This window comes from Aegilops tauschii, chromosome 1 (assembly GCF_002575655.3).
Source record: "Aegilops tauschii subsp. strangulata cultivar AL8/78 chromosome 1, Aet v6.0, whole genome shotgun sequence".
Classification (NCBI taxonomy): Eukaryota; Viridiplantae; Streptophyta; class Magnoliopsida; order Poales; family Poaceae; genus Aegilops; species Aegilops tauschii.
The window spans coordinates 34,361,066-34,432,982 of NC_053035.3; the positions used below are offsets into that span (position 1 = coordinate 34,361,066).

At 44.9% G+C, this 71,917-nt stretch overlaps 4 protein-coding genes and 1 long non-coding RNA gene across 6 annotated transcripts; 2 read left to right on the forward strand and 3 right to left on the reverse strand.

Moving 5' to 3' along the window:
• Positions 1-34,595: 34,595 nt before the first annotated feature.
• On the reverse strand, positions 34,596-37,775 carry LOC141040928 (uncharacterized). 2 transcript variants are annotated; one of them, XR_012201505.1, is made up of 2 exons: positions 37,538-37,748; positions 34,596-34,881 (listed from the first exon to the last, which is right to left on the reverse strand). XR_012201505.1 is itself a non-coding variant. In XM_073507043.1 (2 exons), the coding sequence occupies exon 2, from the start codon at positions 37,054-37,056 to the stop codon at positions 36,382-36,384; it is 675 nt and encodes a 224-aa protein (XP_073363144.1). In that variant the 5' UTR covers positions 37,057-37,338; positions 37,538-37,775; the 3' UTR covers positions 36,262-36,381. The 2 variants fall into 2 exon arrangements, 1 of the variants encoding a protein (XP_073363144.1); XM_073507043.1 differs by lacking the exon at positions 34,596-34,881 and adding an exon at positions 36,262-37,338 and having other exon boundaries at positions 37,538-37,775.
• A 170-nt stretch (positions 37,776-37,945) lies between these two features.
• Positions 37,946-40,979, reverse strand: LOC109769322 (uncharacterized). The gene is made up of 3 exons (XR_005759141.2): positions 40,744-40,979; positions 40,203-40,340; positions 37,946-38,226 (listed from the first exon to the last, which is right to left on the reverse strand). It is a non-coding gene; the product is annotated as an uncharacterized lncRNA (long non-coding RNA).
• LOC109769297 (probable membrane-associated kinase regulator 3) lies at positions 38,566-39,939 on the forward strand. The gene has a single exon (XM_020328052.4). The coding sequence runs from the start codon at positions 38,787-38,789 to the stop codon at positions 39,699-39,701; it is 915 nt and encodes a 304-aa protein (XP_020183641.1). The 5' UTR covers positions 38,566-38,786; the 3' UTR covers positions 39,702-39,939.
• A 5,322-nt stretch (positions 40,980-46,301) lies between the features above and the next one.
• LOC109769306 (uncharacterized) lies at positions 46,302-48,607 on the reverse strand. The gene is made up of 5 exons (XM_040391786.3): positions 48,332-48,607; positions 48,169-48,230; positions 47,087-47,216; positions 46,717-46,814; positions 46,302-46,638 (listed from the first exon to the last, which is right to left on the reverse strand). Exons 1-5 carry the CDS (start codon positions 48,519-48,521, stop codon positions 46,603-46,605), a joined length of 516 nt encoding a protein of 171 aa, XP_040247720.1. The 5' UTR covers positions 48,522-48,607; the 3' UTR covers positions 46,302-46,602.
• Positions 48,608-58,950: 10,343 nt separating this feature from the next.
• LOC109775068 (protein FAR1-RELATED SEQUENCE 5-like) lies at positions 58,951-61,125 on the forward strand. Its single transcript, XM_073504177.1, has 5 exons — positions 58,951-59,147; positions 59,306-59,541; positions 59,665-60,354; positions 60,452-60,705; positions 61,027-61,125. Exons 1-5 carry the CDS (start codon positions 58,951-58,953, stop codon positions 61,123-61,125), a joined length of 1,476 nt encoding a protein of 491 aa, XP_073360278.1.
• The last annotated feature ends 10,792 nt before the right edge of the window (positions 61,126-71,917 follow it).

A 71,917-nucleotide genomic window follows, 5' to 3' on the forward strand; every position in this document is an offset into this window, starting at 1 on the left:
AGTTTGTATCAACTTGTTATGAAGTTTCCAAATAATGGTCAAAGTCATTAGAACATTCTTAACAAGATGATACGAACTCAGAAAAATGCAAATAAGATATCTGGATGTTCAGAAAACATCACCTACATTTGCATGTATTTTTTATTCATGAAAAAAATATTATTTATACCTTTTTATTTTTGATAATGTTAATAACATTAATTACCTCAGGTAGTTTAAAGGGTGCTTTTGTCCTGAATGCAAATAATATGCACATAAAGGTAATGTTTATCTGAACATTTTGATATCTTATTTGCATTTTTCCGAGTTCATATGAATTAGTTATGAATTTTCAAAGTTTCGGTCAAAGGGCATTCGAGGGACCTCGACGGAAAAAGTAAGGGTAAAACTGAGCAAGCTCGAAAAGTAAGGGCAAAACCCATGGGTAGGAACCAACTAGGGGTAAAAATGCAATTGTCCCTACTTTGGAACAGAGGCAGCTAAAGAAAAAAATGATCCATGCAGTCCCTAGCCCTTGAACCGTGAACCCTGACCAGGCTTCAATTTGCTGGCAACGTTCGAGCTTCCTAATAAATGAAGTTTGCAACCTTTTGACCATCGGATCATTTTGTGCAGTTTCACCAAAATCGAGATGAGCATCCCTGTGGCAAAGAAATTGAAGAAGCGTGATTAGAATAAGATTACTGGGACTAGTTGATGAGACATAAACTCATCACAAATACAAGACGTAGAAGCTAGTAGAGGTATGTGCGGGGCAAAGAAGTAGAGAAATATCCACAGGGAGTGATGTGGGCAGCTGGAGCAGTGGTGCAAGCCGGCTGTAAAGGGAGTTGTACCTGAGGGACGTAGCACAACCTTGAGGAGGGCGGCGGGAGGCGGCAACTGCCCACGTCGCGGCAGTGAGCAAGGGACGAAGGCAACCTCACCGGCTTTGTGAGAGAGAACGGCGGGGACCCCTGATCGGGGCGTGCCGACAGTGGGTTTTCGCCGTCGGCGACGGCCACCGCATCTACACTAAGCATCCACCCCTTCCCCAAGCGGACGTGATCCGCCGGGATGTTGGAGATGTTGCCACAGTCGTTTTGTGCGAGAGAGTGTGAAGAGAGCAACCCCAGCAAGCAACCTGTAGGCTGGCCCGTCCTGACTATGTATATAGTGGAGCGGTTTCCTTTTCTCTCCATATGAACCTATCATATTGCGTACGTGCCACTGAAGAAAAAAACTTTATTTATAAATGACGCGGCACCTACTACTCGTTCTCCTATAACCTTGCGCTTGGCATCTCCAAAATATTAACCTTGCGATTGGCTCTTCGCCTCTTCGGGAAGTCGAGCAATAATGGTAGTGCAGTATATATCGTTCTGGCTATATGAGACCGAATGAATTGCTGCATGTCCACCACGTGGGCGAGGGTCGAGGGGCGAGGGAGAGTGCTACATACGGAGCAAAATGAGTGAATCTACACTCTAAAATATGTCTATATACATCAGTGTTTGGAGTATGTACTAGTAGTTCATATTGAAATCTACTAAAGGACATATATATTACAAACAATATGATATAATCTCTATAACCAAGGTAGTAGGGACGAGGAGTAAACGGAGGGAGTAGTAAATTTTTCTCCTCGTCCTGCGAGCCACCGCGTGCATGGGCGAGGGAGCGGGCGTAAGGCGGAGCAAGCTTCACCTCATCCTGCGAGCCACCGCGCCCGTGGGCAGGGGAGACGGCGTACTAAGAAAGCTTCTCCTCGTTCTGCGAGTTGATGGGACACATCAAAAGTACTCCAGTGTATAGAGCCTTGCCTCTAAGGTAGGCCCCACATGGTTTGCCTCTTTTTTTAACATAACACGTCAAGTCGCAATTTGTTTGTTCACCCGTGGTAGACGATCCTCCCTCCACCAAGTGGACAACCAGTACACGTGCCAAATTACCACGTGGGCTGCCTTTTTCGTACAGAAATGAGCTCCACCGTGTACCGTGCGGGTGTGGTTGGGAAAGAGACGGGAGTACGTGCGCCGTGCATGCACCTCTTCTCTTCGTGCACGTCCCCCACCTACGTGGGTGTGTGTGAGAGATACAAACCGCGTTCGTGAGTGTTTTTTGTTTTGGTGTGGGGGTGGGGTGGGGGTTGATTTCGTGAATTATTTGTGGGAATATGTGTCGATGACATCTCAAACAAAATTTTGCATGCAATGTGTGTGAAATGGAGGCCTGTCCATATCATACATAGAGGGTCGGGCAATCCACGAGAAGAGAGGGAGGGGTCATAGCTATCGATAGAGTCGAAGAGAGGATCAAGTGGGTGGGTGCGAGATCGATGAAGAGAGCCATCGAAATTGTGTGTGTGTGCAAGTGAAAGATATAGGGCGACTGGCCTACCAGAACGTTAGAGGGCACATGTCAAGTTTGTGTGTGGCAGGGAGACATGACTAGAGCACTCGATGTATCGGTGTGTGTGGGGGGAGGGGGTGGGGGGAGGGGTAGGCAGAGGCCTAACTATAGAGGTAGAATGACTCGTATATGTGTTGAGAAGGAGAGACCCAGCTATGTCTTGAGGGAGATCGGTCGACATCCATACATAACTGAAGGACGAGAAATATGATGGGACAGAGAGAGAGAGGAGGGAGAGAGGAGAGAGAGAGAGGGAGGGGGAGGGGTAGAGTGCTGGATGGGTGATGGAGTTGCTTCTCGAAGATGGTGGGAGAGGCCTACTAGACAAACTGAGGGTGGAACTGCAATGTTATCAATAAGAGTGGGGATGTGTTTCTGTGTGTGCCTGTGCGTGATAGATCTGTCGGGACGCATCCATGGATGATGAAGGGGAACCATGTGTTTGGTAAGCAAACCTAACTAGATCGGTAGATCAATTGTTGTTTGTCGGAGGAAGGGAGAGACACAACTAATGAGGTAGATCGATTGACGTGTGGGTAAAAACGAGTTATAAGGACCTAGCTAGCTATATGTATAGCGAGAGATCGGTCGGTGTACGTCCATTTGTTAGAGGCAAATAAGGCCCAGCGAGATGGATAGACAGAGAGAATGGAGCTAGGAGGTGGTGCGAGAGGCCCAACTACTAGCTTGATAGGGGGAGGAGTGTGCGGTTGTGAGATCGATGAAAAGAGGGGCGAGAGTTTACACGTGTGTCTGACCATATGAGAGACACGAGGCAAGGACACATAAAGGAGGAGATTGAAGGTGTGTGTGTATGTTGTAGGCAGGCATCGCTGGAGAGGTTTATCGATCGGTGTGTGTCGGAAAGGAGTTGTGGAGACTCTGGGAGAACGACCTAAAGAAAAAAATGAATGTGCCCGGTGGATAGAATGCCGAGGGAGGGGGAGGGCGAGGAGGGCGTGTGCATGCACGAGAGAAAGTTAGTGGTAGCTACAAAGGTTAGAGGATTGTGTGGGTGTAAGAGACTAACAAAGATCATAATTTGATATGAAAACGGATTCATATATTTGAATAGGAGATCATAGTGTTTTAAACATTGCATGCATGAATATAGCGGTGATACACGTGCTGTGCACATGTTATACCATAATGTGATAATGCATGGCGTTTGCAACTCACAGCTAAATGCCGAACAATCTAAACCATACTATACATCAAACAATCTCACATTTTATTTGAATTTGTGATAATGTGTGGCGTTTGCAGCTTACAACTAAATATCGAACAATCTAAACAATACTATATATCGAACATTCTCACATTTTATTTGAATTTGTGGTAATGTGTGGTGTTTGCAACTCACATCTAAATACTTGTAGGCGTAGGGGGCGGGGCACCATACATAATGTGATAAACACATTATACATATGACACATGGTTTAGATTATGAAGATCTAGCTAGAGCTAGAAATGTAATGTGATTTGAAATCAAAATAAAGTGGATTCAAAAAATCTAGTTCGAGTTCATATACTACACATAGTTCATATGTAACTCGAGACTAATCATGTGGTGTCCTGTGAAGATAATACACAAACGATGGTTTAACTTGACAATAATGATGATTGTAGATCTTATTAAAACAGAGAAACGAATTCAAATGCTTTGACTTCACAACAATCATTACTGTAGATCTTATTCAAATAGAGAAACGAATTCAAATTTAGTTCATATTGAAGCGGTAGTATATACGTTTGGAATGCACTAAAACGTTCATTTGAGTAGTAGGTTGCATAACATGAATTCAAAGTTTTGAATGACATTTGTAGTGCGCATTGATTTGGTACAGTACACGTTAGGCTTGTCCGGAAATTTCAACCCGCGCCTTGTTAGCCCGAAATATTTAAGATATATCTTTGTCTCGTTGTGCTCCGACAACTCCCTCCATCTCAACCCGCGCCTTGCTATTCCGAAATTACAACGCGCGCGAAAACTCCCACCTCCTGTGAAATTCCGACACGTGAAATGCATGTGCTACCCCTGAACCGAAAGAACTGCCTCAAATCGGTGGGGGTACTTTCGTAACTTACCCCACATTTTGGACAAGCCCGTCTCTAAGCCATGGTTCCCCACTGCCATCCCATCCGCCCACCCATTCGTACACCGAGGCCGCGAAAACCCGCGACGAAACCCCACACCCTGCTCCATCCGCCACCCAGCCGGAGCCTCTTCCCCGACGACGTCGTCCACAGCAACACCTCGACGTCCCTCATCCACCATACCGGATGAGGATCCGTCGTCGATCTCATCATCCCTCCGGTTCAGCCACCCCGTCCTCCACCTCCAAGGAGCTGCCCCGACGTTCCCCTCGTCTTTCGCGCCACCTCCATTCCCACACCGCCGGCTTGACCTGCACCACCGGAAGAGCATCATCATCACCGTTTCCTCGGATGAAGTTGCGGCCTAATCGGCGCCACCAAAGAGGTTGTACACTTACCGCCGCATTTTCTTCTTGATTCGATCTCACGGTGTTGGTGGCGCTCGGTCCCGAGCCGACACGACGCGGCTCCATCCACGGCGGCGTCGCCGGCCACTTCCTCCACGGCATCGCTCCCTCGGCGGCGACGTCCACATCAGTAGGAGCTGCTGCTGCTTTAGCTCTTGCTCGCGCTGCTGCTCTGCTCTTGCTCTCGGTCCCCTGCCTGGTCTGCTCTTGCTATTGCTCTTGCTCGCGCTGCTGCTCTCGCTCTTGCTCTTGCTTGCGATGCTGCTCCGATTTAGCTACACTTCAGTCGACTGAATTGACTTTTGGGTCAGTCGATTTTCAGGGGGTGGGGGGCTCGCCGGGGTGAAGGAAGAACCAGCCGCACCGGGGGGGGCTCGCCGGAGAGGTACCCCACTATCTATCTTAGGGTTCAGGATGGGGGCGGTGGTCGCCGGCGGTGGCGGGGCGTTGGCGGAGCGGTGGCGTGGGGATCGCCGGAGAAAAAGCTCGGCACGGGGGGCCTAGAGGGATGGCCGGGGCGGCGCCGGACTGGCGGTGGGGAGTGTTTTCGGGGCGGGCGGGGCGGCACACCGCCGGCCGCGGGCGGCGAGGGGCTGCTGTTTGGCCGGTGGTGGCTGGCGGCTCAGGGGGGTGGAGGTTGAAGATGAACCGCAGGCCCTTGATTTCGTATCCAACGGCTGCAAAATCGACTGACCAGAGATGAAAAAGTCAGTCGACCGATGTGTAGCCTCACCTTGCTAGTGCGTTCAGTTTCGACAGCAAAATTCAGTTTCGACAGCAAAATTCAGTTTTGACAGTTAAGTTCAGTTTTGACAGTTAAGTTCAGTTTCGACAGTTAAGTTCAGTTTCGACAGTTAAGTTCAGAGATGAGCGGCTGATGTATTTTACATCTAGCACTTTGTGGTTATGTATTTTACGTCATGTATTGGAGATGCTATTAGAATTCCACTCAGGTTAACGTTTTTCGTTGTCTCTCTTGTTCTGCTTCAGCCTCGGCGTCGTACAACTCACCGGAGCTGCTCCAACGACGAAACCCTCCATCACAGCGGAGTAGTACCTCGGGCTCCATCTCCAGACGCTTAAGATCTTCTTCCCCTCCTCCGACAGCAAAGTCAGCCGGAGCATCCTCACCGGCCAACCCAATCACGCTGAGATCGACATGGCTTCGCCAAAGAGGTTGTACACTTGTTGCATCTCTTTTTTACTCTACATGTTATATATATTGTCCACTGAGCTCACGGATTTGTTCCTTTAGTGTCTCCTTGAAAGAAAAAACATAGGAATTTTAATTTTCACTTGTCCTCCTTTTCAAATTCCTATTCATGAAGCACAAGACTAAGAGATAGTAGCATAATAGCATTATAACCGTACATTTTCTTGTGGTTTGACTTAATCTCACCATGCTTCTTTGCATCCTGTGATCTTCCAATTGTTGTGAATCAAACACCCAGATTGGCAGAAATCTTGTGTTTTTAAATTCTCTGTTTTGCACGTGCATTCCTATCCTATTCCTGTCTATTTCCTATCCCTGCATTGTTGGAATCCTCCAATTCAAACGAGCCCTTACAGAATTACTTCTCTTACAGATAGTTGTCAAAGAAAACCTTGCGTGGTTTGTCCCGCTCCTGCTGCGCCGTCGTCCACCCCAGCTCAGCTGCTCCAACGACAGAAGGGTCCAGCATAGCAGGGATCCGGCCTCCAGACTGTCTTTCGCCGCCTCAGATCTTCTTCCCCGCCACTGGCAGCCATGAAAACTGCATTACCATCATCAACCGAGCAGATGACCTCGAGGACTACACGGGTCCGCAAGAGAGGTCGCACTCTTTCGTGTCTGCTTACGTTATGCATCGCTTAATATTACATGCTACTTTATCGTCCTGTTCACCGATTATACTCTGAGTCAGCTCCAAACTAATGGTCAAACTTGAGTTTTTAAATGGTTGTGGGGTACATATCGGGGCCGCTATCAATAGTATCTATCTACTATCTGGTTAATCTCTGGTGTCTACTATGAGTTTCATGTTGGGTGGGAAACAAACAGTAAAGAAGCCATGATCTGTATTTTTTAACTGAAGCCATTATCTGCCTGCTATTATTGGTTTTGGGTCTATCCACAGGTTGCTACCATCACTCTAGATTTCTGCATGCACTCCTTACATAATATCACTATGTTTTATTCCTATGCATGACAGTTATTGTAAACAATGGAACTGAACATGTAGAGCAAAAGAGACGAGCCTTGCGTGGCAATAAAATTTCATGCAGACGTTGCTCCATGGTAGGCGCAAAGGCAGCCCCCCCTCCATGCATTTCGGATTGTAATCGAGAGGAAGATATCTGTTCTGAGGGGGATTCAGAAGGAGAAGACAACTCCTATTACCCCCTGAGGTCTTCGCTCTAACTTGGCATGCTGATGTTGGTTATATCATGCATATGGTGTCTTGCATTGCTTACTTTATACATCAAATATGTCATCTGCTTAGTTTAGACATCCTTTGTGCGAATGCCATCTGTTTAGTTTATTCATCATTTATGTGAATTATGCAACGCCATCTTGTTTAGCCAGGCATCATATATGTGAATTTTGCAATGCCATCCTGCTTAGCCAGTCATCTTATATGTAAATTATATCGGGTCATCCTTTTTTTCGTTACATATTACATTTGTCAACAATGTTAGTACATTCAACTGCTCTTCATGTGCATCAGCCATTTGACATGGTGATGGCAATTCTGGAGTGAAAACAAGGTCTTCAGAGCAGACTATGCTATCTGACGAAGCGCATATCTCGCTGGTTACGGATAGCTCCTCAGAGGAGGATTCGGAGACAGATGACCAGTCCTATTCCACCCCCGCCCCCCGCCCCCCGAGGTGTATGCTCTAACTTGGCAGGGTTATGTTGCTCATATCGTGCGTATGGTGTCTCGCATTGCTATGTCATTTGATTAGTTTAGACATGCTTTGTGTGAATGCCACCTGTTCAGTGTCTAATTACCATATATGTGAATTATGCATTGCCATCTTGTTGCAAGACATTATATATGTGAATTATACAATGCTATCTTGTTGCAAAGGCATTATATATGTGAATTATGCAATGCCATGCTGTTTAGCCAATCATCATGTATGTGAATTATATCATGCTATCATTTTTTTGTATTACGTGTTCCATTTGTCGACAACATTTGTATGTTCAACTACTCTTCCTGTGCATCAGCCATTTGAAGCGGTGATGGAAGTATCTGGAGTGAAAACAAGGTATTCAGAGCAGACAATGCTACCTGCTGAGGAGGATTCAGAGACTGATGACCAGTCCTATTTCCCCCCTGAGGTCTATGCTCAAACTTGGCAGGGTTATATTACCCATGTCATGCATGTTGTCTTGCATTGCTTAGTTTTTACATCATATATGGATTGCCATCTGCTTACTTGCTTACTATATAAATCATATATTTGAATTATATCATGCCATCATGTTTACATAGTACATACACATCATCTATCTGAATTATGGCATGGCAACCCATTTAATAAAGACATCATATAGTTATATCATCTCATCCTGTTTAGTGTTTACAGTCATCATATTTTGAATTATGGCATTCTATCCGTGAATGTATGTGAATTATGGCATGCCAACCTATTTAATAAACACATTATATAGTTATGTCATGTCATCCTGTTTACATAGTCTCATATTTTGAACTATGTCTTTCCATCTTTTTTAGTTAGCCATCATAATGTGAAATTGTGTCATGCTATCCTGTTTAGTTAGCCATCATATATGTGAAATTGTGTCATGCTATCCTGTTTGGTTAGACAACATAAATATGAATTATTTCATGCCCTCTTTTATTCCCCACTATCCATTGCACCTGTCTATCATACAATGTCTATACTTTCAATTACTTTTCTTGTTTATCAGCCATTTGAATTGGAGAGCGTGATGGCAGTATCTAAGGGAGTAACAACACGGTCTTCAGAAAAGATAGTGCTACCAGTTGATGCAGATAGAACCACGGTTGTACTTGCCCAAGGACCAGATCCACCACACATAACCCAGACTCTCGCAGATTGTACCCCTACCCAGTTGGACAGAGAACCAGCTACACCCCTTCTAACCCCAACCCCGGCAGATAGTAACCCAGTTCCAGTTGACACAACACCGTCTCCACCACAGAGCACCCAAACACGAGCAGTTAGTAAGGGAACTGCAGTGCCCAAAGCACGAGGACCACCACTCCGAATCCCAACTCAACGCTTAAAGGAGAAGAAGATTTGTTCTCAGGTCAGGTTCTGTAGCTATGGTTCATACTCCTTTGCTCTTGCATTACTGTATTTACTCATACCAACTATTTTCAATTTTGAAGGATGGAATTGAAACTCCAATGGCGCAACAGGTATGTTTTAAACCTGTTTCTTTAACTGGTTTGCTGTTGTAACCTGCTCTATATTGATTTCAGTTTCAATTGAATAAACAGTTATGTTCTCATGTCATGCACATTACAAGTGTTGTTATTGCTCTATAGTTACCCACACTTATATTCTGTCTATTCTGCTTTGTCTTGAACAAATATTATTTGAACTGTGTCTCTATCTTGATTTGGCAACAAAAACTAGAATGATATAGACCATAAAGTGACCATGGTACATAGATATATGTTTGTTTCATGCTATTATCATGTCCACTTTACTACTGAACTCATTTACCAAAATGAGTTTCATATACAACATGGTAAACATGTGATGTGTCTACTTGTTTCTCTTTTAGAATGCGGACAAAATATTGGAGAATAGTACCGCGTTATCCAATGGTAAAGGAAGTAATGCAGATAAGGTTCAAGATAGTGAGACATCCCTGTTGGTCTCCAAGAAAGCTGATAAAAACTATCTTGACGACAGTGAGGGAACCCAAAAGTCCTGTCTTGATGTAGTGTTCGAGTTACTGGCCACTACTGCTGGCACAAGCTCTTCGAACTCGCTGCCTGAATCAGTTCGTCTTCTTGAGTCTCAACTTCAAGTTGAAAAACATTGATCAGATGTGCTGCGACAGGAAGCTGAAGGACTGAGGAAGTCCCTGCAGAATTCATATGCATATTTTCTGGTGCAACAGCAAGCGCTGGAGGATTTAAGCGCCAAACAAGAGAAAGTTAATAAGCTTGCTAAGCATCTTGCCAGCATTATGGGTACCCAGGATATTTTTTGTTGAGATCTTCTGAAGTGGTTTCAGTTCTGGATTTGTTTTGCTGCGGCGTTTATTTGCGCTGGTCGCCAACTTTGACAACCAGTGTATATGATATGCTGCTTTGTTCCCTATATTTGCACTGGTGGCGAACTTTGATGCCTAGTGGATGTAATATGTGTAATAGCCGTGATAGCCTAGCGTTAGTTGCTTGCTTATTTATTTCCTTGTTGTCTTGTTTATTTGTTTGCTTGTAGTCATTGCAGTTCTTTTTCCGCGGTTAGCTAGTGGCTGCAATAACCTATTTTTTAAAACTAGGCCACAATAACCATGGGCTAATATTTACTGTAGTGACACTGGGCCTCCTACTGGCCGTAGAAACAGTGGGCCTTCTACGGGCCGTAGAAACAATGGGCCTTCTACGGGCCGTAGAAACAATGGGCCTTCCGCGGGCTGTATCATCAGTGGGCCTTATACGGGTCGTATGATCGATTGGCCAAACATGGGCCAAACAGACCGCATTATGGCCGTAAACGGGCTAGAGTTGGAATCGTCCGTTCATGGGCCGACCATAACGAGCCATCGTTAATAGGCCCTATTTGATGACGCTATGAAAATGACCCAACGTATTAACGGACCACAAACGGGCCGACTGTAACCACGGGCTGAATTTGGCCCACAAGCAGAAAATGACAGTAACGGGTCGTAACTAAACGAATGCTGGAAATGAGCCCAAGAATAAATGGGCTCTGAGAAGGCCGAAAGATAACATGGGCTGGAAACGGCGCAACGGAATAACGGGCCGTTAATGGGTATAAAGTGATACACTGTTCATTACGGGCCAGTTTCACCACGGGCCGTTAATGGGTGTAAAGTGATACACTGTTCATTACGGGCCAGTTTCACCACGGGCTGTTAATAGGCCAAGAGTTACATAGGGCCTCATATGGGCCGAAAGACGTCATGGGCCATACATGCGCCAGAAGTGAAAACGGGCTGGAATCATATTGGATGGCCCAGTTGACGCTACTGGGCCTAATTCGGATAGGGCGTAACGGGCCTTGGGTTAGCGGGCTGTAAATGGGCTATATGCGAACAGGCCGTTAACAGGCTTTCCATGGGCCGGCCCGCCACCTTTTGACCAAGTCAAATGGGCCGGCCTTTTCACGGGAATGGGCCTCTGTTGGGCCGTGCCACGTGTCGACGTATCATAGGCGCCTTCCGTCCAATGAGTGCATGACATCTGTCCCAACGATGAGCCGACACGTGTTTCCTCCAGCCAATGATGATTTTACACGTGGAAAATCCCCATTGGTCGGGGCTATTAAAGGGTAATCGGATCCAAAACCCGACCCGATAGCTTAACGGCGTTCCGTTACGGTGGATGCCACGTGTCGGTCACCCTTGACGAAAGCACTTCTGTGACGCGCGATTTATCGTCATGGAAGTGGACACTTCCGTGATGATAATTTTGGCAATGTCATGGAACACTTCTACGACAGCACAGGTATGACTATCTTGATTCTGTCATAAATTTGTCATGGATGTACATGCATGACAGAAAACGCGACCTACTGTGACAAACACATATCATCACAGAAGTGTATTTTTTTTGTAGTGAGCCTGTCCTACGGTAACGGACACTTGGAGTTGTATCCCAATCGATACAACTAGAACTGGATACTTGTGATGAGAAATGGATTGTGATGATAACTGGATAGTATGGCTCTGGGATTGCTTTCTCGCAGGGAGTCGAGAAAGGATCTCTGGCCGAGGTTTATAACACTTCTACTACTTTACTTTATGCTACTCTACTCCCTCCTGTAGCTGCAAGGTGGTGGTTTCCAGAAGATGCTGGTCTTCGATAGGCTAGGCTTTCCCCTTCCCTTCTGGCATTCTGCAGTCCAGTCCACAGATACAACCCTTTTCATTGATACCGATGCATATGTAGTGTAGATCCTTGCTTGCGAGTACTTTGGATGAGTACTCACGGTTGCTTTGCTCCCCCCTTTCCCCCTTTCTTCTTCTTTCCGGTTGATGCAACCAGATGCCGGAGCCCAGGAGCCAGATGCCACCTTTGACGACTGCTACTACCCCGAGGGTGCCTACTACTACTTGGAGGCCGCCGATGACCAGGAGTAGTTAGGAGGCTCCCAGGCAGGAGGCCTTGCCTTTTCGATCGTTGTTGCTTTTGTGCTAGCCTTCTTAAGGGAAACTTGTCTAACTCATGTCTGTACTCAGATATTGTTGCTTCCGATGACTCTTGTGTATTCGAGCTTATGTATTCGAGCCCTCGAGGCCCCTGGCTTGTAATATAAAGCTTGTATTATTTTAATTTGTGTCTAGAGTTGTGTTGTGATATCTTCCGTGAGTCCTTGATCTTGATCGTACACATTTGCGTGTACGATTAGTGTACGATTGAATCGAGGGCGTCACAAGTTGGTATCAGAGCCAGGCTGCCTGTAGGTAGCCCCCCTTCCAACTCCTTGGCTGTAGTCGAGTCTAGTCACTACAAAACTTTTACTAACATGGCAGTGTGTCTTACGGGCCCACGTCGCCATTGGGTGGTATTAGGATCTTTTACTCCTCGTCTATACTCTGGGACTCTGACCTCTCGTCTATTCAGGTTAAACATTTTACTAACTCTGACATTAGGTTCTCGTACCCACTTCCTCCCGGAGAGCCCCGACATTATCGATGATCGCTTGCTTCGCCAGAAGATTCTGCGGATACTCCGCGATGTTTCTCGAGACCCTGTGCCAACTGCCTTGTAGTTCCTGACCACCGATAATCCCCCTGAATAACATCCTTGCCGCTTGTACCTTCATCCCCTAGTTGCTCTTGTTGTTACAAGATACCCCTAGTACTCTCCGTTGTTTCGAGAATCCTTTGTGCCTTCTTCTTTGCAGCTTCTTTTGCACTGCGGATAATTCACTTAACCGGGGTTCGTTCATCCCCAGTTGTACATATGCTTTCCAAAATACCTGAAAATGCTATCTGATCTTTCAAAATCATCTGCTGCCTATTGCTCTTGATTCTCCTTGCCTGCTTGCATTAAGATTAATTCCATATGTCTAGCAATATTCTTTAAAATTCTTTGTGATTGACATTCTATTCCTATGGATTCAGCGTGTGTGCGAATACTCGCAATCATCAATTAATCCTTGGAAATTTTCTTTCCGGCTCAGACATCCTTCCAGATATGAACTGGTTCTTGCCTAATCCAGATTTGATCGGGTGCACCTCTAAGTCTATTCAACTTATTCATCTTTTGATCAGAGCCTCTGCTTCTGATCCTTCGTCTTGAAATCATAATTCCTTTGTACCCAAGCATCGAATCATTCAGACGTTTCTATAAGCCGATGCCTTTGCATCCCCTTCTTCATTTTGATTGATTGCCGATAATCACATCAACTCTGTCATGAATCGCCAGATCCATTGCTGGGTTGTTATCCGACAGTGTCCTTCACTTCCAAAATCTTGTGAGTTTTTCCCAGATACATAATACCTTCGGTAAATTGTATCATCTGCTTTGACATCGATACTCTGCTTTCGAACTCGTATCTTTTGCTTGGTTGATGGTTGTATAGATTCGTAAAAATGCCCCGATGGGTTGAACTTATGCCTTCCATATTCCGTATGAACCCGAGAGTTCTCACGAGTCTTACTCTTCTAGTACTTCCCCAGATAAATCTTCTGCACTACAATTTCTTCGAAATCGAGGAGTGAATGAAAGGTTATGCATTGAAGAAGTGGGAGTCGACCTTGAACTTTGTGTTCATGCCCATGGACACGATGTGGAACTTATCATGTAAGCTTCTGGTAATAACAACTATTTCCTTGATATAATATCATCTGGTATCGGTGAATTGATCCTTCGCAACCGTGGTTCCGACCATGATTGTTCTTCTTTGGTCCCATTTCTTGGACACGTTAAATCACTTGTCTTCTGCGGGTCAATACGCATGCCCGACCTCTATTATGATCTACCTTTGAGTATTACCCCTGGTATCTCGAGGATATCATGACATTGCACTACATCTTATGAACTTTTGATGGAGTACTACCTTACCCTGTCTTTGTCAATTCATGGGTTCTGGGTTGTTTGTCAACCGAGAACACCGATAAGTGAATCGATTTCGCACTCCGATTCAATAACTCTAAGTAATTTTCTTTGCTTACGAGTTTAATAATCCTTCAAGTCATTCGTAGCCTGATCGGTTATATCATTATCATGCTAAATTTTAACTGTGCTACTAGGTCCTTTCCGGAGCAAAATTTTCGACGATGAGCTAAGCTTACGTCGATATTCCTCGTCATATCATTTCGCCTTGAACAGCAAGCTTGACTTCGAGTTTGTGTCGTACCCATGGTTCCCATAACCTTTCGCTTCATCATTTCTTTGACTTGATGTCATCATCGATCGATTACATCTTAATGAAATCTCTCGACAAATATGTTGTGATCATCATCAATATTCTGAGCTCTTCCAGGTTATCAATCGAATTCATGATGAGAAATATCATCCTTGCCCCCTCGATAAATTGTTACTGAGCCCGTGGGCCCTGTCCTCATCATTTTTCTTGCTAAAATTGTACGACTTAATTTATAAGTTGTTTCCGATGGATCCTTTGTGAATCCAAAGTCTGGTCTTTACCTGGTGACCATGTCGATGCTATCCCGAAGCATGAATGTGGTACTCCGATCATCAACAAGAGCATTCAAAGCACTATGCTAAATGTTTCTTGATCTATTATCCAAACACCGTTGTATGGGTAATATCATGATTCTTCCCTCACCCCATTATCTAAATGCTTTTGAACTTGCTGTCCTGTCATGTATTTCCTGCTCCGTTTTTTCCCTGGGAAGGAAATACTCCCAATTTTTGTGTGTAAACACATTTTCCTTCCCATTGATTAATTTGAATAATCAATTAATCATTTTTCCTTTCCATTGGTTGGTTTAACCTTTCTTATGATCTGGATGATATAAGCAGAAATAATTCCCTGCTTATGAAAACACCTCGAGGTACAATTCGGTCAGTACGACCCTGTTACTAATGTTGTTGACATTCCAGTAACCACCGATGGACGAGAACTTTGCCTATTGGTCCGCCTCGTTCAACGAGCAAGAAAATGGTTCTCTTCGTCCCTCGCCCTTGGTACCGATGTTGTCATTGACATAATTGACCGGCTATCCTCTGACCTGCCTTGCCATCATAACCGTGCAAAATGTTAGAGCCTTCCTGCTTTTAACCCACATGGTGGGCCCATAACCCACAGTTCCACAGGATCGAAACCTGACTCCTGTACATCCTTGATTCCGAAGTATCCTTTTTCACTTGCCTTCGTATGTAATTCATGAGCCACCTTCCTAGTGATCTATTCTAGTATCAGACGCAATAATTTTTGTTGTTGTTGCTCTGAACCCCTTTCACCTTTTGATTAGGCATTGAATGATTGCCTGCCCATTAAAACTTCTCATGGTACCTTCATACTTTGGTCTTGATGTTTTATTAAGTTTCAACTCGAGAGATACTTCCGCCTCATTCCCTGAATTGTTCACCAGATAATTAACCCTATAAGGGTCAGTTCTCCCGAAGTTACTCTTTACTTCTCCACTTAAATCTCGGGACGAGATTTCTTGTAGTGGAGGAGATCTGTAACACCCCAGTGTCATGCTACAGTAATCCCCTGTTAATGGTGTCATGTCATCATGTTACTGTTGCTCATCTTCACTTGATCCAAATCACCATTCAAATTCAAATCCAATCTAAAGTCAAAAAATCATATTTGTCAGGCATGAAATCTAAAATGTTCATCATGTGGCAAATATTATTTTGATAATAATGGTAGTGAACTAACATTTTCCCAAAATGTCTAAGTGCCCTAAACTAGTTAAAACAGTGGCTAAATCATTTATTTAAGTGCTTTTCAATTTATAAAAATACTAAACTACTTTATATTTTGTGCCAAGTTAATTATAACAGTGGCTTAAGTTAAAGTGGTATTTTCGGTGCAATATTAGTTTTATAAAACTATTTTGCTTTCTGCAAATAAAAGAAAACAGAAAAGTTAAAAAAATGTGAAAGAAAAGAGAGGGAGGGAGAGAGAGCAACCCCCGTGGACCTAACCCACCTGGGCCGGCCCACCTAACCCACCCGAGCCAGCCCAGTTGCCCCCCTCGCACCGGTCTCTCCCCCGCCCTGTTCCTCGGTCTCAGACCGCAACAGGGGTGTCGCCGCCGAACCCACCTCGCCGGCCACGCCGCTACAGGCGTCGCGGGGAGGATAAGGACGCCAGCGTCGACCCCCCTGCCCCCGAGAGATCTTTTCCCCCGTCCCCACGAGCTGCTGCTTGCCCTCTCCGCCTCTCCCTCTCCCCTCCAGATCCGCCTCGGCCGCGCCTCTCCGTCATCGCTCACCGCACTCCACCGCGGCCACCGGCCGGCCTTTGCCTCGCCGACGTGCTCCCAGGCTCTGCCTCAACCTCCTCATCCTCCCCGCCGAGCCATGCGGACCGGGACGGCCCCGCAGCACTGCGGCGACCTCTTCTTCCTCCTCTGCTCCGACGACCGCCAGCGTCGAATTCGGCCACCTCGCGCCTCCCCCGAGCCCACTGAGCACATCTGCACGCTCACTGTGAGCTACACTCCTCCCCCCTCTCTTTTGCTCCCGTACACGCCCGGAGCGGCTGGACCCGCCATGGCCGAGCCGAGCTCCGCCGTTGAGCTCATTGCCGTCGCCCTGATGCTCCTCGCGCCGCGCTAACACCACCACCGAGCTCCTGGAGCTCCTAGCTGCTCAACGAGCCCCTCCGCCACCCTTGCCGTGCCCTGGACGCTCGAATCCATCAACGTCCGAGCTCCGGCGCCGCTCCGGTCAGCGCTGCCGTGGCTCTAGGCCATCCCAGCACGCGGGACCGCCGGCGTTGGATGCGTGCGGCTCCCCTCGTTTGAACGCACGTCACAGCGCTCGTTTTAACCGCCCCGTAGCGCCGACCCCATACTCCGACCGGATGCGTCTCCACGTAGCTCGTCGCCGGCGTCGTTCCGGTGACCTTTTGGTCATTTGCTCGCGCCCATCTTGCTCGCGCATGCACGTAGGCCTCGCCCCGCTCTCTGGATAGCCCGAACTTGCGCCGTACCACCGTTGTCATTGCTCGCCCGAAGCACCTCGCCACCGGCGAGCTCGAAGCGCTCGCCCCCGTCCGTTCCAGCCACTCTGGCCTTCACCGTTCGACGCGCGACACCGAGCCGCGTCGAACGCGCCCAGCCACAACCCCGCAGACCCCCTGTGCGCGAAATCCGCGCCCCTCCCGAGCCGCGCCGCCACGTTTGGCTCGCCGGAGTCAACTCCGGCGCGTCTCCGGCCGGTGTCCGGCGTGGCGCCCAGGTGGCACCGCCTGGGCCACTGACTGGTGGGCCCTGGGGCCCCCTTTGACCTGTTGACTTGGGTTAACACTAACGCGGCCGCACCTAGTGCCACTGACATGTGGGCTCGCGCTAATTAAACAGGTTTTATAAATAAATAAAACTTTAATTAATCTGTTAATTAGTTTTAATCACTAATTAGTCACTGACTAACGGGGCCCACACCCCTAACTAGGACTGTTAGTCAAATTAATCCACTGTTAACCCACAGAGGCTGACATGTGGGTCCCGGTGGCCCCACTGGTCAGGTTTGACCTGGTCAGCCACTCTGTTGACTGCTGACGTCATCTACACGTCATGCTGACGACATTTTTCCTTTTCTATTAATTCTGTTGATTTAAATAATTTCAGAAAACATTTAAAACTTTAGAAAGTCGTAGATAATAAACCGTAGCTCGGATCAAAATGTTTCTACATGAAAGTTGCTCAGAAAAATCCAACAAATCCGAATACGCGGTCCGTTCATCTGTCACATGCCCCTAGCATGCTGAACATGGAACTTTCCCCCTTCGGTCATCTGTGTGACACAGGTCCGGAACCGGGAAAACATTCCCGGTTAAATTCCCCCGTCACCTTTATCGCGTAGCCATACGTTAGGTCACACACGGCACATAATATTGCCATGTTATGCTTTGTGGTGCTATGTTTGCTTTATATTTATTGTTTCTTCCCCCTCTTCTCTCCGGTAGACCCCGAGACCGATGCCACACCTGTGATCGACTACGTCACTGACGACTCTTCTTCCTTTGCAACAGAGCTTCCAGGCAAGCCCCCCCCCTTTGATCATCCCGATATCGCCCATTCCATTCTCTCATGCTTGCATTAGATTTTGCTACTGTAATTGATTGCTCCTATTCTGATGCATAGCCTGCTTTTGTAACCTGCTTATTGTTACCTACCTGCTTATCCTAAACTGCTTAGTATAGGTTGGTTAGTGATCCATCAGTGACCCCCACCTTATCCTTGTTGCCCTTGCTTCATCATTGAAGACCCGATCAACGGGATCGAAGACCAGGCCCCGGCACCGCACATCACTTTCCCCTTAGTTGCTCAACACTACTGGGTTACTATCGAGTGCCGAGGGTGAGACCTCTACAGCACTTCTGATGTTAACCCTGTAGTGTAGCTATTCGGTCGTGGTCATCGAGGGTGATTCCGCCTTAACCACTTCCGATACGACTCTGTCGTGCAACCCCTCAAGTGTGAACCTAGGGGGTGGTTCCTCTTACGTTCACCTTGATGATTACATCGAGTGGAATCCGTCAAGGGTGATTCCTCAGGTTTTCCTCTTGGTGTTAGACACACGGTTACTATGGTTACTATGACTTTACACTGAACCATGTTACTAAAGACGGGTCGACCCTGAGGGGTACCCGCGCGAGCTTAATTGCGAGTGATGTGGAGTCGGGTTGACCTGGAAGGTGCCCGCGAGATAATTACGAGGCGTGGCCGGGCATTCCTGGCCCTTGCCGCAAGTCCTCGAGACGGGGCAATGGGGTCACATCTTTCGTGAGTCTCTGCTTGTTACCGCGTGCTCCTAATCCACTACGATTTGGATATTTGATCCGAGGGGCCTCTGGCCTGATAGCACTAACCATCACGTGGGCATAGTATGGGTGTTCTGTGTCGTATACATCAGCCGAAGCTTAATAGACGTCAGCGACTGAGCGGCGCGCGCCGGGTTGGACTAGTAAGCTCCTGCCTTTTTAGGGAGCTAGCTAGGTCTGCTCACCGGCCGCGTACGCAACATGCAGGAGTTCCTGGGGCGATGGCCCATGACCCCTGGGGGCATAGGTTTAGTCCGGCGTGCTGACCTGTCTATTAAGCCTAGGTCGGGTTGCGGCATATTGTTTGGCCGAGGCCGGGCATGACCCAGGAAAGTGTGTCCAGCCAGAGTTAATCGAGCATGGTGGGTAAGTTGGTGCACCCCTGCAGGGAAGAAAACATCTATCGATAGCCTGTCCTACGGTAACGGACACTTCGAGTTGTATCCCGATCGATACAACTAGAACTGGATACTTGTGATGAGAAATAGATTGTGATGATAACTGGATAGTATGGCTCTGGGATTGCTTTCTCGTAGGGAGTCGAGAAAGGATCTCTGGCCAAGGTTGAAAACACTTCTACTACTTTACTTTATGCTACTCTACTCCCTCCTGATGTTGCAAGATGGTGGTTTCCAGAAGATGCTAGTCTTTGATAGTCTAGGCTTTCCCCTTCTCTTCTGGCATTCTGCAGTCCAGTCCACAGATACAACCCTTTTCATTGATACCGATGCATATGTAGTGTAGATCCTTGCTTGAGAGTACTTTGGATGAGTACTCACGGTTGCTTTGCTCCCCCCCCTTTTCCCCCTTTCTTCTTCTTTCCGGTTGATGCAACCAGATGCCGGAGCCCAGGAGCCAGATGCCACCTTTGACAACTGCTACTACCCCGAGGGTGCCTATACTACTTGGAGGCCGCCGACGACCAGGAGTAGTTAGGAGGCTCCCAGGCAGGAGGCCTTGCCTTTTCGATCGTTGTTTCTTTTGTGCTAGCCTTCTTAAGGCAAACTTGTCTAACTCATGTCTGTACTCAGATATTGTTGCTTCCGCTGACTCTTGTGTATTCGAGCTTATGTATTCGAGCCCTCGAGGCCCTTGGCTTGTAATATAAAGCTTGTATTATTTTAATTTGTGTCTAGAGTTGTGTTGTGATATCTTCCCGTGAGTCCTTGATCATGATCGTACACATTTGCGTGTATGATTAGTGTACGATTGAATCGAGGGCATCACAACTGGCTTGCACCCGTTGTATGTGAACGTAGAGCTTATCACACCCGATCATCATGTGGTGTCTCAGCACGAAGAACTGTCGCAACGGTGCATACTCAAAGAAACACTTGTACCTTGAAATTTAGTGAGAGATCATCTTATAATGCTACCGTCGAACTAAGCAAAATAAGATGCATAAAGGATAAACATCACATGAAATCAATATAAGTGATATGATATGGCCATCACCATCGTGTGCCTTTGATCTCCATCTCCAAAGCACCGTCATGATCACCATCGTCACCGGTGCGAAACCTTGATCTCCATCGTAGCATCGTTGTCATCTCGCCAACTATTGCTTCTATGACTATCGCTACCGCTTAGTGATAAAGTAAAGCAATTACATGGTGATTGCATTTCGTACAATAAAGCGACAACCATATGGCTCCTGCCAGTTGCCGATAACTATGTTTCAAAACATGATCATCTCATACAATAAAATTTAGCATCATGTCTTGACCATATCACATCACATCATGCCCTGCAAAAACAAGTTAGACGTCCTCTACTTTGTTGTTGCAAGTTTTACATGGCTGCTACGGGCTGAGCAAGAACCGTTCTTACCTACGCATCAAAACCACAACGATATTTCGTCAAGTATGTGATGTTTTATCCTTCACAAGGACCGGGCGTAGCCACACTCGATTCAACTAAAGTTGGAGAAACTGACACCCGCCAGCCACCTGTGTGCGAAGCACATCGGTAGAACCAGTCTCGCGTAAGCGTACGCGTAATGTCGGTCCGGGCCGCTTCATCCAACAATACTGCCCAATCAAAGTATGACATGCTGGTAAGCAGTATGACTTGTATCGCCAACAACTCACATGTGTTCTACTCGTGCATATAACATCTACGCATAAACCTGGCTCGGATGCCACTGATGGGGAACGTAGTAATTTCAAAAAAAATCCTACGCACAGGCAAGATCATGGTGATGTATAGCAACGAGAGGGGAGAGTGTTGTCTACGTACCCTCGTAGACCGTAAGCGGAAGCGTTATGACAACGCGGTTGATGTAGTCGTACGTCTTCAAGATCTGACTGATCCAAGTACCGAACGCACGGCACCTCCGAGTTCAGCACACGTTCAGCTCGATGACGTCCCATGAACTCATGATCCAGCAGAGCTTCGAGGGAGAGTTCCGTCAGCACGACGGCGTGATAACGGTGATGATGATGCTACCGACGCAGAGCTTCACCTAAGCACCGCTATGATATGACCGAGGTGGATTATGGTGGAGAGGGGCACCACATACGGCTAAAAGATCAATGATCAACTTGTGTGTTTATGGGGTGCCCCCCTCCCCCGTATATAAAGGAGTGGAGGAGGGGGAGGGCCGGCCCTCTACTATGGCGCGCCCTAGGGAGTCCTACTCCCACCGGGAGTAGGATTCCCCCCTTTCCAAGTAGTAGGAGTAGGAGAGAAGGAAGGAGGGGGAGCCGCCCCTCCCCCTAGTCCAATACGGACTAGACCTTGGGGGGCGCGCGGCCTGCCCTAGGCAGCCCCTCTCTCTCTCCCCTAAAGCCCAATAAGGCCCATATACTCCCCGGCGAATTCCCGTAACTCTATGGTACTCCGATAAATACCCGAATCACTCGGAACCTTTCCGATGTCCGAATATAGTCGTATAATATAGCGATCTTTACGTCTCGACCATTTCGAGACTCCTCGTCATGTCCCCGATCTCATCCGGGCCTCCGAACTACCTTCGGTACATCAAAACACATAAACTCATAATACCGATTGTCACCGAACGTTAAGCGTGCGGACCCTACGGGTTCGAGAACTATGTAGACATGACCGAGACTCATCTCCGGTCAATAACCAATAGCAGAACCTGGATGCTCATATTGGCTCCTACATATTCTACGAAGATCTTTATCGGTCAAACCGCATAACAACATACGTTGTTCCCTTTGTCATCGGTATGTTGCTTGCCCGAGATTCGATCGTCGGTATCTCAATACCTAGTTCAATCTCGTTACCGGCAAGTCTATTTACTCATTCCGTAATGCATCATCCCGCAACTAACTCATTAGTCACATTGCTTGCAAGGCTTATAGTGATGTGCATTACCGAGAGGGCCCAGAGATACCTCTCTGACAATCGGAGTGACAAATCCTAATCTCGATATATGCCAACTCAACAAACACCATCGTAGACACCTGTACAGCACCTTTATAATCACCCAGTTACGTTGTGACGTTTGCTAGCACACAAAGTGTTCCTCCGGTATTCAGGAGTTGCATAATCTCATAGTCATAGGAACATGTATAAGTCATGAAGAAAGCAATAGCAATATACTAAACGATCAAATGCTAAGCTAACGGAATGGGTCAAGTCAATCACATCATTCTCTAATGATGTGATCCCGTTAATCAAATGACAACTCATGTCTATGGCTAGGAAACTTAACCATCTTTGATTCAATGAGCTAGTCAAGTAGAGGCATACTAGTGACACTTTGTTTGTCTATGTATTCACACATGTACTAAGTTTCCGGTTAATACAATTCTAGCATGAATAATAAACATTTATCATGATATAAGGAAATATAAATAACAACTTTATTATTGCCTCTAGGGCATATTTCCTTCAGTGGCACACAACCACCACAAGGAAGGAAGGGGTTAATCTGCGGCTCATGAGGAAATGAATCTATTGTCATCGACGATGGTCATAAACTTGGAAGGGTCCAACCCTATCTTCCTCGAATCTAGGAAGTTGTTGGACCCCCAAGTGCAGAGCTTTTTACGCAAGCAACAATTTTTCTCAAGTGGATGACCTAGGTTTATAGAACGAGTAAGAGCGCTTGAGTTGCAGCCAATGACGAGTAACTACACACAACTACATCACTGGCCTTTATCCCCAACTAAATGAGATTGCTAGTCTCACTAGCCTTGCTAGCTATAAGGACTAATGTAACATGTGGTAGGAAGTGATAATTTTAACAAATGAGATAAAAGTTCAGACCCTAAACCGGAATTAAAGAGTGTATCAAATAAATTACAATTCTTAACTATGATTGTACATGGCATAATTGCATATATGCATCACGTTCGGCCATCTATAGACCATAATCCAACTGCATCTATAGCTATTCCACCCCAAGACTGCTATACAACATGCGTCTCAAAGGTACCAAGTAAAATAGAGCATTGCATTAAACACAATGACATGATGTAGATATTGTCTTTACCACGGTCATCACCGGTACAACTACTCAACTGTCTTTTTATGCTTAGTGGCAGCAATATAATATGATACAATACAATACAAGTCTTTTCCACCTTTTGTCACTGCGGTAGATATTTTGCAAGATCTAAACCAACTAACACAACTCCCTCTTGGAGATCACTCATCTAAACATGGCCAATGGAAAACTAATAGATCATAGAGCATATATGTCTATAAATTATGCAACAAATAACTAAAAACAATCCATGAATAAAATATGTATAGATTTGATCATAGAGTGAAAATTCATTACACCGCAACAAACACATGTAAAAATTACATCATATGGATCACAATCATAATAATGTAGCAATTCATGTGATAATTGTTTGAAGAACAAGGGAGAGATTGCCATCTAGCTACTGTTGCGGAGCCATAGTCCAAGGAGGACTACTCAAACATGGACAAGGTGGCAGCAAGGTTGATGCAGATGATTTCCGTGATGAATTTCCCCTTTGGAAGAGTGACGTAAAAGGCCTCGGATTGGATCTTCATGGAACAGAGAGGTGGCAGCAGCGAAATTAATCCTCCATAAATATGGGATGTGTGTGTGTGTGTGTGTGTTTAGGTCAATATTATGGGAGTGGAGTTGAGAGGTGGTGGAGAGGCGCCCTGCCCTTGATCTTTTTCGCACTATGAAATTCAAGGGTGGCTCGCCTACCAAACACATAATATAAAGGGTAGTACCACATTCCTGTTGCACAAAGGTACATTCACTATCCACCATCAACTGAAGCATTGTTACTTTTATGTAATTTACTTGCAAATCTTTCTCAAACTCCCCTACCTTTCATTACAATCACTTTTCCAACATAACCTTCACAAGCCTTCTAGATACCACAGTAGTAAATTCACTCAAGAATAGTGACACCACGAGCGCGACTGCAGGACTCGGAATAACACAACCTACAATCTTCGTTGGGAGTGTTTTACAAACTGGGATTACTTCCATGAAAGTGTGGTTCAACCAACCATGTGCACTCGCAGGACATCAGTAGGCCGCCGACGACAACCAGGTGCGGCGGCTCCACAATCTTGGCTTTGCGGTGGTGGCTAGGGTCCAAAGGTTGAGGATGGCGGCACTTGGCATTAGGTGTGAGTGGTCCGGATCTATGTGTGGTGCTTGTGAGTCTGCAACGACACTCTGCCTCGTGTTGTGTGTGTGTGTGTGTGTTGGGGAACGTAGTAATTTCAAAAAAAATTATGCACACGCAAGATCATGGTGATGCATAGCAACAAGAGGGGAGAGTGTGTCCACGTACCCTCGTAGACCGAAAGCGGAAGCATTAGAACAACGTGGTTGATGTAGTCGTACGTCTTCATGATCCGACCGATCCAAGTACCGAACGCACGGCACCTCCGAGTTCAGCACACGTTCAACTCGATGACGTCCCGCGAGCTCTGATCCAGCAGAGCTTCACCGGAGAGTTTCGTCAGCACGACGGCGTGATGACGGTGATGATGATGCTACCGACGCAAGGCTTCGCCTAAGCACCGCTATGATATTATCGAGGTGGATTATGGTGGAGGGGGCACCGCACACGGCTAAGAGATCAACAGATCAATTGTTGTCTCTATGGGGTGCCCCCTCCCCCGTATATAAAGGAGTGGAGGAGGGGGAGGGGCCGGAAATCCTAGGCGCGCCCATGGGAAGTCCTACTCCCACTGGGAGTAGGACACCCCCCTTCCAAGTAGGAGAAGGAGAAGGGAAGGAAGGGAGAGAGGAAGAGAAGGAAAAAGGGGGGCGCCCCCCCTCCTTGTCCAATTCGGACTAGAGGGGGAGGGGCGCGCGGCTGCCCTGGCCGCACCTCCTCTTCTCCCACTAGGGCCCATGAGGCCCAATTAACTCCCCGAGGGGTTCCGTTAACCCCCCCGGTACTCTGGTATATGCCCGAAACCTCCCGGAACCTTTCCGGTGTCCAAACATAGTCGTCCAATATATCGATCTTTACGTCTCGACCATTTCGAGACTCCTCGTCATGTCCGTGATCATATCCGGGACTCCGAACTACCTTCGATAAATCAAAACACAAAAACTCATAATACCGATCGTCACCGAACTTTAAGCGTGCGGACCCTACGGGTTCGAGAACTATGTAGACATGACCGAGACACGTCTCCGGTCAATAACCAATAGCGGAACCTAGATGCTCATATTGGCTGCCACATATTCTACGAAGATCTTTATCGGTCAAACCGCATAACAACATACGTTGTTCCCTTTGTCATCGGTATGTTACTTGCCCGAGATTCGATCGTCGGTATCTCAATACCTAGTTCAATCTCGTTACCGTCAAGTCTCTTTACTCGTTCCGTAATACATCATCCCGCAACTAACTCATTAGTTACAATGCTTGCAAGGCTTATAGTGATGTGTATTACCGAGAGGGCCCAGAGATACCTCTCCGACAATCGGAGTGACAAATCCTAATCTCGATCTATGTCAACTCAACAAGTACCTTCGGAGACACCTGTAGAGCACCTTTATAATCACCCAGTTATGTTGTGACGTTTGGTAGCACACAAAGTGTTCCTCCGGTATCCGAGAGTTGCATAGTCTCATAGTCATAGGAACATGTATAAGTCATGAAGAAAGCAATAGAAACATACTAAACGATCAAGTGCTAAGCTAACGGAATGGGTCAAGTCAACCACATCATTCTCTAATGATGTGATCCCGTTAATCAAATGACAACTCATGTCTATGGTTAGGAAACACAACCATCTTTGATTAACGAGCTAGTCAAGTAGAGGCATACTAGTGACACTCTGTTTGTCTATGTATTCACACATGTACTAAGTTTCCGGTTAATACAATTCTAGCATGTATAATAAACATTTATCATGATATAAGGAAAATAAATAATAACTTTATTATTGCCTCTAGGGCATATTTCCTTCAGTCTCCTACTTGCACTAGAGTCAATAATCTAGATTACACGGTAATGATTCTAACACCCATAGAGTCTTGGTGCTGATCATGTTTTGCTCGTGAGAGAGGCTTAGTCAATGGGTGTGTAACATTCAGATCCGTATGTATCTTGCAAATCTCTATGTCCCCACCTTGGACTTGATCACGGATGGAATTGAAGCGTCTCTTGATGTGCTTGGTTCTCTTGTGAAATCTGGATTCCTTTGCCAAGGCAATTGCACCAGTATTGTCACAAAAGATTTTCATTGGACCCGATGCACTGGGTATGACACCTAGATCGGATATGAACTCCTTCATCCAGACTCCTACATTTGCTGCTTCCGAAGCAGCTATGTACTCCGCTTCACACGTAGATCCCGCCACGACGCTTTGTTTAGAACTGCTCCAACTGACAGCTCCATCGTTCAATATAAACACGTATCCGGTTTGTGATTTAGAATCGTCCGGATCAGTGTCAAAGCTTGCATCGACGTAACCATTTACGACGAGCTCTTTGTCACATCCATAAACGAGAAACATATCCTTAGTCCTTTTCAGGTATTTCAGAATGTTCTTGACCGCTGTCCAGTGATCCACTCCTGGATTACTTTGGTACCTCCCTGCTAAACTAATAGCAAGGCACACATCAGGTCTGGTACACAGCATTGCATACATGATAGAGCCTATGGCTGAAGCATAGGTAACATCTTTCATTTTCTCTCTATCTTCTGCAGTGGTCGGGCATTGAGTCTTACTCAATTTCACACCTTGTAACACAGGCAAGAAACATTTCTTTGCCTGATCCATTTTGAACTTCTTCAAAACTTTGTCAAGGTATGTGCTTTGTGAAAGTCCAATTAAGCGTCTTGATCTATCTCTATAGATCTTGATGCCTAATATATAAGCAGCTTCACCGACGTCTTTCAATGAAAAACGCTTATTCAAGTATCCTTTTATGATATCTAGAAATTCTATATTATTTCCAATCAACAATATGTCATCCACATATAAGATTAGAAATGCTACAGAGCTCCCACTCACTTTCTTGTAAATACATGCTTCTCCAAAAGTCTGTATAAAACCATATGCTTTGATCACACTATCAAAACGTTTATTCCAACTCCGAGAGGCTTGCACCAGTCCATAAATGGATCGCTGGAGCTTGCACACTTTGTTAGCACCCTTTGGATCGATAAAACCTTCAGGAATCCATTCAGGAATCCATTCAGGAATGCAGTCTTTACATCCATTTGCCAAATTTCATAATCATGAAATGCGGCAATTTCTAACATGATTCGGACGGACTTAAGCATCGCTACGGGTGAGAAGGTCTCATCATAGTCAACTCCTTGAACTTGTCGAAAACCTTTTGCAACAAGTCGAGCTTTGTAGACAGTAACATTACCATCAGCGTCTGTCTTCTTCTTGAAGATCCATTTATTCTCGATGGCTTGCCGATCATCGGGCAAGTCAACCAAAGTCCACATTTTTTTCTCATACATGGATCCCATCTCAGATTTCATGGCCTCAAGCCATTTTGCGGAATCTGGGCTCATCATTGCTTCCTCATAGTTCATAGGTTTGTCATGGTCTAGTAACATGACCTCCAGAACAGGATTACCGTACCACTCTGGTGCGGATCTTACTCTGGTTGACCTACGAGGTTCGGTAGTAACTTGATCTGAAGTTTCATGATCATTATCATTAGCTTCCTCACTAATTGGTGTAGGTGTCATAGGAACCGGTTTCTGTGATGAACTACTTTCCAATAAGGGAGCAGGTACAGTTACCTCATCAAGTTCTACTTTCCTCCCACTCACTTCTTTCGAGGGAAACTCCTTCTCTAGAAAGGATCCATTCTTAGCAACGAAAGTCTTGCCTTCGGATCTGTGATAGAAGGTGTACCCAACTGTCTCTTTGGGTATCCTATGAAGACACATTTCTCCGATTTGGGTTCGAGCTTATCAGGTTGAAGTTTTTTCACATAAGCATCGCAGCCCCAAACTTTAGGAAACGACAACTTTGGTTTCTTGCCAAACCACAGTTCATAAGGAGTCGTCTCAACGGATTTAGATGGTGCCCTATTTAACATGAATGCAGCCGTCTCTAAAGCATAACCCCAAAACGATAGTGGTAAATCAGTAAGAGACATCATAGATCGCACCATATCTAGTAAAGTACGATTACGACGTTCGGACACACCATTCGCTGTGGTGTTCCGGGTGGCGTGAGTTGCGAAACTATTCCGCATTGTTTCAAATGAAGACTAAACTCGTAACTCAAATATTCTCCTCCACGATCAGATCGTAGAAACTTTATTTTCTTGTTACGATGATTTTTCACTTCACTCTAAATTTTTTTGAACTTTCAAATGTTTCAGACTTATGTTTCATCAAGTAGATATACCCATATCTGCTCTGTGAAGGTGAGAAAATAACGATACCCGCCGCGAGCCTCAACATACATCGGACCACATACATCAGTATGTATGATCTCCAACAAATCTATTGCTTGCTCCATTCTTCCGGAGAATGGCGTTTTAGTCATCTTGCCCATGAGGCATGGTTCGCAAGTACCAAGTGATTCCAAAAGTCCATCAGAATGGAGTTTCTTCATGCGCTTTACACCAATATGACCCAAACGGCAGTGCCACAAATAACTTGCACTATCATTATCAACTCTGCATCTTTTAGCTTCAATACTATGAATATGTGTATCTCCACTATCGAGATTCAAAAAGAACAGACCACTCTTCAAGGGTGCATGACCATAAAAGATATTACTCATATAAATAGAACAACCATTATTCTTTGATTTAAATGAATAACCGTCTTGCATCAAACAAGATCCAGATATAATGTTCATGCTCAACGCTGGCACCAAATAACAATTATTCAGGTCTAAAACTAATCCCGTAGGTAGATGTAGAGGTAGCGTGCCGACTGCGATCACATCGACTTTGGAACCATTTCCCATGCGCATCGTCACCTCATCCTTAGCCAATCTTCGCTTAATCCGTAGTCCCTGTTTCGAGTTGCAAATATTAGCAACATAACCAGTATCAAATACCCAGGCACTACTGCGAGAATTAGTAAGGTACACATCAATAACATGTATATCATATATACCTTTGTTGACCTTGTCATCCTTCTTATCCGCCAAATACTTGGGGCAGTTCTGCTTCCAGTGACCAGTCTGTTTGCAGTAGAAGCACTCAGTCTCAGGCTTAGGTCCAGACTTGGGTTTCTTCTCCTGAACAGCAACTTGTTTGTCGTTCTTCTTGAAGTTCCCCTTATTCTTCCCTTTGCCCTTTTTCTTGAAACTGGTGGTCTTGTTGACCATCAACACTTGATGCTCCTTCTTGATTTCTACCTCCGCAGCCTTTAGCATTGCGAAGAGCTTGGGAACCGTCTTATCCATCCATTGCATGTTATAGTTCATCACGAAGCTCTTGTAGGTTGGTGGCAGTGATTGAAGAATTCTGTCAATAACACTATCATCCGGAAGATTAACTCCCAGTTGAATCAAGTGATTGCTATACCCAGACATTTTGAGTATATGTTCACTGACAGAACTATTCTCCTCCATCTTGCAGCTGTAGAACTTATTGGAGACTTCATATCTCTCAATCCGGGCATTTGCTTGAAATATTAACTTCAACTCCTGGAACATCTCATATGCTCCATGACGTTCAAAACGTCGTTGAAGTCCCGGTTCTAAGCCGTAAAGCATGGCACACTGAACTATCGAGTAGTCATCAGCTTTGCTTTGCCAGATGTTCATAACATCTGGTTCAGCTCCTGCAGCAGGTTTGGCACCTAGCGGTGCTTCCAAGACGTAATTCTTCTGTGCAGCAATGAGGATAATCCTCAAGTTACGGACCCAGACCGTGTAATTGCTACCATCATCTTTCAACTTTGCTTTCTCAAGGAACGCATTAAAATTCAACATCACGGGCCATCTATCTACAACAACATAGACATGCAAAATACTATCAGGTACTAAGTTCATGATAAATTAAAGTTCAGTTAATCAAATTATTAAAGAACTCCCACTTAGATAGACATCCCTCTAATCATCTAAGTGATCACGTGATCCATATCAACTAAACCATGTCCGATCATCACGTGAGATGGGGTAGTTTTCAGTGGTGAACATCACTATGTTGATCATATCTACTATATGATTCACGCTCGACCTTCCGGTCTCAGTGTTTCGAGGCCATATCTGCATATGCTAGGCTCGTCAAGTTTAACCCGAGTATTTTGCATGTGCAAAACTGGCTTGCACCCGTTGTATGTGAACATAGAGCTTATCACACCCGATCATCACATGGTGTCTCGGCACGACGAACTTTCGCAACGGTGCATACTCAGGGGGAACACTTGTACCTTGAAATTTAGTGAGAGATCATCTTATAATGCTATCGTCGATCTAAGCAAAGTAAGATGCATAAAGGATAAACATCACATGCAATCAATATAAGTGATATGATATGGCCATCATCATCTTGTGCCTGTGATCTCCATCTCCAAAGCACCGTCATGATCACCATCGTCACCGGCGCGACACCGTAGCATCGTTGTCGTCTCGCCAACTATTGCTTCTACGACTATCGCTACCGCTTAGTGATAAAGTAAAGCAATAACAGGGCGATTGCATTTCATACAATAAAGCGACAACCATATGGCTCCTGCCAGTGGCCGATAACTCCGTTACAAAACATGATCATCTCATACAATAAAATTTAGCATCATGTCCTAACCATATCACATCACAACATGCCCTGCAAAAACAAGTTAGACGTCCTCTACTTTGTTGTTGCAAGTTTTACGTGGCTGCTACGGGCTGAGCAAGAATCGCTTTTACCTACGCATCAAAACCACAATGATAGTCCGTCAAGTTAGTGCTGTTCTAACCTTCTCAAGGACCGGGCGTAGTCACACTCGGTTCAACTAAAGTTGGAGAAACTGACACCCGCCAGCCACCTGTGTGCAAAGCACGTCAGTAGAACCAGTCTCGCATAAGCGTACGCGTAATGTCGGTCTGGGCCGCTTCATCCAACAATACCGCCGAACCAAAGTATGACATGCTGGTAAGCAGTATGACTTGTATCGCCCACAACTCACTTGTGTTCTACTCGTGCATATAACATCTACGCATAAACCTGTCTCAGATGCCACTGTTGGGGAACGTAGTAATTTCAAAAGAATTCCTACGCACACGCAAGATCATGGTGATGCATAGCAACAAGAGGGGAGAGTGTGTCCACGTACCCTCGTAGACCGAAAGCGGAAGCGTTAGAACAACGCGGTTGATGTAGTCGTACGTCTTCACGATCCGACCGATCCAAGTACCGAACGCACGGCACCTCCGAGTTCAGCACACGTTCAACTCGATGACGTCCCGCGAGCTCCGATCCAGCAGAGCTTCACCGGAGAGTTTCGCCAGCACGACGGCGTGATGATGGTGATGATGATGCTACCGACGCAGGGCTTTGCCCAAGCACCGCTACGATATTATCGAGGTGGATTATGGTGGAGGGGGGCACCGCACACGGCTAAGAGATCAACAGATCAATTGTTGTCTCTATGGGGTGCCCTCCTCCCCCGTATATAAAGGAGTGGAGGAGAAGGAGGGGCCGGCCCTCCTAGGCGCGCCCCATGGGGAGTCCTAATCCCACTGGGAGTAGGACTCCCCCCTTCCAAGTAGGAGTAGGAGAAGGGAAGGAAGGGAGAGAGGAAGAGAAGGAAAAAGCGGGGCGCCCCCCCCCCCTCCTTGTCCAATTCGGAATAGAGAGGGAGGGGGCGCGCGGCTGCCCTGGCCGCCCCTCCTCTTGTCCCACTAGGGCCCATGAGGCCCAATTAACTCCCCGAGGGGTTCCGGTAACCCCCCCCCCCCCCCCCCCCCCGGTACTCCGGTATATGCCCGAAACCTCCCGGAACCTTTCCGGTGTCCAAACATAGTTGTCCAATATATCGATCTTTACGTCTCGACCATTTCGAGACTCCTCGTCATGTCCGTGATCATATCCGGGACTCCGAACTACCTTCGGTACATCAAAACACAAAAACTCATAATACCGATCGTTACCGAACTTTAAGCGTGCGGACCCTATGGGTTCGAGAACTATGTAGACATGACCGAGACACGTCTCCGGTCAATAACCAATAGCGGAACCTGGATGCTCATATTGGCTCCCACATATTCTACGAAGATCTTTATCGGTCAAACCGCATAACAACATACGTTGTTCCCTTTGTCATCGGTATGCCCAAGATTCGATCGTCGGTATCTCAATACCTAGTTCAATCTCGTTACTGGCAAGTCTCTTTACTCATTCCTAATACATCATCCCACAACTAACTCATTAGTTACAATGCTTGCAAGGCTTATAGTGATGTGTATTACCGAGAGGGCCCAGAGATACTTCTCCGACAATTGGAGTGACAAATCCTAATCTCGATCTATGTCAATTCAACAAGTACCTCCGGAGACACCTCTAGAGCACCTTTATAATCACCCAATCACGTTGTGACGTTTGGTAGCACACAAAATGTTCCTCCGGTATTCGGGAGTTGCATAGTCTCATAGTCATAGGAACATGTATAAGTCATGAAGAAAGCAATAGCAACATACTAAATGATCAAGTGCTAAGCTAACGGAATGGGTCAAGTCAATCACATCATTCTCTAATGATTTGATCCCGTTAATCAAATGACAACTCATGTCTATGGTTAGGAAACATAACCATCTTTGATTAACGAGCTAGTCAAGTAGAGGCATACTAGTGACACTCTGTTTGTCTATGTATTCACACATGTACTAAGTTTCCGGTTAATACAATTCTAGCATGAATAATAAACATTTATCATGATATAAGGAAATAAATAATAACTTTATTATTGCCTCTAGGGCATATTTCCTTCTCTCTATGTGTGTGTGTGTGTTTGGCTTCGTAGCTCGGTATTCAGACTGCCCCATGGGATGGGATGTCCTTGGTGACGCTTAGGTGGAGCGCTTGGTAGTCTGGTCGGTTTGCTCAGAGCGGAGAGTGTCGAGAGAACCTAGTGAAAGTTGTATGTTGCCCTGGTTGGCACCAACATGGGCAGTGCCTGTGGGCTTTGTTTTCCTCCTTGGAGACGTTATTGTGGTGTTACCCCACCCGAGAGCTCTGGGGGGAAATCTAGATCCATGTGTCCCCTAACTTGGACAAATGGCGACCCCGTGGCATCTAGTCCCTTCTTGGAGGCATTGTTTTGGAGCAAGACCGCCAGAGGTAACAGTGGTGTGGTGACTTGGTCGGGTGGGTGTTGCGGCAGCGACCTCGAATCCCATGGCGTTGGCACTTGTGTGAAAATAATGAGGGTGGCAAGAGTAGTATCGTCACATGTCTACCTTTGTCGAACCCTCTACATGTCTTTGGGTTTGTCCTTGCAACTTTCTATTCTATAGAGGTGAAGTCAGAGTTGTAGAGTGGTCGAATGACTTGGCAGCAACGATGCCCTGCAAAAAGGTACGTGACCATGCCGGGCACAACGAGTGCAAGATGTGCTTATTTCTCGTGCGAGACTTGTTACCAAAGTCGGAGCTGCCTAGTGCTCGACGTGGTTGGCCAATTCTTTGCCATGGGTCCGTGGGGGTCTCGTGGGCAAGGGTCCCTTTGCTGGTCGTCGGCGATGAAGTTGGTGTCGCTTGCACGGGAGGAAGTGATGGCGACTACACTATGCATGTAACCTCGCTGATGTTCCTCTCCCCGTGAGTGTGTGGGCCGTTTGTTAGTAGCCAGATCCCTCCGTTGCCTTGTTTTGTGGTCCTGTTGTAATGATTTTCGTCCCGTTTTTCGTTAACTAACCGAGTAATTCTCTTATCTTAATCAATACAGGGTAAAAAAATGAAATTAGACTACAAGTTATATAATAAATTCTAGCCGTCTGATTCCAACAAAATCCAAAAGGTCTCTGTGGTAATATGTAGTTAAAGCAACTTATAAATCTAGAGACTCAAACAAGACAACCTTGCAAGGAAGAACAAACATTCTAGCCAGGTCCACATTATTTTAGCATTGCAGTTGATCACGAGTCCACACCGAATCTAGGTCAAGTGGGCAAATCAATATGTTACTTGGGCGCTACAGCATAGTCACCCCTTTTGCTTGAAATGAAAAGGAGGGGCAGGGAAAAGTATTCGAGATATATATACATCTTCCCTAGGTCGCAGGAGCACAGGCTGCTAAAATATCATTACTTGCGTTGTCATTGATCTCGAATCCTTGTGGAATCTCAATCTCATGGGCGCAATTATTATGAAACTAGGCTACGCCTGTCAGTCTTTTCCCGTAAAGTTCGCCGTTCTAGCTGGACGAGCCCCTACACACGATTTCTTTTTTGTCCTTGTTAAATCTTATGGGACCTGGACAAGAAACGATCAAAACCAACTTGTAAATCAGCTACATATAAAATGAAACAATGATAAAAAATAATTAAACATTTGGTTTAGCAAATCTACTAGTAACATTTAATCTAACGTGGTGAAGGGGCAATACATTGATGTTGTGTGAATGCGCTAGATTTTTTTCTCAAAACTTTACGTACATTTTAAAATATGTGGAACACCGGAAGCACCACAAGGGTGGGAGCACCCGATACATTCCCCGTGGTGAAGTACTTTCTATGGTATACATAATACAATTATAAGTAAATGATTTGTAATATTATAAGTAAGTGTTTTCCAATATGAATATATAGATATTAATCTTATGCCATTTAGACTTGTATATTTAAGAGAGCAACTCTTACTCAAAAAAACGAGTTGCTGATTTATGCCATTTAGGCTGTAAATCAACAACTTGCTTGAGGAGAGAGCCTACACCCATTTTTTTTATGTCTTGTTAGATTTTACAGAACCAACTTGTAAATCAGCAACATCTAAGGGCTCATTCCTTTTAGTTTTACAGAATTCTTGAATCATAGGAAAAGTAGAGGATTGATATGTCATGTCCATTTCAATTTTTAAGAATTTCTATAAGGTCTCACCTAACCCTTAGGGTTCTTAGAAATTAGACAAATATATAGTCAATCCTTAGGAATCTAGCACCTCCGTTCCTACTAAACGGGAACTAAACAAGTCCTCAACATAGGAAAATCCCATGGAAAAATGATTCTGCAGGGATCCTCCAAAATTCCAGCAAACTGAATAAGCGCTAAAATGGAATAATAATAGTTTGTTTACTCTAACTTAGTGCTCCATAAAAAAATGTAGAGTGTACCTCAGCTTAAGTTAGATTAAATTTTGATGAATTATTTCTCTATCGATGCTCTTGCAATCAATACACAACTACAAATGTAAGTATTTTTTATCAAATTATAAGGATTTCATATGGCCGTGTTTAGCGCCCCCCCCCCCCCCCCCCTCCCCCGCCTCCTAATCTTGAGCGTAAATTTGACCCAAGATTTCACTTGTGTATATTTTTGTGATGTAACCCATAATTTAGATATATTTTCTTGCAGTAAGTTCTTTTGAGTACAAATATAGGCAGTCAATACTGTATTAGTAAAACATTGTTTGCATTAATTTTTTTGCCTTAGCCAAACAAAATGCATCTTATGATTTTCGGACGGAGGGGTATATTCTACCCTGGCAAGATACTATCCCATTGAGAAAACATTTTGCAAACGAATTGTAGCATGAAACAAGAGGAAAATGATTCTCCTGCTACTTCATTTTGTCAAAGATAATATCAGACCAAATGGTCATTAACAGTAAATAATGATGGGCTGCTTAAACAAATGGTTCATGCGGGAGCGACGCAGCTCACTCAGAGTAAATTGCACAGAAGTACCACAATTAGGGCATTGGAAGTAGATTGGTACCAAGTTTGGTAATTTTTACATGTCAGTACCAAGTCTGGGGCTAGACGTTACAAAAAGGTCTAAATCGCGTATAAACGCGTATTGACAGTGTATCTGACCGGCAGGGCCCGCCTGTCAGCTGCTGACGTGGCATTTTTTTGCAGAAACCCCCCCACGGTGTCGCTCCGCGCCCGCCTCGCCGCCCTCGCCCTCTCCCTCCGCGCCCGCCTCCATCTCCACCCCCGCGCGCTCCACCCCCGGAGTCGTCGTCCTCGTCGTCCCCGCCGCCGATGATCCAGCGGAGGAAGGTGCTGTCCTGCGAGGAGGGCGGCGGGTGCGGCTCCTGCATCGCGGCGGCGTGCGGGTCGCCCCAGCCGGCCATGTCGAGGGGCGGCAGGTGGTGGACCCAGTCGTCCTTGGCGTCGTCGTCGTTCGCCCCGGGGCCCGGCGGGAGCGGCCATGCCTGCGCCGGCGGGGCCGCGGAGACGTTCTTGGCAAGGGCCGCCACGCCGGCGGGCAGGGGCGAGGGGGAAGACAGCGTGGGATGCGCGGCGGGGCTGGCCCGGCGGTCGAGCACCGACGCGGGGTCCCACAGGCCTCCTCCTCCGCCGCCGCAGGCGAGCTGCTGCTGCTGGTCCTGGTGGTGGTGGTGGTGGTGGTACTGGTACTGTCGCCAGTCGCCGTGCGCGTGAGCGGGCGGGAGCAGCTGGAATGTCGTGAGCTGCTGCGTGGGCATCGATCCCCCTCCCGGGCAAGCTCTGCTCACTCACCTCATCGCCGCGCCACAGCAGCAGCAGGAGGAAGAAGAAGAAGAGCTCCGAGTGATCTGCTTCTCTTGCAGTGGTAAGGTAAGACGGCTTAACGGGAGCGCGCGCCGGCTGAGGTAGGAGGCCGCCACGGGAAGAGGGCGAGGGGAGGGGGGTTACGGGAGGCGAAGGAGCACGGGCTCGAGGGGCTCCTCCCCTCGATCCAGATCGGACGCCGTCGCGCGTGAGGACGAAGGAGGTGCGGGGGGTTTCTGCAAAAAAAATGCCACGTCAGCAACTGACAGGCGGGCCTTGCCAGTCAAATACACTGTCAATACGCGTTTATACGCGATTTAGACCTTTTTGTAACGTCTAGCCCCAGACTTGATACTGACATGTAAAAATTACCAAACTTGATACCAATCTGCTTCCAATGCCCTCGTACTCTGTGCAATTTACTCGCTCACTCACCTGCCTGCCTACACACAAGCCGTGCAGAGCGCACGCATACCCAGGCCCCCCTTCGGTCCACGAGCTCCTCACTGGGTCACTGTTGAAGCTCCAACCCTCTTTTGGACCATGGCCAAAGGCCGGTCAAACGAGCCGAGCCACCATCGCGGCATTGTCCCTCCCAGCCTTGTGACCGCATGAATGCCCTGCCCCCTTCCTGCAACTTTCTCCGCCACACCACTCCAAAATTACTTACTGCATTAAAAAGCTTGCAAAGAGCCAATCATCCCAGAGGTACAACGAGAACAATGAAGGCCCATTAGTAAAGACGGTAGAATAAAAACGGCGAGGCCATGATGCGGTGCGCAGTGCGCTGCAGCTAGAGGGAGAGAGCTTTGTAGTAGTACGTAGTAGAAAAGAAAAGCTCACCGTCCAGCGGGTGCTGGTGCTCCTCATCCTCATCTACTCCGGCGTGCCGTCTTAAAAACTGCCCAGTCCTGGGCGTCTTTTGACCGCTTTTTTACCTATCACCGGACGCTACCGCGTCCTCCCTTTGCTTGCTGCGCCTATCATACCGTCACATCATCATGGGCTTTGGGCAGGGCAGGGCAGCAGATGGATCGTCGGAAACATTTCTTGGTACGCTGGCCGAATTGAATTGGATGGGACTTGCCATTAGACGGAACATTTCTCGCCACTGCTTCCACTGCCTGAACACCAACAAGGCAACAAGTGAGGTGAGTGAACATGAGCACAGAGCCTCCGGACTCTAGTGCATTACGAAGCTAAAAAAATGAATACCCTACTGATTTTGTTAATCAAAATAGCTACACTACACCCTAGTACTAGGCTACTAGCTATGTTATTGCAAGCATATTTTAGGAAGTTGCTCAGAAGTCTACGAAAACTAAGTTCAGTATACTATACTCACAAAGTTGAGACGACAAAAATAATGAGCCAAGCAGAGCGAGACGACGCAGGCAGAGGCATTTCCAATTTTCTACATAAAGAGAGACAGAGCCTCCAGCGCCACCTCAGCGGAGCCCCATGACTTCCCCAATAACTTCACCCCATTACATTACTGTCTCCCTCCCTCTTCCCTGCTCTGCCATTGCATTTGTGGTGCTGCGTTCCTCCTCTACCTAACCAACCCCGACGTCACAGACTCCCACAGCTCCAGCTCCGGCCCCCAAAACCCTATAAACCGTCTGTCTGGCCTCTCCCCACTCCGCCCGAAGGTTGAAGATTCCATTTCTATAGAGGAGTGGCAATGGCGAGGGCCCCGACCATGGTCATCCAGGACGACTACATCGACATGGACCTCTCCCCCTCCTCGCCCAAATGCGCGCTCCTCGAGTTCGAGTTCCAGAGCGCTGGTGGCGGAGGTGCTGGTGTGTCCAGGCGCAGGGAGGAGGCTGCCTACGCGTCGCCTGCGGACGAGCTGTTCTACAGGGGCAAGCTCCTGCCGCTCCACCTGCCGCCACGGCTGCAGCTCGTGCAGAAGCTGCTGCAGGAGCAGCAGGTGAACGTGCCGGAGATCAAGCCGGCGGCGGCGGAGGCGGCGCCGCCTAGTGTGAGCGCGGAGGTGGAGGACGGCGGCGACGGCAAGGTGGGCGCCAAGAGGTATTCTTGGTCCAAGAGGCTGAAGCTGATGAAGCGGTGGACGTCGAGGGAGTACATCAAGTCCCTCTTCCTCGCCAAGGCAGGGGACCTCGGCATCGTCAATGGCGGCTGCGGGAGGGAGCGAGCGGGCCTGCTGGACCAAGGCGAGCTCTGCAGCCACCGCAGGTCATTCTCCGGCATCATCCGGCGGGTGCGCCTGGTGGTGGCGACGAAGGCGGCGGCGACGCCGGGGACCTCGCCGCTCTGCTCCTCGTCCGCCTCGTCCTCCTCCTCGTCGACGCCGTCCTGCGGCAACGGGGAGAGGTTCTTCCTCCGGCCGAGGGCGGCGACGATGCCGGTGCTGAAGCGGAGCAGCAGCGCCGGGTCGGAGGAGGGGGCCATCCAGGGCGCCATTGCCCACTGCAAGCGGTCTCACCAGCAGCTGCTGCAGCAGGGGAGGAAGAGCGCCAGCGGCGTGGTGTTCTACTCCGTGGCCAACACCCCCAGGATCTCCACCTCCGCCGTCGCCGCCGCCGCCGCCAACGAGTCCTCGCAAGAGAGGCAGGAGATGTGCAGGGGATGAGGCTTGGATGTTTCCTTTTCTTTTTTCCCTTCTTTCTTTCTGCTTTTGGGGGGAAATGTTTGTGAAGATGAGCAATGTGCCTGTGAATTACTTGTGAGGAATCAAGAACTTCTCTTTGATTTTTGCCTTGGTTATCATCGTTCTTGTTCATGTCTCCATTCATGTGAATGGATCAGAAGCTCTGTTCTACTAGATGTGTGACCAAAAGATCAAAAATGCTTCCACCATTGATTGATCATTGATCTTGACAAGTGTTGCTGGGATTGGGAAGCATCATATACACCATTGCTACACCACCTTGAGTGAACAAACTATTGTGTGTGGGGGCAGGGGTGAGCGTACGGCGCTGGGCCTGATGAATGGTGCTATGCTAGGGTGGCACTGACTTGGTGGCAGATTTGATTCCACTCAAAGTACACACTACTTGACCATACCCTCTCCTGTGCAAAATATTCATTCCAATCCGGTGTTATAAATTGGGTCATGCATGCTTTCACCTACCTCGCACACCTTGCTCCCCCTCCATGCCTTTGCCAACTTCTGCTCCACGCTGCATCTCGCCATGCCTTGCCTTGGCTTCAAAACAAAGACTTTGTGATGCACTAGTACTCCATGGAAAATGCTTGCTTTTCTTTGAACCTACACATGGCCGGCCAATGGAGTAGGTGAAGATGGTTAGATGACTGTCCTATCTGCACATCCAAAAGGAATAGCCAACATAAACTACTGCAAGTACTCTCTTGTAAATTAAAAACTACTCCCTCTGTTCCTAAATATAAGTCTTTTTAGAGATTCCACTAGATGGACTACATACGGAGCAAAATAAATGAACCTACACTTAAATTGCATCTATATACATCCGTATGTGGTTCATAGTAGAATCTCTACGAAGACTTATATTTAGGAATGGAGGGAGTAGAATGTGGCCATTGTAACTAGTAGTAGTAATCAGGAAATCATTTGAACTTTTGTGATTGTGTCCTACCGGAGATACTTAGCTTTATATGTTTGCTGGAAATTAATAATTATGTGAAGGAGATACCTGGAACAGTTGGAAGGTAGTACTAGCAAGCAATGCTGCATAGGGCGCCGAGTCACTGACAAAGCCACACAACACAATAGGGTGGCCAAAAGGCTCGCAGCCTTGGCTTGTGATGATGATTGCCAGTTCCCCAGTCCTCCCCTCCACCACGGCTTGTCCTCCATCTTCTTCTGATCGGGACGTGTCATTGTCACGCAATGCAAGCACACCACAACAACCACCACCACAGGCCCGGCCCGCCCAGCCGAGCACGAGCCAGAGCCGGAGGAAGTGAGAGAAATCTCACAAAGCGCACGGGAGATTCCCCTCCTTTCACCGTCCATCTCTCAGTGACAGTTAAAGCCAGCACAGCTCAGGGTTTAGCAGCAGCATCTTGGAACAAAACCCTAATGCAGGCAGAGAGAATCTTCCCCCCGGTGGCCATTGGGGGAAAAGGCCTCGCCTTTCTGTTGCTCGGGCGGAGGGGAAAAGCTGGAGAGAGATTTCCCATCCATGGCTAACCGGTCGTGCAGAATGATTGCTTCCTTGCTTCCTTCCTCCTGGGCTCCAGCGAGCGAGCGAGGGCACGTACAGATACGAACCAAAGAAAGCGTGGAATCAGCATCCAGAAACAGTAGAGACCCAAGTGCTGCTGCTTGTACAGTATTATTTTTTGGCCACCAGCGTATTTGCAAGCCTGAAAAAAGTGAAAATACCATGGAGGTGAAGCAGAGGAACAATGGAGCCACTGTTGGGTTGCTGGCTAGCATCTGGTACAACATTGGTTATTTTCATGGCATTGCGTTGCAGCGGGAGGACAGACAGGGGTGGCAGATGGTTTGACTGAGGGGTCAAAGTTATGGAGAGAACGCGTAATGTAATACGGGCATCTCACTGAACCCATGGACCGAGATATGCTTGTTTATCATGCTGATGGCAGTAGTGGTAGTAGACTAGACTAGCAGCACAGTGAAATGCAACTAACCGCAAGGCAGGACGGGACAGGACAGGACAGAGGCGGGCTTCAATGCCCCATGCAACAGACTTACCTAATTTCATGTGACACTAAGGGCGGTAATTTTATATTACGTGCAGGCAGGCAGGCATTTTTTCTTCTCTACGGGTGGCAGAAGACAGGGGATGAGACAAAACGGGATTAATACCTGTGGACAGCCAGAGAGGCGCCATCTTCCTTCCTTCCCCCCACACACCTGTTGCATTCCAACAAGCATCAGTACTGTACTACTATCACAGATTAATCTTTTTTCTCTAACACAGGTACTACTGCAGGTTAATCTTTTAGCGAGGGAGACATGCCAAAGCCATACCTTGGCCGGTTGCTGAGTCCTCAACAGTGTAGGTTTTGCCTGATTCCTGACTGACTCCTCCGTGTGCAAACGCCAAGGGCTGCACTCAGACAGGCACCGGCCATATGTCACGTGCATAATCTTACGACTGGAAGCTCCATGATTACAGCAATGCACATACCCTCTGGTTTCTCAACCCAGAATGGATAGATTTCACAGAACCTCGAGTGTTTTTTGCCAATACTACTTGTTAGGAGTACCACACGTTTGGTTTTGCCTCTTGACACAGGGAAACACACATGTTTTCCTATAACACGGCACAAACGGAAAGCGAAAATGTACTCAAATACAAAATCATGAACTAAGAAGAGAATCAAAAGCGTCCGCTTGAGATGCCTGCAGCCTTCCTGCAATGTGGTACATAGTCTATCTACTCACTGATGAGAAACATAGATACCCAAAAATGCTGCACTTTTTTGCTGCTCAGAGTGTGTTTGTTCATTGGGAGCTCTGGAGACATGCATGTGAGGACAAGTAAGCTAAATACAACGGCAAAAGTTGAACCAGGTTGAAGATAAACGGTGCAGGCAGGTTCAGGGGGGGCCATCATGTAGGCAGCTGCTGCAATGCTAGATAAGTTGGACTACTTCTCTGGACACGACAAAATCTAATCAGGGCACCATTCTGTATAACAAGCAATTTTCAGATACTCCCTCCGTTCCAAAATAGATGATCCAACTTTGTACTAAAGTTAGTACAAAGTTGAGTCATCTATTTTGGAACAGAGGGAGTATGAGTGTGTCTAGCTAGTCTTAATGCACATACAGAGTTGCATCATGCTCGAGTTTCTCACTCACAAATACCTTGAACAGTACACTAGGAAGCACCAAATGATTATACATTCATAGCTTTAATCTGTTGATACATGTTGTCGATTGGTACATAAAGCTGAGGATGATGCTTGCTTGCTTTCACATGAAAAATGGAAAACACCTTGCATGCAGATAATTTGCAAAAACATGTATACTGAAATAAAATTCGCTACTATAGAATATCAACAATGGACAGGACCACAGTAAAGGCTCATGTGAAGGTTTAGCCTCACAACAATCTGCATAAAGGAAAACAAAATAGTAAAAAACCAATCACGAAGTGAAGCAAATGTCTTGCACTACAGCTTCATGTTACCTTTGTTTTGTCATTAACACCAACATAGCAAGATAGCTTCTTGTCCATGGCTAGCTCTTTTCGAGCCCACCGAAGTTGTATGCCGTCACACTTTTCATCTGGATATTGTTCACAAGAACGAATTGAATGATAAGCAGAGGATATTCTTTGCTCCGAAGAAAATGGAGAAATAAATTTTAACTCTAAGGGAAACTTTGTCAAGTTGAATAAAGGTTGATACACTTTTAAAAGATTCAGAAAGCTCACTCAAACTAGAAAATATAAAAATAACCTATCTATTGTGGAGTTCAGTCTTTCTCCAGGACAACCATATCTACCTTACAGTTTTCACAAGTTTGCATCTCTGTTATCTGAACTAGTCCATGTTACCTGATTTTGGATGTTGCAGACAGAGAAGGCCTCCGAAGTCTCTTGTAGAGCATTAGCAGCTGTATTACGTTCCCTTAGAGCGCGAGGGGACACGAATTTGTTATGACGTACCTGTACCTGGAATAAAATTCGGACAGATATCGCCATAAGAATTTCTACAGGTATAAGACAGGGGATAAGACAAAACAGGATTGATACCTGTGGACAGAGAGGCGTCATCTTCCCCACACCTGTTGAATTCCAACATCAGCACTACAGGTTAATATTTTTCCTCTCACAAGTAGAGGTTAACCTTAGTGGGAGAGTCAGAGAGACATGGCAAAACCATACCTTTGGCCGGTTGCTGAACAGTGCTGGTTTCCAATGAGTAACATTGCCTGATTCCTGACTCCTCCGGTTGCATTCAGACAGGCACCGGCCATATGTCACGTGTACAATTTCACAATGGACAGCTCCATGATTGCAGCAATGCACATACTCTCTGGTTTCCAGATCCAGAATTGATTCCACAGAACCATAGATATTTTGAAATAAATAAACCATGGGAGTAAGACACGTTATGTTTCCCCTTCGACAAAAACACACATATTTTCAATAACATATGTAACAAATATTAAGCAAAATGCACTCAAATATGCTATCATGAACTACGAAAGGGATCAAAAGCACCTGCTTAGGATGCCTGCAACATTCCTGGGATATGGTACATAGTCTATCACTGATAAGAAACCTAGATGCCCAAAAATGCTTCACTTTTTCCTGCTCAGAGCGTGATTGTTCAATGGAACTCAAGAGACATGCACATGAGCACAAGCAAGCTAAATACAAGAGCAAAAGTTGAACTAGATTGAAGATAAATAATGCAGGCATGTTCAGGGATCCCCCCTCCTGTAGGCAGCTGCTGCAATGGTAGATAAGTTGTACTACTTTTTCTGGACGCAGACAAAATCTAATCATGGCACCATTCTGAATAGCAAGCAATTTGCAGATATGAGTTTACCATCTAATTCCATACTCTCAGCTTGAAAAAAAAATCATACAAGTGATGATCATTTAGCTGGAAACGCGATCTTCTCTCTCAGCTAGTCTTATTGCATATACAGAGTTGAATCATGCTCAGTGTCGCAGTCACAACTTGATGCCCACAAATAACTTGAATATTGTACTATTGGAATCACTAAATAATTATACATTCATGGTTTTAAGCTGTTGATACAGGTAGTCAATTGGTACATACAGCTGAGAGGATGCTTGCCTGATTTCTCATGAAAATGAAAAATATCGTACATGCGCATAATTTGCATAAATTGCCAAAAAAATAACTACTATGCAATACAGGACACACTAAGGGCTCATTGGGAGGCTTAGCCTGATGACAATCTGCATAGATTAATACAATGTTAGAAGAAAAATATCAATCACAAACTGAAGCAAATGTCATGCACTACAGCTGTGTGTTACCTTTGTTTTGTCATTCACACAAATATGGTCGGATAGCTTCTTATCCATAGCAAGCTCTTTTCCAGCCCACCAAAGTTGTATGCTGTCAAGCTTTTCATCTGGATATTGTTCACAAGAACGAATTGAGTAGTAAGCAGAGGATATCCCGTGTTCCAAAGAAAATGGAGAAATAAATTAAAACTCTAGTGGAGGAATAAAGGTTGATATGCTTTTAAGAGATTCAGATAGCTCAGTGAAACCAGGAAATATACAAAATAACCTATATATTGTGGAGTCTTTCTCCAGGACAACTGTATCTACATTACAGTTTTCGCAAATTTGCATCTCTGGTACCTAAACTCACTCTTGTTACCTGATTTTGGATGTTGTGGACACAAGGCCTCTTAAGTCTCTTGTAGAGCACTAGCAGCTGTTTTTTCAATATTCTTGATATGTTCCTTGGCCGGTTGCTGAATCCTGAACTCCGTCTGCAAACGCCAAGAGTTGCATTCAGACAAGGCACCGGCCATATGTCACGTGTATAATCTCACGATGGACAGCTCCATGATTGCAGCAATGCACATACTCTCTGGTTTCTCAATCCAGAACAGATTTCACAGAACCTTGAGTGTGTTTTGCCAATAATTATAGGAGTACCACACGTTTTGGTTTCGCCTTTGACAGAAACACAAATGTTTCCTATGATATATGGCACTAATGGTAAGCAAAATTTACTCAAATGTAAAATCAAGAACTAAGAAAGGGATAAAAAGCACCTGCTTAAGATCCCGTAGCCTTCCTGCAATGTGGTACATAGTCTATCTGCTCAGTGATAAGAAACCTAGATACCCAAAAAAATGCTTCACTTTTTGCTGCTCAGAGTGTGTTTGTTCATTGGAACTCAAGAGACATCCATGTGAGGACAAGCAAGCTAAATACAACAGCAAAAGTTGAACCAGATCGAAGATAAATGGTGCAGGCATGTTCAGGGGGGGCGATCATGTAGGCAGCTGCTGCAATGCTAGATAAGTTGGACTACTTCTCTGGACACGAGAAAATATAATCAGGGCACCATTCTGAATAACAAGCAATTTGCACAATGAGTTTGTCTACCACCAGATTGCATACTCCCAGCTTCAAAAGATCATACGAGTGATGATCATTTAGCAGGAAATGTAATTTTCTCTCTTAGCTAGTCTTATTGCACACACAGAGTTGAATCATGATCAAATGTATTACTCATTCACAGCTTGATGCCCCGAAATACCTTGAACATTGTACAATGAAACATTCAGTGATTATACTGTGATTGTTTTAACCTGTTGATACATGTTGTCCATTGGTACATGAAGCTGAAGATGGTGCCTGTTTGTTTTCTCACGAAAATGAAAAACAACTTACATGTGCCTAATTTGCATAAATGCATATACTACTCAAAAGAAAAATTCACTACTCCCTCTATCATAATATAAGACGTTTTTTGATACTCTTTTTTGATACAAAGGGAGTATCCAAAACGTTATGTATTTTGATACAGAGGGAGTACTAGGAAATATCAATGACGGACAGGACAACACTAAAGGCTCGTTGGGAGGCTTAGCCTGATGACAATCTGCATAGATTAATACAATGTTAGTAAAAAATCAATCACAAACTGAAGCAAATGTCATGGAATACAGTTGTTTGTTACCTTTGTTTTGTCATTAACACCAATATAGTCAGATAGCTTCTTATGCATAGCTAGCTCTTTTCCAGCCCACCAAAGTTGTATGCTGTCACGCTTTTCATCTGGATATTGTTTACAAGAACGAATTAAATACTAAGAAGAGGATATCCCGCGTTCCAGAGAAAATGGAGAAATAAATTTAAACTCTAAAGGAAACTTTGTCAAGTTGAATAGAGGTTGATACACTTTTAAGACATTCAGATAGCTCACAGAAACCAGGAAATATACAGAATAACCTACCTATTGTGGAATTCAGTCTTTCTCCAGGAATACTGTATCTACATTACAGTTTTCGCAAATTTGCATCTCTGGTATCTAAACTCATTCGAGTTACCTGATTTTGGATGTTGCGGACACAAGGCCTCCGAAGTGTCTGGTAGAGCATTAGCAGCTGTCTTTTCAATATTCTTGATATGTTCCCTTAGAGCATGAGGGGACACGAATTTGTTATGACGTACTTGTACCTGCAATAAGATTCGGATAGATCTCAACTCTTCAACCGAAACATTCCAGCAAGGACTATCGTGATATATCAACTCTTAAAGAATTTTGATTGATTGATAATAAGGCAAGGGCTAATTTAGCTTTCATTTCCGAATCTGGAAATACTGACCAAGAACCAAGCAAATAAATTGCATGGGCATGTTCAGAAACAATTATTACATGATGTAGCTGAGAGGGAAGTCAAACCAATGTACAAGACTTCTAAAACACGAAAGTTCTGGCTACCAAATAAGCAAACGCAGAAACACGCTAAGAAACTGCAGGCCAAACCAGCGGCCTTTATGTAGCAACTGTCGATGGTCTGTGACATAGCAGAAGCTAGCTTTTCATCATCTACATTTTCTTGAATGCTAAATAAAAGTTCTGAAATGATTGTTATTCAGACAAAAAGAAACAATGGTTTCGCTTGTTAATGTAACAAATGTCTGCAAGCCCTTTAAACTGCATGCCAAAGCGCCATAGACAGTAGCGACACCGGTTCATTCGCAAGTATACACACATGACACTTCCCAGACACTAAGCTCCGTTCAAACAAACCATGTTTCGGTGTCAACATAAAAATTACAAAAAATAAAGGAACTCATTAATTCTTATTGGCTGGTGCAACCTCAGCTTATAATCCTGTTCAGTACATTCAGTACAATGTACATGAATGATGTAGCAGCAGCATAAGTTCATCACACCAGTAGGCAGGGGTAGTACAAGTAACAAAATCACACACATGTCTACAATTCCCCCCTTCATGGAGCTCAGTTCTAAGCCTGATGCGCTCAATCAACTGTATACTAGCTATCGACATCGATCCACACCTGAAGCCTCAAAGCTACAGAACATCATACTCCGAATTCAATCCCACAAACAAATCCAGGCATCTGAGTTGAGCAACCAGTGAAACGAATCGAGAAACTTTACCTTGGAGGCGTAGGCTTCGGCCTCCGACAGAGCCCTCTCCAGCTCGCCGCTCGGGCACCTCTCTGCAACCGCAACAAAAACATCAGCGCGTCAGTCTGAATTCGATCCGCTCATCCATGGCAGCGGCTAGCGCGACGCGGCGCCGGGAAGTTTTATCACTCGCCTCGGAGGCGGCGGCAGAGGGAGAGGACGCGGGCCTGGAGCCCGGCGGTGCCCGCGAGCGCGGCCGCCACGTCCGCGACGGCGGCGGTGGCGGCGCACTCGTACAGGAACTCCATCTCCTCCTCTACCTCCGATGGGGATGGGGACGGGGACGAGGAGGAGGTCGACGATTTCACGTGCAGCACCACCATGTCTGTCGCTCGCTTGCTCGCGCCGAAGATTCTGGAAGCTTCCTCCGGCTCGGGGATGGACCGGACCGGCCCAGCGTACGTGCTCAATGTGTCCAAGGAGGGAAGCTAGCGGCCGTTTGATCATAATCACACGGTGGGGAGTGAGACAAGCATTTAGCAACAAAAAATGTATAGCGTATTTTGGATAAGCCCACAGAGCGAATACCACGGCCTCCTTCGGCCCTCGGCCCATTTATATTTCTTGGCCTTGAAGCGCAGCTTTGAGAGTAGGTTTTCTACAGGTGTGGTTTTCCTCTCGTTTCTTCATTTTCCTTATTCTGACCTAGCTCCTTTTTGAATTTTTAAAATTTCTGAATATTTTTGAAATCTTGAACATTGTTTGAATTTATGTACATTCAAAATTAGTGATTTAAAAAAAATCATGATTTTTGTAAATGCTAAATATTTTTAAAATTCATGAACACTTGTGCACTTTATGACCATTGTTTGAATTCATGGTCATTTAAAATATGTCAAAAACCTGTTTTTTAACCAAACAACATCATTTGGTTTTTTCAGAAACAAATAGAATGGTTTCTCTCGGCAAAAAAGCCTGCGCAAGGTGTGCACACTTTTGGGTGGTTCCACGCATCGAGCATGGAATAGGAGCTCCCTCATTGCGAGCGGGACCTCCTAACCGGCGCCTGTTGCGTCAGTTTTCCTTCTTGGCGCACAGAGCTGCCCCAATTGGGCTGGCCCATTTGTGCAGTACACTAGCAGGGTGCGAGGCACTGTAAGCGTTTCAAGTACTGTAGCAATATCAGCTACTTCAGCATCCTGAGGTACTATACTTCTGACAAGACTTCTCATGAACATATACCAAATTCACATGATTACTTATGACAAGACTTCTCACATGTCCTTAAGAATAAAAGTAACTACTCACAAATCATATTCATGTTCAAGATCAGAGGGGTGTTGAATATCATTAAGGATCTAAACATATAATCTTCCACCAAATAAACCAACTAGCATCAACTACAAGATGTAATCAACACTATTAGCAACCCATGGAGGCGGCAGCGAACATGGACGCCAAGGAATACACCAGGTGGAGCGGTGCGCGTGCAGACCATCGTGATGGGTTGTGCTGGCCGAACCAAGCCCTGGCGGGGCGCACGGCTGGACGAGATCCAGACCGTTGTCAGCAGCCCGCATGGGTGGAGCTTGGAGCTGAGCATGAGATTTGTTTGGACAAAAATATTGGCGCAAGGACCAAGGATCAGGCGTGATGTTATCTAAAAAAGGAAAGAAATACAAGCCCAGAAGCTACCTGTGACGGATTGGAGTTTGACTAGCTAGCTTGTCATTGATCTCCTTTGGTACGTGCACACAGGAAGGCTACAAGGGGTTTTATTTTGGTCTCCTTTGTTTGGTACACAATTTGTGTATGGATGTCAGTCAGGGTTGAGGATTTGGGAGCCTGGAGCGCGTCATACAGGATCATGCAAACACAGGGCGTCCAAGACATGAACAGATGTGCAAGCAGTTGTGATGTAGGATGGAGCATGATTGCAGTCGGATATGTTCAGCTGGGTTGGACTGGACAGTCTGACGGATCGACGCGAGTCGGTTGGTCCAGAAGATGATGGTGGAATCAGCGACATCGACGTAAAAGTGTGATGGTGACCGACTTCTGGGGTGTGGAAACACGTGACACATGTCCAAGGGCTTGTGTGGCTTCGACAAGACAATGGCGTGGGGTTGACTCAAGATGGTGCACTTGAGAGTTTGAAGTCGATGGGGCGTGAGGGTGGACTGATCGTCTACCATGGAGTGATGTTGAAGGTGGAGCTGAAGTATAATAAAGACTTCACTCGGTGCTGATTGAGGGGCTACAGCGTAAGTCGACGGAGTCGAAGCCTATTCAGGCGGGGGAGAGCAAGTGATGCGTAATTCGGACTGGAGCCAGTGGTCTGATGGAAACGTGAAACTCGTCATTGGTCGGTGATGATCGGTGGTACTCTGCAGTGAGGGTTGAGTGATGTTGGTTCGCGACCCTTGAGACTCGATCGGAACAGCAGAGGCTTGACGCGGTAATAGCGGCGAGGCGTGCGGTATGCATGGGGCATGGAGACGGGCCAGGGCTCTGGTGGTCATACATGTGGTGAGACAACTGCGAATTTGATTCGGGATGACTACAAGCAATGGTGAAATTTCTTCTAGTTTCAGACGGGCAATCAAGAAAGGAGCAGTGGTGTTGATTTCAGGTAACTCTTATGTATGACACGTAATATGTGAGTTGTTCACTTTCACGCAGGTCAGTGAATGGGGTGTGATGGTGTTGGACGGATACTATGAAAGTTGGGAACACAAACTAGAGCAAGGGGAAATTAATTTCGCTCGAGCGTTGACTGTGGTCAAGAAAAGGATGGACTACAGGTTGCAGGCGAAGTCACATGGAGTCTTTGGAGTAGCAACGGTACTCATGGAATAAACTCAGTCCAATGTACATGAATATTTGACACATGGACGAATTCAAGGTGGTGGAGAATATTCGGCAAGGTGAAGTTTGTTAGAGTTGTGTCGAATATTATATACAAGGTAGGTTATAGTTCGATTCTGAGTTGTATTGTGTTTACAGGGTACGAAGTCGTGTCCAATTAGGACACTTGTATCTTAGGCCTCTCATATATAGTGGGAGTAGACACACGATGTAATCTATGCCAACGTAATAGCACAGGCACACGGGGGAGCTGGCGGCGCGTGCCGGCGCCCGGATAGCCGAGGTGCGGTATTATGACGGTGTCATGGAAGGAGCGCCCGTAGTCAGACCCCGAGGATGTAGCCATATTGATGAATCTTATTAATAAATCTCAGTGTCATGCTCGTGTGATTGCTTAATCCTTAAATAATTAACTACATGCCTTGAATTTATTCTAAACACAGAGTCCTCAGTCTCGGCCCGGTCTAGGCGCGGAAGCTACCCAAAGGAACCGAACCTTAGTGATCTCCCTGGAATGTTCACAATACCATGAATAGTTCATTGTTTACGTGTTGAGTTGTTAGTCACTAGCCCATGCATGCAATCGCACTGGTTGATTACTAGGGTTTTTTTAACTAAAACTAGATGACCCGCTGCGCCCATGGCGCAAAGGCCGAGAGCAAGCCAATTATTAAAAGAATGTACATCAAAAATATGTAGACACATAAGAAAACATATGAAAATAAGTACTGATTGATAATAGATAGATGGTTGCTGATGGTACATGTTTCTAAGAAGCGTACGAACTATCATTTACAATGTTATGAGCAAGGCATGTAGATAGGCAGAGCTACATTAGACAAATGTATCACGGGATGTTTAGAACGATTTCTTCGAGGCAAATCTTCATAGCTGTTGTTCTTCATGGCCCAAGGTGCACATATGTCTCACATCCGATGCAAATATGGCGCTGCGTGCCCACCATGCGAGGCAGCGGGCGCGGGACACCACGGCGGAACCATCGTCGATCTCACGTCCATCGGCAACATGCAGACTCCATGCTTTGACAAGAGTAGTTCATGGATACATCAACGCCTCAAGTCCCATGAGTTGTTGTGTGTCCCATGTCCTACTCTACCTCGCCATTTACCGCACTTCCACTTCGAGGGGCACAACCAACCGTCGGACATGGACACTACTGAAACATTAAGGACGGTCACCGGTGGAAATTTAGAATAGTTTTATGTTACATGTAATCGTATGGATTTGATGATTTGCAAATGGGATATCCGATTGCGGTTTTTTGTTTGTTCACTATTTGCAGACACATCTGGACACATCCGCACGTTTGGGAAAGGATTTTGATACTTGTGATTGTAGATGCTCTTATATTAAGATAAGTGGGAATAAATCTGACGAAACAATACTGATTATACCAATTACATAAAGTACAAGTTAGCATCAAAGATAATATTACAACCGTACCATTGTGACAAAGAGCCACACACTCTGGAGTCTGGACACCTATACACACGGGTTGCACATATGACATATAACGCCAGAGATAACCATGTGGTGGATTGTTGTCCTTTTCCATCGACCAGTTCATCCTCTTCCTCTCCCCACTGTACTCGAGAAAGCACCTGCTAGAGACGGCTCACGCTGGGCTCCATCTGCAGCTCAGAGGCGCTGCGGCTCCAACTGCATCTCGGTGGTCCGGCAGCTCGGAGGCGCAGCAGCTCCAACTGCATCTCGGTGGTCTGGCAGCTCCAACTGCAACTCGGCGGTCCGGCAGCTCCCGCTATAGCTTGAAGCTGCGGAATCGGCAGATGGCGCCGCTGTCACTCGTATCGGCGAGCCAAATCCTCATAGTTGTTGTTGTCGCTCCCTGCCGAAGGTGGCATTTGTTCTGGCTGTGTGGCAGCCTGGCACTCCCTAAAGCTAGTTACTTTCCACGGCAAGGGAGGCTCCAACAAGCCCACGGCAGTCGCCGTTGCTGCTCAGGTAAAAACTAACCTCCTTCGGTGTTTGATGAATCTGTATAATTTTTGTGATTCAATTCCACTGTAGCACAAGGGGCACCATGATCTACTATTTTGTCGAGAGTAGTGGCATGGCAAAGTACATCTTCGTTTTCTGAAAAATAGAACAAGATGCAGGGACTGATCACTCGTAGAAGTAAACTCCAAAAGGAGAAGCTTATAACTTCACTAAATAACTATACCAGGAGCAACATTACTAATTACATCCTCATGGTTTCGTCATTTACAACAGGCCTAGTTGGAAAATAGCCTGTCAGGCCATTGACGTTGTTGATGTGGTGCATTGGCCCACATCAGTGAACCATCGTCGGAGTTGAACTTGTTGATGGACAATGACAGAATGCATCCCCTGAATGAAGTGAGCATTTTCCTGTTTGTTTATCTAGCCTCTCATTCTTACCTTAGACATACAAATGAAAAAAGAGGTACTCCCTCCATCCGAAAAAGTTTGTCCCAGGCTTGTTTCTCAAATGGATGTATCTAGCACTAATTTGATGCTAGAATAGTGCTAGATACATCCATTTGAGAAACAAGCTTTTTCGGACAGAGGGAGTATGGGAGAAAGAGGGTGGAGACTAAACAAAGATAAACCAAGATACCGAATTAATACATAGTGATAATGAAAATAGAAAACGAAATGTGAATAAAGAGAAACCAAAGACTTGTAAAACAGAGAGTAAGAATGAACAACGAGGACCTAGCACTACTATGTTAATAGGCAAGTCTCAAGAGTAGTGTTGATACTTAGATGAGTGATGCAACGTTGGAGTACTAATTAGTGGCTGGGACTGCTCCAACCATCGAGCGGGGTATATTGTATATAATACATAGTTGAGTGATCGCCTTTAGATGTTTCAGATGTTGAAGAGTATTTTCCAATGAACATATATATTATGCTATGCATCCTGACATATGCACTTCCTTGGAATTGTTGATATGTATGTATCATTGCTAGCAGCCGTCGTTGGCCTACTTGGAGAACGAATAAGCATTTTAACATAAGGGCATCACAAAAAAAATCAGAATACTAAAACTATGTTAGGTCTACAGTTTTTTTCATGCATCATCTGAGTTTAGTGTACTTTTTGTGCAGCAGCAACCAGAAGCCAAAAGAACCCAATACTGTACAATCTAAAATAAAAACATGTCCACAAGCTTAATAACATTGAAAGTCTGAGTCCTACTACAACAGTTCAAACAATCAATAGTCAGAAGAGGCTGATACGTCTCCAACGTATATATAATTTTTTATTGTTCCATGCTATTATATATTCTGTTTTTGATGTTTAATGGGCTTTACTATACACTTTTATATTATTTTTGGGACTAACCTATTAACCCAAGGCCCAGTGCAAATTGCTGTTTTTTTGCCTATTTCAGTGTTTTGTAGAAAAGGAATATCAAACGGAGTCCAAACGGAATGAAACCTTCGGGAGCGTGATTTTTGGAACAAACGTGGTCCAGAGGACTTGGAGTGGACGTCAAGAAATCAACGAGGAGGCCACGAGGCAGGGAGGCGCGCCCCCACCCTCGTGGGCCCCTCGCAGCTCCACCGACCTACTTCTTCCTTCTATATATACCCATGTACCCCGAAACCAACCAGGAGCACCACGAAACCCTATTTCCACCGCCGCAACCTTCTATACCCGTGAGATCCCATCTTGGAGCCTTTTCCGGCGCTCCGCCGGAGGGGGAATCGATCATGGAGGGCTTCTACATCAACACCATAGCCTCTCCGATGATGTGTGAGTAGTTTACCACAGACCTTCGGGTCCATAGTTATTAGCTAGATGGCTTCTTCTCTCTCTTTGGATCTCAATACAAAGTTCTCCTCGATCTTCTTGGAGATCTATTCGATGTAACTTTTTTGCGGTGTGTTTATCGAGATCCGATGAATTGTGGGTTTATGATCAAGATTATCTATGAACAATATTTGAATCTTCTCTAAATTCTTTTATGTATGATTTGTTATCTTTGCAAGTCTCTTCGAATTATCAGTTTGGTTTGGCCTACTAGATTGATCTTTCTTGCAATGGGAGAAGTGTTTAGCTTTGGGTTCAATCTTGCGTTGCTCGATCCCAGTGACAGTAGGGGAAACGACACGTATTGTATTGTTGCCATCGAGGATAAAAAGATGGGGTTTATATCATATTGCTTGAGTTTATCCCTCTACATCATGTCATCTTGCCTAATGCGTTACTCTGTTCTTATGAACTTAATACTCAAGATGCATGCTGGATAGCGGTCGATGTGTGGAGTAATAGTGGTAGATACAGGCAGGAGTCGGTCTACTTGTCACGGACGTGATGCCTATATACATGATCATGCCTAGATATTCTCATAATTATGCACTTTTCTATCAATTACTCGACACTAATTTGTTCACCCACCGTAATACTTATGCTATCTTGAGAGAAGCCACTAGTGAAACCTATGGCCCCCGGGTCTATTTTCCATCATATAAGTTTCCAATCTATTTTTACTTTGCAATCTTTACTTTCAATCTTTATCATAAAAATACCAAAAATATTATCATCTCTATCAGATCTCACTTTTGCAAGTGGCCGTGAAGGGATTGACAACCCCTTTATCGCGTTGGTTGCAAGGTTCCTATTTGTTTGTGTAGGTACGAGGGACTTGCGTGTTGCTTCCTACTGGATTGATACCTTGGTTCTCAAAAACTGAGGGAAATACTTACGCTACTTTGCTGCATCACCCTTTCCTATTCAAGGGAAAACCAACGCATGCTCAAGAGGTAGCAAGAAGGATTTCTGGCGCCGTTGCCAGGGAGTCTACGCACAAGTCAAGACATACCAAGTACGCATCACAAACTCTCATCCCTCGCATTACATTATTTGCCATTTGCCTCTCGTTTTCCTCCCCCCACTTCATCCTTGCCGTTTTATTCACCCTCTCTTTCCGTTCGCCTCTTTTTCGCTTGCTTCTTATTTGCTTGTGTGTTGGATTGCTTGCTTGTCACGATGGCTCAAGATAATACTAAATTGTGTGACTTTGCCAATACCAACAACAATGATTTTCTCAGCACTCCGATTGCTCCTCTTACCGATGCTGAATCTTGTGAAATTAATGCTACTTTGTTGAATCTTGTCATGAAAGATCAATTCGCCGGCCTTCCTAGTGAAGATGCCGCTACCCATCTAAACAACTTTGTTGATTTGTGTGATATGCAAAAGAAGAAAGATGTGGATAATGATATTGTTAAATTGAAGCTATTTCCGTTTTCGCTTAGAGATCGTGCTAAAACTTGGTTTTCGTCTTTGCCTAAAAATAGTATCGATTCATGGAATAAGTGCAAAGATGCTTTTATATCTAAGTATTTTCCTCCCGCTAAGATCATCTCTCTTAGAAACGATATTATGAATTTTAAGCAACTTGATCATGAACATGTTTCACAATCTTGGGAGAGGATGAAATTAATGATACGTGGTTTGAACTATGGATGATTATACAAAAAATTTATGCCGGATTAAATTTTGCTTCTAGAAATCTTTTAGATTCGGCTGCGGGAGGCACTTTTATGGAAATCACTTTAGGAGAAGCTACTAAACTCCTAGATAATATTATGGTTAATTATTCTCAATGGCACACTGAAATTTCTACTAGTAAAAAGGTGCATGCAATTAAAGAGATTAATGTTTTGAGTGGAAAGATGGATGAACTTATGAAATTGTTTGCTAATAAGAGTGTTTCTTCTGATCCCAATGATATGCCTTTGTCTACTTTGATTGAGAATAGTTAAGGTACATTGCTGCATCACCCTTTCCTACTGGATTGATACATTGGTTCTCAAAAACTGAGGGAAATACTTACGCTACTTTGCTGCATCACCCTTTCCTCTTCAAGGAAAAACCACCGCATGCTCAAGAGGTAGCAGAGGCTAATTAAGGTACTGGTATAAGGTACTTAACTGGGTATACATAATATCTAGGATCAAAGAATTTAGATAAGATGCCAAGGGTTCTTCACTCTATAAATGGAACTCACCTGAACACTAAAGCCATGGTTGTCATTGCATAGCTCTAGACTAAATAATAAGGGCAATACCAAAAGATTTATGCATTAGTGCCCTGATGTCTACTACACAACCTTCTTCTTGTAGACGTTGTTGGGCCTCCAAGTGCAGAGGTTTGTAGGACAGTAGCAAATTTCCCTCAAGTGGATGACCTAAGGTTTATCAATCTGTGGGAGGCGTAGGATGAAGATGGTCTCTCTCAAGCAACCCTGCAACCAAATAACAAAGAGTCTCTTGTGTCCCCAACACACCCAATACGATGGTAAATTGTACAGGTGTACTAGTTCGGCGAAGAGATGGTGATACAAGTGTAATATGGATGGTAGATATAGGTTTTTGTAATATGAAAATATAAAAACAGTAAGGTAACTAATGATAAAAGTGAGCATAAACGGTATTGCAATGCTAGGAAACAAGGCCTAGGGTTCATACTTTTACTAGTGCAAGTTCTCTCAACAATAATAACATAACTGGATCATATAACTATCCCTCAACATGCAACAAAGAGTCACTCCAAAGTCACTAATAGCGGAGAACAAACGAAGAGATTATTGTAGGGTACGAAACCACCTCAAAGTTATCCTTTCTGATCGATCTATTCAAGAGTCCGTAGTAAAATGACATGAAGCTATTCTTTCCGTTCGATCTATCATAGAGTTTGTACTAGAATAACACCTTAAGATACAAATCAACCAAAACCCTAATGTCACCTAGATACTCCAATGTCACCTCAAGTATCTGTGGGTATGATTATACGATATGCATCAAACAATCTCAGATTCATCTATTCAACCAACACATAGAACTTCAAAGAGTGCCCCAAAGTTTCTACCGGAGAATCAAGACGAAAACATGTGCCAACCCCTATGCATAAGTTCACGAGCGGAACCCGCAAGTTGATCACCAAAACATACATCAAGTGAATCACGTGATATCCCATTGTCACCACAGATACACACATGCAAGACATACATCAAGTGTTCTCAAATCCTTAAAGACTCAATCCGATAAAATAACTTCAAAGGGAAAACTCAATCCATTACAAGAGAGTAGAGGGGGAGAAACATCATAAGATCCAACTATAATAGCAAAGCTCGCGATACATCAAGATCGTACCACCTCAAGAACACGAGAAAGAGAGAGATCAAACACATAGCTACTGGTACATACCCTCATCCCCGAGGGTGAACTACTCCATCCTCGTCATGGAGAGCGCCGGGATGATGAAGATGGCCACCGGTGAGGGTTCCCCCCTCCGGCAGGGTTCCGGAACAGGGTTCCGATTGGTTTTTGATGGCTACAGAGGCTTGCGGCGGCGGAACTCCCGATCTATTGGCATAAGGTACGTGTACGTGGGTTGTCAGATGGACGGTCGTTTGCAGGCGTCCAGCGGCCGTTAACGGACTGCAGCCGAGGCCGTTTGAGGCGACGCTGACGACGTTGGCATCTGTACTGAGCTGGACCCACCTGGCGGTCTTGGTACACATGGACGGGGCAGCTCGACCACAAAGGGTTTGCCCCTGGAGTGGGGTTGGGGATCGAAAAAACAGAGGGGTGGGTTGCTGCATCTGCGGCGGCGGTGCCGGCGGAGCCGTTTGGCAATGGATTTCCCAGTTTCTCCTGTCGACAAGTAAGTTTTTGATTTATTCGTTCTGAGGCTTAGATTGAAGTTGCTAGTGGTTATCACCTCCGCTGATTGTTAGCAGATTGCCAATCTTTCCAGATGAAGCATCTAGCGCGGCGGCGCTGCTGGAGATGAGCGGGCGCGCTGCAGAGCACTCCGGCGACGGATCTCGTGGGGCCGTCCTATGCGGGGCAGCGAGGACCTCTACTGGCAATCCCTGACACTTTTTGGGCGAAGAATCAAGTGTTGGCGCGGTTGGAGGAGGTATGCCCTGTTTCAGCGAGAGTGAAGGTGACAACGCCGATGCAATCGAGGATGAGGAGCAGAAAGATGCTGCAATGGGAGAAATTGGTGAAGGCGACAATGCTGGCTCCAGGATGGACAAAAAGGCATTTCATTTTCAGAACTGTGCGTGCCCCATGCCTGAAAGTATCTTGTTATCTGAAATGAAAAAGATTCGACAGTATTTTTCAGTAAGCAGACATGAAAAATCGTTTCCGGTTTGTTGCATGTATTGCTGTGTTTAGACGATTAGGATGTTTAGTTGGTGAATTTAGTTTGCGTCATCCCCGATGATACTTTTGTTGTTGTGCTCATATGAACAAACTGCAATGCCTACAGGGTAAGAGTTGGGAATCAGCCGTTGGATAGAGTGTCATGTCCTGAAAGAGTTGGGGCACTAGAGCAAACAATCAGGGAATATGCTGAGAAGCTTGGGGATCATGTAGTTGAGCCAACAATTGGGATGGCATTTGATTCATTGGGCGAGGCATATGATTTTTATAACTTGTATTCCTGGGAAAATGGCTTTGGCATAAGATACGGCAAAAGCAGGCTTAATGCAGAGAAGACAAAGTGTATGCAGGAAGTAGTCTGTGGATGTTCAGTGAGTTCTTTCACTCTTTAACATAAACGAGCATGGATTAGTTCGGGTGGATGGTGGAAATTCCTGCTGACAACTTGATGTGTGTGTTTTTCAGGGGAAACCACGAGGGAGAACAGCGGGTCCTGCAGGTGTGAGTGCCCCGCGATGATAAGATTATTGAGAACATCCGACAATGGCTGGTACATAACAGAGCACAGGCCAAATCATAATCATTCATTGATGCAGACATGCGGCGAGAAAGTGCATTGGCCGTCGCACAAGCACATAGACATGTACACCAAGGATTTGGTGAAGCAGCTAAGGCAGAACAATGTCAATGTCACAAAGGTGTACATCATAATATCAAGTTTTTTCAGGGATGCTGAGAAGGTTCCATTTACTAAAAGATCACTGCCAAACCTGTGCGATAAGATTAACAGAGAGCAAGCTGAGGATGATGTGAGGAAGACAATTGATGTCTTCGCTGAGATAGCAGCTAAAGATCAGGAATTTGTTTTCAGAGTACAACCAGATAAAGGCTGTAGAATTAAGAATCTGATGTGGGCTACAGGCAGCAGTAGAAACCAATACATGTACTTCGGGGATGTCGTTACATTTGACACAGCATATAGGACAAATCTGTATGACATGCCGTTTGGGTTGTTTGTTGGTGTGAACAACCACTTTCAGAGCATCATACTGGCTGGGGTGCTTCTACGAGACGAGCAGGTTGAGAGCTTCGAGTGGGTCTTCACTGAGTTCGTCAGGATGATGGGAGGGAAGGCTCCAGTAACTATCCTCACAGGTATGAACAGCTGGAAAAGTTCTCTGTTTTTTGCATCCGACGGTTGATTGAAATGATCTAAGATTTTTTGGTTATTGTGATTGTTGCTGTTGAGCAGATCAATGCAGAGCCATGGAGGTGGCTTTGAAAAATGTACTCCCCTCGATGGCTCACCAATGGTGCAAATGGCATGTGTTGAAGAAGGTGAAGGAAACTCTTGGGCCGATGTACACGAAGCAGACAGATTTCCGTGACGAGTTCCACAAGGTTGTTAACCACATGCTTACAATTGATGAGTTTGAGCAAGCCTGGAAGATGTTGATAGAGAAGTACAACCTAGAAAGCCACAGCTACCTTTCTCAAGTGTATGAGGTTAGGCACAAATGGGCGAAGCCATTTTTCAAGGATGTGTTCTGTGCTAAGATGACAAGCACGCAGCAAAGTGAGAGTGCTAACAGCATGCTGAAGTCATATGTCCCCCCCCCCCCGGTTGCCCCATGCATATGTTTGTGAAACATTACATGCGGCTGCAGTTTGCCCGGGATGCAGACGAGAGCTATGAAGAAAAGCGGAATAAAACTATGAGTATGCATATGACTTTTTGTTTTCCTTTTACTTGGTATTGGCGTGCTTGCAATCCATGAAACCATCGTTGGGGTAATGACCAGAGAAAATGATGTTATTTGCTAACAGGGTGGCGTGGTCGTGAAATGCAATATGTCGTTGGAGAGGCACGCGGCCAAGGTGTACACGCGGGTGATGTTCGAGAAGCTAGGAGATCTGCTGTACTAGGCTCATGCATATAGAATTGAAGAAGTGGAAAAGGGTAAGATTTACAAAGCGACGCACACGCAAGCAGATAGGCGTGAGAGGTGGTCCCGGGTTGTCTTTGAGGTGAAGATATTGGATGATGGCGCCATGTTAAAGTGCGAATGTGGGCTTTTTGAACATGGGCATGCCGTGCTGCCACATGCTGAAGGTACAGTAAAATCAAAGAAAGTTTTGTGGAGACAGAAAGGAGCTTGCTGGTGATATCGCCGTCTGATTTGTTCTGTCTTGCAGGTTATATATGGATGTCATTGGCTACACATAAATACCTTCAAGGTTGATAATGAAAAGGTGGACTAGGGATGCGAGGGATGTTCTCCCATCACACCTACAGATATACCAGCGAGACCATGCTGGGAGCAGGACGATGACGCATCGGCACACAGCTTTGTACGTGCACGCGATGGAGCTGGTTCGTCTGGGCGACGCATCAATAGAGGCATATGAGAAAGGCATGCAGATAATTAGGGATGGGATTTTTGACAATCCCTAAGATAGCAGCGATCTGCTGGTCTTCGAGAACGGGCGCGCGTGCCTGATATTGGCCGGCTTGAATGGACGGCGCTGGATCTGCGCTAGCTGCCGCCCGGGGCTAGGATTGAACTGAACGAGAGCCTGGATCTGTAAACAGCCACCTCGGATAGCCCTCCTGCCACTCGTAGAACTTGCACTTGCCGGACTACATTATGAAAAGGAAGGGGACGGATCAGCAAAAATCAGTGCATAAAAGACGGGAATTCATCCCCATAGGTCAGCGAACTTACATCCTTCCAGATGCACTTGTAGTAGCGTTTCCCCGGCCTTGTGCCGCTCGGTCCGCACACGAGCGTCACCAGCTCATCCTTGCAGTACGGGCAGGGGATAAGCGGCAGAATCTCCTCCGCCGCGTGGTGGCTCGACGAGGAGGAGGACGCCATTGGAGCTGTAGCGAGAGCTATCCAGCGGGCCCGGAGATATTTTCGGACTCGTGTGGACGAAAGCGAACGACCGAAGTGTGGGTTTGTGGGGTTGGGTATGGCCTCTGTCGGTGGACGCCCGTTAGATGACGCTGGTCCAAAACCGTCGGTGCCGTCTGTACCTAGCCGGCCCCCACCTGTGCCATCTTTCCTCTGGCTAACGTCGTTACCGATTTATGCATTAGTGGATATTCTATCTGGTGCAATACGGTCCATAATACAAGCATATGTGTGAATCACGATGACCATCGATGGTCCAGATTCGGGGTTCATCTGGACCTGGGAGCCGAATTGCTTTTTTGAGAAATTAAGTTCAGTTAATCAAATTACTAATGAACTCCCACTTAAATAAACATCCCTCAAGTTTATCTAAGTGATACATGATCCAAATTAACTAACCCATGTCCGATCATCACGTGAGATGGGGTAGTCATGAATGGTGAACATCTCTATGTTGATCATATCTACTATATGACTCACGTTCGACCTTTTGGTCTCCAGTGTTCTGAGACCATGTCTGTACATGCTAGGCTCGTCAAGTTTAACCCAAGTATTCGATTTATCAAGTTCGTTGTTTTAAACTTCTTCAAGGACCGGCCATAGTCAAATTCGATTCAACTAAAGTAGGAGAAACAGACACCCGCTAGCCACCTTTATGCAAAACAAGTTGCATGTCTGTCGGTGGAACCGGTCTCATGTACGTGGACATGTAAGGTTGATCCGGGCCGCTTCATCCCACAATACCGTCGAATCAAAATAAGACGTTGGTGGTAAGCAGTATGACTATCACCGCCCACAACTCTTTGTGTTCTACTCCTGCATATCATCTACGCATAGACCTGGCTCAGATGCCACTGTTGTGAAACGCTGCATGGAAAACAAAAAAAATCTACGCACACGCAAGATTTAGTAAGCAGAAGCGTTTAGTAACGCGGTTGATGTAGTCAAACTTCTTCGCGATCCAACTGATCGAGTACCGAACGTACGGCACCTTCGCGTTCAGCACACGTTCAGTTTGGTGACGTCCTCGCCTTCTTGATCAAGTAAGATGGGCGAAGTAGTGGATGAGTTCCGGCAGCACGACGGCGTGGTGACGGTGATGGTGATGCTATCTCTGCAGGGCTTCGTCTAAGCACTACGGAAATATGACCGAGGGACAAAACTGTGGAGGGGGGCGCCGCACACAGCTAAGAGATTGTCGTGGTTATGTGTGGCACCCCCTCCCACATATATATATATAGGTGGGGGAGAGGAAGCAGCAAGGAGGCCGAATCCTCCTAGGGTTCCTTCCCTAGCCGCGCCCCCTTACCATATTTGTCGGAGGGGGAAAGGAAAGGGTGGAGAGGGAAGGAAGGGGAGGCCGAATCCCCCTACTTCCTTTCTTCCATAGGCCGGCTGCCATAGGGGGGGGCACCAGCCCCTTGTGGGCCGGTGTGCTCCCCTCTTTTGGTCCATATGGCCCATATACCTCCCGGGGTTGCCCGAAGCCCCTTCCGGCAATCCGATGACTACCCAGTGCACTCCGAAACTCTTCCGGTGTCCGAATATCATCTTCCTATATATCAGTCTTTACCTCCGGACAATTCCGGAGCTCCTCGTCATGTTCGTGATCTCATCCGGGACTCCGAACAACATTCGGTAACCAAATCATATAACACTATGTCATCAACGAACGTTAAGCGTACGGACCCTACAGGTTCGAGAACTATGTAGACATGACCGAGGCACCTCTCCGGTCAATAAAACAATAGAGGAACCTAGATGCCCATATTGGTTCGTACATATTCTACGAAGATCTTTATCGGTTGAACCGTTATGACAACATACGTAATTCCCTTTATCTGTCGGTATGTTACTTGCCCGAGAGTCGATCGTCGGTATCTTCATACCTAGTTCAATCCTGTTACTGGCAAGTATCTTTACTCGTTCTAATACATCATCTCGTAACTCACTCCTTAGTCATTTGCTTGCAAGCTTATTTTGATGTGTATTACCGAGAGGGCCCAGAGATACCTCTCTGATACTCGGAGTGACAAATTCCAATCTCGATCCATGCCAAATCAACAAACACCTTCGGAGATACCTGTAGAGCATCTTTATGATCACCCAGTTACGTTGTGACGTTTGATAGCACACAAGGTATTCCTTCGGTATTCGGGAGTTGCATGATCTCATGGTCGAAGGAACATGTATTTGACATTCAAGAAAGCAGTAGCAATAAACTGAATGATCATATGCTAAGCTAACGGATGGGTCTTGCCCATCACATCATTCTCCTAATGATGTGATCCCGTTATCAAATGACAACACATGTCTATGGTTAAGAAACCTTAATCATCTTTGATCAATGAGCTAGTCTAGTAGAGGCTTACTAAGGACACGGTATTTGTTTATGTATTCATATGTGTATTTTAAGTTTCCGATCAATACAATTCTAGCATGAATAATAAACCTTTATCATGAATAAGGAAATATAAAATAACAACTTTATTATTGTCTCTAGGGCATATTTCCTTCAGGTGGCTGCAAGCCTGGGGCGGGCGGATTCAAAGCATGGATGTTGGGGCGGTGGCCTTGGATGTCAGGCTACACGGGTGGCTTTCAAGAGAGCAGCATTAAGGCGGGTGTAGGTGGTGTGCTTCGGCCATATAGGTGGCGAGGCACGCGGTGGTATGTGGTCTTGTCTTAGTTGTTGCCTGCAGCAATCCAATGAAGGATTAGGACCAAGAGATGTTGGGCTCTTCAAATTTAGAGTTTTGGAGCTAAAATATTGCAGAAATGTCCTCTATTTCCTTTGGGTGGTTGGTTTTAGCTGGACTACGAAAATACCTTAGTCAAAGTGGGGTGCAAACGATTGCATGGCTTTTGGAAGGGGGGCTCCTACATGTCGCTCTCTGCGGCATAATGTCGACCGCAAGCACAGGCGGGCCTCCGACTGGGCCGGCCCATGTGGCTAGCGACCAGTACAAAATGGAAATTGTAGTTAGCTACAGAAAAGATTACATAGGCATGATAGAACCTAGGACCAGGCGCTGCAAACGAAGTGCTACTAGCCAGTCAACCTAGCGACCTATCTTGTGTTCTATGCAGCGCAAACACTTAAGAATCAAACCGAGCGCAAATCCAGACGTTTTCTAAATTTTGAACACAGAACATTATTCTGAAAAAAAACATGAATGTTATATGAAATCACAAACACTTTTAAAAATTGAGAATAAAATTTGAAAAACTCACACGTTTCAAAAAAGTTTGGAAATGGGAACATTTTTTTAAACCCCTATAATAAAATTGAACACACAAATTTTTTATGAAAATTTTCAAATTTTCAAATTCAAAAACAATTTTTGGACACACGGCCATTTTTGAAATGGGAACATTTTTTGAATCTCATGAACAAAATTTGAAAACACGGACATTAAAAAAACAAACTTTTTTGAAACTCCTGGAAAAAAATTAAAACACAAACATTATTTTAAATTTGCAAACAATTTCTGAAATGGGGACATTTTACGAAACTCGCAAACAAAAATTGAAAACACGAACATTTTTTGAAATTTGCGAACAATTTTTGAAATGGAAACATTTCTTGAAACTCACAAACAAAATTTGAAAACACAAACATTTTTCTAAAGTTTGCAAACAATTTTCAAATTTTGTAAGCAATTTTTGAAATGGAAAGTTTTATTTGAAAATTCTGAACAAATTATGTAAAGTTTTGAAATTTTGAACGAGAACATAAAGAAAAGAAACGAATACGAAAGAAAGAAAAGAAACAGAAAAACAAAAAAAATGGAAAATGGAAGAAATAAAAAATAAAAGCAAAACGAAACCAAAAAACCAGTCAAAAATCGTTCAGCAACCTACTAGAAGGTTCCCAAAACGAGATGCGATCTACTTAGATAGATGGGCTGGCCTAGTCGTTCGCTTAGTGTCGGCGCTGTGTGCGTTACCTTGACAGTTAGACGCAGAGCGTGTCAAATAAGAAATCGCTTTGGAAGGCTTCCGAGCCGCCTCCTCTAATGGACACAACGACAGAAATGCTATATAAGCCTTTTGCGAGCGCTAGTTGGAGCTCGCCTGCAGCAGCACTATGCGCAGTACGGTCCAGTGAGCTCAACGACTGATGTTTTTTCCTCCTGTTTGTGCAACATTCTGCTTGACAAACTGCGGTTTTCTTTTCCGGTTTTCTTCACCTGATTTCAGTGTTTTGTCCCCCTCCCACTGTTTTCTGTGTTGTGTGGTAGTTTTTTGTCTGGTTTCTTTCGGCTTTATATTTTCTTTCTCTTTTTTTTATTTTAATTCTTTTTTGCAATGGTAAGCTTGGTGAGCCACCATTTTTTTTTTGCCAATTGCCTGTTTGTTTCCCCTCTGTCACAAAATATAAGACATTTCTGATTGAGACACTAAAACGCCTTATGAGACAGAGTGAGTATTTTTTTTTTCTTATCTTCTTTTTCCAATTCTTCATTTTTTTAGTTTGCTTGTGTGGGTCATTTATTTTTTCTCCCAGGTATCCTTTCATGTTTTCCCTTTCTTTTTGGTTTTTCATATTTTTCCTTTCTTTATTTCATTTACTTTACAAATATTATTTTGAATTCAAGAACATTTTCTAACTTTGAATACATTTTATATATTTTCCAAAAAAACTAAAATTCAAATACCAATTTCTATGCTTGAATATATTCCAAATTCTTAAAAATATTGTGAACATTTTTTGAATTCCTGAACCTATTTTAGATTTCAAAAAGATGATATGACGAACATTTTTGAATTCATTAATTTTTAAAAAATATGAAAAACTGACTAACAAAACAAATTATTGACGATTTTTTCACACTAAACATGTATTGACGATTTTTTCAAATATTGTCTAATTTTTTGAATATTTTTCATTATTGACGATTTTTTTGAAGTCATGAACATTTTCCAAATTTCACAAATATTTTGGAATTCATGAGTATTGTTTTTCAAATTATTGAACATTTTTCTGACTTCGTGAATATTTTGAAATTTACGACCCTATTCTTCATAATTATTGACTTCTAAATTAAAATAAAATTGACTAACAAAACAAATTATTTAAAAAAAGTATGGACCCTTATAAATGACATACGTGTGGCACAAACACATGGCAACTCCGAACGTTTTTCATGGCAAGTTTAGTGATGCGAGCATGGCAACTTTAGTTGTCAAGCATGGCAGCTTTCTTTTCAGGTGTCAAGTTTCGGTTTTTTGTTTTGTTTTTTTATGGCAACTTTAGTTGCAAAAAATGTCAAGGTCGGAGTCCTTCATGTCACACGTGTGACACTTATCATTTAGAAAAAAAAAATTGCTTGTGGTTGCAGGCTGCTTGCCTAGTGGCGCTTTTGCTCGCTGAGCCAGCCCATGTCTCGCACATCAGTAGGGGCGCAACTATGTCTTGCTTCCCGGAAACACTAATTGAGGAGTACTCATTGCAAAGATCACTCCCACCTTCTTCACGAAAAAAATCGGGGAAAAAATCGGACGAAAAACCGAACCGTGAGCACAGGTTTTTTCCCTTTCTAAAAGAGGCACGCCACCTCTCGCGGAAGGAAAAAAAAGAACAGACAACACATTTTTTTTGTTTCTGAGGAGGCACACGAAAGCACAACCATGCCTCTCGCAGAAGCAAAACCGTGGCTCTCGTGAAAGAAAAAAATAGAAAACATGTTTTTTTCGATTCCGAGAGGCACGGCCGTACCTCTCACGAAAGCACAACCGGGCCTCTGCGGAAGCAAAACCGTGCTTCTCGCGGAAGAAAAGAAACAGAAAACGTGATTTTTTTTTCCGAGAGGCACAGTCGTGCCTCTCGTGAAAGGAAAAAAACAGAAAACGCGTTTTAGTTTTCGCTTCCGAAAGGCACGGCCGTGACTCTCGCGAAAGCAAAATCGTGCCTCTCGCGTAATCAAAACCGTGACTCTGGCGAAAGGGAAAAAAAGAAAACGCGTTTTTTCGCGCAATTCTTTTTTCGAATTTTTGTTTTCGATCCAAAAGCTAAGGAAGATCGGTGGATAACCGAAACGTAAAAAGAAACCGGAAAGAAACCCGTTTAAAAAGTAGGAAACGCGTGAGGGCGACACGTGTGCGGGCGGCTGAGAGCGCGCATAGTGGCGCTAATCGCTGTGAGGCTCCCAAAGGAGCGCTCCCCTGGCTTCCAGCAAATCCTAGCGCATCCTCACTACCTGGAATGAGCTGGCCCAGCAAGGACCACACGCCTTTACCTCTTCTTTTTTCACATTTTACCTTTTATGTTTTGGTTGTTTATTATTCCTTATACTTCAACATATAAATATATCTATTATAAAAATCAACTTACAAACATAATAAAAAATGTAAATCATGAATTTGAAAAATATTAGATGTGTATAAGAAATGTCCTGATGATACAAAAAATGTTGAATGTGCATGCAAAAAATTAGACAATAAAACATACTCCCTCCATTCAAAAATATAGTGCGCCCGCGCTTCCTGAGGTCCAACATTGACCATAAATTTAACCAACGAGACCGACTGCGGCGGGAGAAAAAATTATATAATTGAAAACTTCTTTTGAATACGAATTCACTGGTATAACTTTTGCTCCCGCCGCAGTCGGTCTCGTTGGTTAAATTTATGGTCAAAGTTGAAGCACGGGAATAGAGGAAGCACTATATTTTAGAACGGAGGGAGTATATACGATTTTTTTCACACTAAACATGTCTATAGAAAATATTAATGATGTTTACAAAAAAGAACAATGCTTGTGAAAAAGGTAGACAAAAAAAGCTATATGTTTTAAAAAATTAATCATGTATTTCGCAAATGTTAAAGATGAATGAAAAATGTTCCTAATGTATACAAAAAATGTACAAATGTGTATGGGCAAAGTAGATATAAAAACATATGTAAATCATGTACTTTTAAAAGATGTACACGGAGTTTAAGAAAATGTTTATTAACGTAAAAAATATACTTCATGTACTAAAAAAATGTTGGCTATGTATACGAAAAAAAGTGTTTAGAACATCTTTCTTAAGAAAATATACATCGTTATTTGAGAAAGATGCACCATGAATGAAAAAATATTTCACACGTACACCAAAAATGTACACTATGCACTGAAATGAAATTTAGATATATGTTGAAGAAAAGAGAAAAATGATGAAAAACAACAAGGAAACATAGAAAAAATGAATAAAGATGAGAAAAAACCAAAAGAACCGAAGTATAACGAAGGGAAAAAAATAACAAACAAAAAACAAAGGAACAAAAATGAAAATAAAGCAAGAAACCGGAGAAATCAACATGAAAAAATAAAACAATGAAAACCAGAGAAAGCCGAGAAAAGAAAAAAATAAAGGAAAGAAATAAACCAATGAAAACCAAGAAGAAAATGGAAAAAACCTATGAGAAAACGAAGGAGAACAAAAAAATTCGAAGAAAACCCGTCGAGGAAACAAAACACCCCGAGAAAAGCAAAACTATCAAAAAGAAAAAAAGAAATTCAAAGCAGCGCAGCCACCATCGAGCGTCCAGTTAGAAATCCCATCTAACAAAAAACAGACGAAAATAGGTTGGTCCAATAACTACACATAGGGAAACGCATTCAGGCGAGGGCAACATATATGGGAGCTCCTAGTGAGCGCCTTAGGCACCAACTAGGGGTTCCAGCGCCCACGAAGATTACCCAAGCTGATATTGGATTCCCATCCCCGTTCCCATGACAGCCCTCCCATGCACGTCCCTATCCTTATACCCAGCTGCAAGTATAAATGTTTTTCCATCCCCGTCCTGTTGGTTTTTTTATCCTCATGGGGAAACCCACACACAATTAAGAACAACCTTTGATAGTATTTTAGTAGAAAAAAATAGTATTTCAATACAATAAACGATATGTTGTGGCTAGGTTATCGATTTCTTAGGGCTTTTGGGCCAAATGGGTGGGATGTGTGGAAATTTTGGTGGACAAGGACGGGAATTACGTGTGGTCTAATAATTTTAGAGCCCACATGATGTAAGTCCTTCACGGGTAAGGCGGGTAATGGGCACGGGTAGTGCTATCTCATCCCCATCCCTGTCTTGCACGCTCGGTACGGTATTTGACCCACCAGCTTCCCCGTAGGCATTCAAGCTCACATATCCCCGTCCCGAAATAGAGTAATTACCCATGGGGATGCGGGTAACAGTTAACCATTGCCAGCTTGACCCACGCAGCCACACTCTTGGGCCTGACCCAAACGCGCGGGCTCGCTCACATCACTTCGGTTGTTGACTGGTCGGTGGCTACGCTGCTGACTAGTCACGATTGATCGATCAACCGTTGACTTTCAAAACAAATAGTCGATATTTTACAAAAACGTGAATCCAAAAATGTGCATGAATTTTAAAAAATAAGATAACAGATTTGGAAAAAGTTTACCGAATTTGAAAAAAAGGTTCATTGATTTTAAAAAAGTTCATAAAATTTGAAAAGAAGTCATGTAACCTGAAAAAAGTTCATCAATTTTGAAAGAAAGTTCACAAATTTGTAAAAAGTTCATTGCTTTTTAACAAAAAGTTCACAAAAATGAAAAAAATAATCAATTTTGACAACAAACATGAATTTGAAAAAAAATCACGCAGTTAATAGAACAGAAAAAGTACAACAAAAGAACAAGAAAAAATCCGCGAACCGGGAAAACCCGGTTTGGGAAGCGTCCCAAGGGCTTTCATGAACGTGAAAAACAGAAAATAAAAGGAAAAAGCAAAGTAACTTTGCACCTGTGGGTCTTGATGGCCTAGCGGTTAGAGTGGAGCCCGAAGAAGAGGCTGCGACTTCGAACCACGGTGACTGCACCTATTTTGATGTTTAAAATAGAAAAGAGTAGAATGGGCCGGCCCATAGCTGAGGCGGGGTGTGTGCTGGTTTGCAGAAAGAACTACAACCGGTGCATATCTCTCTCGCAGTGGGAGACCAGTGCATTGTGGGGCAGCCCGTTTACGTGTTTTCTTTATTTCCTCGGTTCAATAATTTAAAATAATGATTTTTTAAAAAAATCCAAAATATAAATAATTGTTAATGTTTTTAAAAAATATTCAAAAATTAATAAAAATGTTCCAACAACAATATCAATGTTACTTTTTTAGAAAATAATCATGAATTTGTAAAATATTCAAGAATTTATATTTATTCATGGGAATTAAAAATGTAAAAAGAAAACTGAGCATGAAACACCCGACAGAAATCTGATAAAGAGAAACATAGGAAAGAGAAACAGGAAACACCAAACTTAGAACCGTCTAGAATAATAAAAAATTTGAGGGGGCCGTCTAGCATTATAACCGGTGCCAACCCTCATTGGTACGCTAGCTAGGCCTAGCCAGTATTTTAGTCTCGCAAAGACAAAATAGGCATTTCCACACCCACAGTTTCTCTTTGTCAGATTTCTGTCGGGTGTTTCGGAGTATCCTATATGATGCTCGCTGCGGCAAACTGTCGCTGAAACGCACAGGGGCAAGTCCGAGCGCACGATATGGGCCGGCCCATTTTCAGTCGCATTAACGTGCTACAGGATTCTGGTTTTGGGAACCCACTAGAAAGTTCCTGAACCGGATTTCTAGTGGTTTTTCGTTTTTCCTGTTTCTTTCTTTCTTGCTTTTTCTTTATTAAGTTTTTTTTTCCTTTTTCATTTCCAGTTTCTGTTTCTTTTCCTATTCCATGTTTTTCCATTTTTCTTTTTCAAATTTATTTTCTTAACAGAAAATGTTTGAACTCGAAATTTTAGAAAGTTCCTTTTCTCAAAATTTGTTCATAAACTGAG

Excerpts from the sequence above, each read along its gene's own strand:
- LOC141040928 (XM_073507043.1), bottom strand. The coding sequence starts at position 37,056 with ATGCCCACGCAGCAGCTCACGACATTCCAGCTGCTCCCGCCCGCTCAC.
- LOC109769297 (XM_020328052.4), top strand. The coding sequence starts at position 38,787 with ATGGCGAGGGCCCCGACCATGGTCATCCAGGACGACTACATCGACATG.
- LOC109769306 (XM_040391786.3), bottom strand. The coding sequence starts at position 48,521 with ATGGTGGTGCTGCACGTGAAATCGTCGACCTCCTCCTCGTCCCCGTCC. Across the intron at positions 46,815-47,086 it reads TCCGCAACATCCAAAATCAG|ATGAAAAGCGTGACAGCATA; the intron begins GTAACTCGAATG and ends AACAATATCCAG. Across the intron at positions 46,639-46,716 it reads GTGTTAATGACAAAACAAAG|ATTGTCATCAGGCTAAGCCT; the intron begins GTAACAAACAAC and ends TAATCTATGCAG.
- LOC109775068 (XM_073504177.1), top strand. The coding sequence starts at position 58,951 with ATGCCCTGTTTCAGCGAGAGTGAAGGTGACAACGCCGATGCAATCGAG. Across the intron at positions 59,542-59,664 it reads TAATGCAGAGAAGACAAAGT|GGGAAACCACGAGGGAGAAC; the intron begins GTATGCAGGAAG and ends TGTGTTTTTCAG. Across the intron at positions 60,706-61,026 it reads ACCTTTCTCAAGTGTATGAG|GGTGGCGTGGTCGTGAAATG; the intron begins GTTAGGCACAAA and ends ATTTGCTAACAG.